The sequence below is a fragment of the Vulpes lagopus genome, chromosome 6 (assembly GCF_018345385.1).
Source record: "Vulpes lagopus strain Blue_001 chromosome 6, ASM1834538v1, whole genome shotgun sequence".
Classification (NCBI taxonomy): domain Eukaryota; kingdom Metazoa; phylum Chordata; class Mammalia; order Carnivora; family Canidae; genus Vulpes; species Vulpes lagopus.
The window spans coordinates 100,677,155-100,749,243 of NC_054829.1; the positions used below are offsets into that span (position 1 = coordinate 100,677,155).

At 37.7% G+C, this 72,089-nt stretch overlaps 1 protein-coding gene across 1 annotated transcript; it reads right to left on the reverse strand.

Annotated features, from left to right (window-relative positions):
- Positions 1–34,432: 34,432 nt before the first annotated feature.
- LOC121493548 (lys-63-specific deubiquitinase BRCC36-like) lies at positions 34,433–35,341 on the reverse strand. Its single transcript, XM_041759490.1, has one exon. It carries the CDS (start codon positions 34,985–34,987, stop codon positions 34,454–34,456), a length of 534 nt encoding a protein of 177 aa, XP_041615424.1. The 5' UTR covers positions 34,988–35,341; the 3' UTR covers positions 34,433–34,453.
- Positions 35,342–72,089: the final 36,748 nt, after the last annotated feature.

A 72,089-nucleotide genomic window follows, 5' to 3' on the forward strand; every position in this document is an offset into this window, starting at 1 on the left:
TATTACTATATTAGGAGCCACAATTAATAGGTTAGAATTTGAGTTCCACTATTGCTTTTATCCATCTTGGGAATGTTAGTCAATTTTTCTGAACTTCAGCTTCATATTGTAAAATGAGGATAATGATAAACCTACGGACAATATTGTTATGAGGATTATGTAATTTAATAACTGTAAAAAGATTAGAATCCTGCCTGGAACATTGTAAAGGCTATATAATTTTTGTTTTGTTATTTTTTGATTATTTGGGAAAGATTAGAAGAGGAAATTAAACTTGCAGAGGGAATTTTCTACAAAGTGGTGTTACAATAATCTTTCCTTGGAAAAAGGTACGAATTCTCATGGACCATGATGATTTAACTTTGATGTACAATGAATTAGAGAAAAGTTTGTATCGATCAGTATGAGACGGTTAGAAGAATGCTTTAATGTCTAAGTAACAATTGTTATCCTGAATTCTGCTCCTTAATAAGACAAAGTATTGGAGCAGTTATAATTCTTCGCTACACTTATTAGTAGGACTTAAGCAAAAGCCAATGAGAGCTAAGCTCCTACTTCTGCTGCAGCAGAGGGAGATTGATGAACTACTCTGGAAATGGCCTGAATGGTTAAGAACACAGGTCATGATGAAGTAATTGAAGATGCTGAGCTTTGTCAGAGCTGGGACTGCTACTGTACACAGCACCAATGTGCTTTGAGACCTAACTTGCACTTCATAATTTCTTCTGGGAGAAACAGATGGAGGCCTAGGAAGAGTAAACCAGGGTCCAAAAGAAGGTATTAATATTATAAACATGTCTAGTTATTTACATCCCAAGGAACAATGCTTGGATAGAAAGTTATGATCATCTCTTATATTGGGATCAGGGAAAGAAGAATACAGGAGTGATTTACTCTTCTTTTCTTTTAAAGATGTATTAAACCCAATGTGCCAGTCTTGAAGGGTATTAACTGGGTTGCACCATGCTTGTCAGCCTAGGGAGAGTTAGATAGCCTAGTGTAGAAGTAATTTATACAGGTAATTTTTGTTTTATAAAGCATATCCTAATGGGATATACATTGATGTTAAATATGAATCCCAAAACCTACTCATTATTTTCCCTCAGAACTGTTTCCTTCATTTTTGATTAATATTTTCACAACCCACTTTTAAGGCAAAAAATCTTTATAATTCTTCTTTTTTTTAAAAGATTTTTTGTGTGTATTCATGAGAGACACACACAGAGAGAGGCAGAAACACTGGCAGAAGGAGAAGCAGGCTGCTTGCAGGGAGCCTGATGTGGGACTTGATCTCAGGACTCTGGATCATGACCTGAGCCAAAGGCAGACGCTCAACCACTGAGCCATCCAGGCATCCCCAAAATATGTGTAATTCTGTTTACTCTTCTCCTGATTTTTTGTAGCAAATTCATTAATCTATGTGTCAGCCACTGTTCTGGGAATTAGGGGGTACATCAGTGAATAGAAGTCAACAACGACAACAAAAAGAGTATCTGTCCCCATAGTGTTTATTTCTAGTGGGAGCAGACAAACTTACAAATAAGTAATACATAATTTAATATAGTAGAATATTGTGTTTTATTATTGTGTTTCATTTTCTAATATTACTATGATTTGTCTCAAATTATTGTTGTCATGAGTAATTCTTTAGAAGTAGGAGTAAAAAAACTGGATTCACAAGTGACAGAGTATTAAAAAATGAGTAGGATTGGGACGCCTGGGTGGCTCAGCAGTTGGACGCCTGCCTTAGGCTCAGGTTGTGATCCTGGGATCGGGAATCGAGTCCCGCATTGGGCTTCCTGCAGGGAGCCTGCTTCTCCCTCTGCCTATGTCTCTGCCTCTCTCTCTCTCGGTCTCTCATGAATAAATAAATAAATATTTTTAAAAATGAGTAGGATCATCAGAAAATATTGTAGTGGACTAAATAGGACCACAAAAACCAAAAAATATAATTTTGTTATTCATAGAAAAAGCATCCTGAGCCTTGGGAAATTTAATGAAATAATCATTTGTCAGAAGCCTACTTACTTATTCATTCCACAAATATTTCTTGAGAATATCTTAGAAACTGGAACAGAATAGTAAACAAAATAAATAAAGTCCTGCCCTTAAGGAATTTGCATTCTAGTGGAGGAGTTAGTTAAACACCACCCCAAAGACACAATTTCCTGACTATTCTATTTCCTAGCTCTCCAGCCTGTCTCTCTGTACCCCCATTCCCACCTCAAAAAAAATCTTTTCTATCAGTGCCCTAATTTGAGACCCTTTTCAACCATGAATTCTTGTGTCATAACTGCTCCCAATTTCATCATCTGCATTTTCATAGTTATGTTTCTAAAACCTTAATAGTTGTATTCCTATACTTCTACACCTTTTGATTCTGTATCATCTGCTTTATGATTTCATTCACATTTTGGCCTCCATCTATTTTCCAACCCTTAAAAACCTTGTAACATCTCCTTTTAGCTGCCACTGCAGCTTTCAACTGAATAACTGCTCATACTTCATAGAGAAAATAGAAACAATTACACAGAAATGCTTTCATCACCTTACTGCCATGCTGTAACCTTATTTCCATAAGACAATATATATCATATTCTTTAATCTCTTTAAAATCTATCAATAGCCAGTACTTCCTCTTGTGCTTCAGATTGTAACATCCCTCAATTTTTCAAGACCTTTTCCTTTGAAGTAATTGTATCACAAGTTTCTTCCTTTGTGGTGGATTATTTCCACCCATATTTTCAGAAGCTTTTATGTCATTCATTAAAAATAAACTATTCCTTGATTGCATATTCCCCTAGAGGTTTTATGCCATTTCTCATAATATTGTTGTCTTAACTTGCTGTCCATTTTTCACTTAGCATTTGCTCATCAACCCACTCCAGTCTGACTTCCATCTCTTCCACTTCATGGAAACATCCTCGCTCCTTCCTTTTTCTTCCTTCTTTCCTTTATGTTTTTCCAAGGACAGCAATAACAATCACAATGCTAAATCCAGTGAACACTTTTGTACTCTCTTACTCTACCACTCAGTGACATTCAATACAATTCACTGCTTGTTCCTTCAAACTTGACTGTCTAGGTTAGTTTCTCTTTTTTAAGTCTCCTTGTTCTGGTCTTTTTCCTCTGCCTGAAAGCATTATTACCTACACCTTCCAGCTAGGTGATTTCATTTAGTCACAGTGATGAAATGCTAATAATTTTGAAAATATATTTCTTGCTATCCAAACTCTGAGCCCCAGATTTATATATTCAGCTGATTTGGGGGCATGTCTATTTGAATGCTTAATAGGCATATCAAACTTAAAATTTTCAAACCAGAACTCTTGATGGTTCCTCACTCCTCACCTCTTCCTCAAGCAGTCTTTCTGATCCCAGTAAGTAATAACAATATCCACTTAATCATGCAACCTCCAAACCTAGACATCATCCATAATTTCTCCATTTTTTTCTCAACACTCCTCACAGAATCCTTAAGTATGTTCAAAGTGTATTTCAAATGTGTCTACTTCTTCTTGTCTTTACTACCACTACCTTAGCATACAAGGTATGTATGCTTACAATCATATCTTGCCAAGATAATTCCTGTAGCTTCTTAACTACTATTTCTGCTCCTTCTCTTGGTTCATGCCCACATCATAGTCGGAGTAATTTTTATTAAACTATGTTTCAGATCATGTCATTCCCTTGCTTAAAGTTCTTCAGTGTTTATGGCAAAGTTGAGGATCTTTATGCCAAGGCTCTGAAAGATTTGGCCTCTGGATATCTCTTTGAAATCACCTGTCTCTCTCTTTGTGTCTCTCTAGCTCATTCCATTCTAGCCACATTGTCTTCCTTTCTATTCTTTGGATTAGCTGAAATCCTTTCCACCTCAGAACATTTTCATTTAGAATATTCTTCCTCTGGCTGTATGCATGGTAGTTTATTTTTCATTGAAATTTAGCTCAACTGTCACCTCCTCAGAGATGTCAGAAGGCTTCTTTACCCTTTATTCAAAATAGCACGTTAGTCTTGTGGGAAACACTATGACTAACATCTGCTAAGGCCAAATATATTTGAGACGTTTTTGTATATCACATTGCCTTTTTAGAATTCTTTTGCACAGTAGCATATTAATGTTTCATTCATTCATATATTCATTCATTCAGCTGGTATTTATGAAACATCTGCTATGTATCAAGAATCATCCTAAGTGCTCGAGATATATAAAAAAGTAAAGCAGATACAGTTCTTTAACTACTGAAGTTTACATTCTAGTGAATGAGATAAATAATAAACATAAACATAATAAAAAGTAAATTATATAGTCTAAGGAAAGCCATATGTGCTATAGGAAAAAGAACGGCAGAGTAAGGGAAATTGAGCATGCTGTGGAGGTAAGGAGTGCTCTGAGAATTGTACTATAAAGAAACTAGCACTTCCCAAAGTTATTTGACCACAGAACACATAGACAAATCTTTCAAAGAATACACCTTAGCAAAGTATTTTCTGCCTACTGTCTGTCTTTCCCTCCACCTGCAAGGCACACACAAATTTTATACAGTAGAAACCTGAGTGCCAGAGAAGCTCTCTAATTTTCCCTAAGCCACAAATCCTTCATAGAATTTTAAGATATGATCTCTGCCTTATAAAGTTGATTATGAAGATTGTGATAATAAAAACAATCAGTTGCACACCTAGCATATTTGGTGCTTGGAGCAGCTAGTTTATATGACAAAATTACTTTCAGTAATAGGAAATTAAACAAAATTGGTTAGAAAAAAAGAAGACCATAAAAATTTTCTTTTGATGGATTTTGTATATGTAATCATAGTAATGAAAAAGAATAATAAATAACTTAAATAAAGATTACAGCATAAAATGAAAAAAATAATGGATTGATGTTTTATTTATTTTTTTTAAATTTTTATTTATTTATGATAGTCACACAGAGAGAGAGAGAGAGAGAGAGACGCAGAGACATAGGCAGAGGGAGAAGCAGGCTCCATGCACCGGGAGCCTGACGTGGGATTCGATCCCGGCTCTCCAGAATTGCGCCCTGGGCCAAAGGCAGGCGCCAAACCGCTGCGCCACCCAGGGTTCCCTGGATTGATGTTTTAAAATTATGTTGATGTGTTTTTTACAAAAGAAAACTAGGTGGTCTGTTATTCACACTGATTATTATGAACTGAGTATTTATGTTACCTCTCCTCTCCCAAATTCACATGTTGAAATCCTAACTACCAGTGTATCTGTAGTTGGAGTATGGAAGTAATTATAGTTAAATGAAGTCATAAGGATGGGGCCTTGATCTGATAGGATTAGTGTTCTTATAAGGAAAAAAATGTTGGAGAGCTCACTTTCTCTCCTTTTCGGTGTGCATACCAGGGAAGGCTTTGTGAGGACAGCTAGAAGGTAGCCAGCCGTCTGCAAACCCAGAATAGAGTCCAAAACTGAATCATCCAGATGCTTGATCTCTCTCCACTCTCCCAAACTGTGAGAAAATATATTTCTGTTGCTTAGGTCATTCCATCTGTAGTATTTTGTTATGACAGCTTGAGCATCCTGAGAAGACTAACACACCAATATATTGGTCTGTTACAGTAATGAATATATAACTTGACAGTTTTTGTTATTAAAAATTAACTTTGGCAAATTTGTTAGTTGCTTTGTCAAATTTGATTTTCTTTGTGTAGTCTTACTTAATTGTGTTACCATATTCATCAATCTATCTTTGCTCACAATAAGAGAAGAACACTTTTTGTTCATTTTAATTTAAATATTTTGTCACACAAAGCTACAAATATAAAACTAGGGAAAAATAATAAATATAATATGCATAAGTTTGGAAGATATTCATAAAAAAGCACAAACAATTGTACTACAGTTTTCAGAAATTTCAGACACAGAAGAAAACTTCAAGCAGTCCCATGGAATGACAGAGCTGGTGTAAACCCTGGGCTGCTTCTTCCTCCTTTCTGTCCTTGAGCTGTCACCATTTATGTCTAATCTGTTTAACTCAAGAATATATAGCTCCACAGTGGTTGCAAACCACATCCAAAGAGAGCTTGAATGATTCAAACACATTATGAATTTACTCTCGGAACGAGAATGTGCAGCTGTGTTCACATGTACCAGGGGCTGACTGGATGACTGGGGATTCTTTGAATTACCTTTTATGCAGAATACAATAATACAAATTCTACATAAAGGTTAATTCGAAGAATCCCAGTTATCTGTGCAGTTATTTAGAACTTAGACCAACAGAAATTTCTGAGGAAAGGAGTGTTTAATCAGTGAGATTGTTTAGAATTACTGGTGTACTGTGGTAATAAGCAGATTAATTTTAAATCTGTTTTATTGCAGCTTTTTATTTATATATTTTTACCATCTAGTGTTACTAATGAGAAATTCAGCGCTAATAGGATTTTAATCATTTAGGTGATTCTTTAAACTTTCTTTCTGAAATTTTAAATTAATTCTTCATCCATGATATTCAGATATTTTATTATAAAATTTCTAGGGTTGGATTTCTTACTATTCACCTTGAGGATAGCTCTGAAATTCTTTTCAAGATGAAAATTTAGGGCAGCCCCGGTGGCTTAGCGGTTTAGCACCACTTTCAGCCTGGGGCGTGATCCTGGAGAACCTGGGATCAAGTCCCACGTCAGGCTCCCTGCATGGAGCCTGCTTCTCTCTCTGCCTGTGTCTCTGCCTCTCTCTCTCTCTCTCTCTGTGTCTCTCATGAATAAATAAATAAAATCTTTAAAAAAGATTTTTTGCCAGCTCTATAAATTTTGCTTCTACATATAATGTTTTCCCCTTTTCCATTACTTTTCCCCTTTTCTGCTACTCATTCTAGAATTCATTTTAGATATACATTGCATCTTATTGTAGTCTCCACATCCCTTATTATTTTTCTCATACCTTATAAATATATTAATTTTAATTACTCTAAATGTATTATTTGTTTCATGATTAATTTTGCATGTAATATATTTTTATTTTAAGTGTAGAGCATATATCTCACTGTGGGATGTTCTTCCTCACAAAGTTGGTGACTTTTCAGGCGGGTGCTTCATATCTGAGAAAACTCATTCACCAGTCTCTGCTGCTGCTTGGCTTCCATGATCCTCAAGGAGGTAGAGGCATGCCATCCAGCATGGTGTCCTGTGGGTTGGAGAACATCTGCTCTTCCTGGGAATCAGTTTCTGCAGGCCTTATACTATCCTAATCCCTGTTTTGGCTATTAACATTTTCTACTTTAATCTGTAAAGCTTTGTGTTTTATATGCCATCTGAATTTGTCTGCTTTCTATCCATCATGGTTAATTTTTAGTGTCAACTTGAGTAGGCTATGGGGCTCCCAGATATTTGGTCAATGATTACACTCTGGTTGTTTCTGTGAAGGTGTTTTGGATGAGTTTAATACTGAAATTGAATGACTGAGTAAAGCTGATTTCCCTCCCAAATGTGGGTGGGTCCCATGTTATCAGTTGAAGTCATGATCAGAACAAAAGTCTGACCTTCCTCCATAAAAGGGAACTCTGCCTAACTGGTTTACAGCTGGGACATCAGTTTTATCCTGGTTTTGGATAAAACTGAAACACTGGCTCTTTCTGGGTCTCAGCCTTCTGGCTTTTTAAAAAAAATTTTATTATTTTTGAAATATTTTATTTATTTATTCATGAGAGACACACACACACACAGAGGCAGAGACAAAGGCAAAGGGAAAAGCAGGCTCCATACAGGGAGTCTGATGTGGGACTCAATCCTGGGACTCCAGGATCATATCCTGAGCCAAAGGCAGATGCTTAAATGCTGAGCATTCAGGTGTCCCGCCCCACAGGCGGAGGGAGAAGCAGGCTCCATGCACCGGGAGCCTGATGTGGGATTCGATCCCGGGTCTCCAGGATCGCGCCCTGGGCCAAAGGCAGGCGCCAAACCGCTGCGCCACCCAGGGATCCCGCCTTCTGGCTTTTAGACTAAAAGTATACCACTGGCTCTTCTGGATTTCCAGCCTGCTGACTGCATGTCATGGGACTTGCTGTCATGGGGGTTTCTCAGCCTTCAAAATCTTATGAACCAATTACATTTTTTTCATATATATACATACACACACACCTATTTTATATCCTGTTTGTATCCTTTCTGCTTCTTTAGAGAACCCTGACTAAATATACCATTTAATAAGAACTCCTCAAAATGTCTATTAGGGAAAGTATGAATCCTTTTGTCTAACATGACTATAAATGGTCTCCTTATTTGCTTTCCTCTTATATGCCCTATTCTTTCTTTTTTCTTTTCCTTTTAAAATTTTATTTTTTACTGAAGAATAATTTATATACATTTATTAGTTTCAAGTGTACAACATAGAGATTTGATATTTATATACATTATAAAATGGTCACCATAATAAGTCTAGTTACCATCTGTTGCCAAAGTTGTTACAGTACTATTGACTATATTCTCTATGCAGTACATTATATACCCATGTTTTACTTACTTAATAACTGGAAGATTGTTCTGCTTCACCTATTTTGTCCATCCCCTCAATGCTCCCTCCCCTCTTGCAACCATCAGTTTGTTTTCTGTATCTATGAGTCTCTCCTCCCCCCCTTTTTGTTGTTCATTTGCTTTGTTTTTCAGATTTCAAATATAAGTGAAGTCATAGAGTATTTATCTTTCCTTGACTTACTTTTACCTTAACATAATACCTTTTAAGATTTTATTTTATTTATTTTCATGAAAGACACAGAGAGAGAGAGGCAGAGACACAGGCAGAGGGAGAAGCAAGCTCCATGCAGGGAGCCCGATGCGGGACTCGATCCCGGGACTCCAGGATCATGCCCTGGGCTGAAGGCAGGCGCTAAACAACTGAGCCACCCAGGACTTCCCAGTTAATGCATATTTAATCATTGTGATGAATATGTCAACTTAATAAAGTGGGAATACCCCAAATGCCTTTTCCTAAGTATTTTATGGTGGTTTCTGTCCAATATTTTCTTTCTGGCCCAGAGGACTTGGAGCTGACTATTCAAATCCTTTAAAATCCTTTAAAACTATTAGCTCAACAAATCAATTTGGGATTGCATGTGATGGAGGGAAGAATGCATGGGAGAAAAGGGAGGTTTTCCTGGCTATTTCACCATATTTCACTGTCTTTGTAATGATTCCCCTCACCATTGGTTGATACCATCAAAATATGTCATGCTGGTAAAAGTAGTCATATTGCTTTCCTATATTCTATAAGTTACTATTATGGTAGTATGCTTACACTGTAGTTTTTGTTTCTTTACATCAGTCATTTGGGAAAATTTGCCTGCTGTGAATAGAATAAAAAGAATTGTTTTACTTCTATTTTTTTTTAAAATTTTTTTATTTTATAATTTTTAAAAAAAGAGTATTTATTTGAAAGAGGGAGAGAGAGAGAAAGAGAGAGAGCAAGCAGGGGGAGGGGCAGAGGAAGAGGGAGAGAGAGAATCTCAAGCAGACTCTCCACTGAGCATGGAGCATGACGTGGGGCTTGATCCCAAGACCCTGAGATCATGACCTGAGCTGAAATGAAGAGTCAGATGCTTAACTGACCAAGCTTCCCAGGCATCCCAAGAATTATTTTACTTTTATACAGATATTAAAGGGAAGTAGCTTTCATTTTTTCCTTTCCAACCTTATTTTTATTATGAAAATAAAAGGGATTTAAACATTTTCCTTTATTTTCTGTTATTTTATTTGCTAAATACATAACCTTAGTAGACATTTGGTAATTTAGTTGTTCTCCCTATCATTTTACTAAAAGAAACCTAAGTATGCCAAGACAGTAATATCAGCCCCTATTTTTCTAGCTTATTAACTTGTTTGCTTTACTCAATCTCCTCTATCCTACAGGGTCTCATCTGCAGTTTTAACAATATTGATGACTAATTCTACAAAAGATGGTTTAAACTGCAAAGCAGAACCTGGAATGGAGCCAGAGAGTGGCCGTATGCTCTGAAACATCTCTACAACATAAAAATATTTTGCAGAGAACATTTCTATTGTCTGCTGAAAGAGCCTAGAAAACTCCTGTTCTAAGTGGTTCTGGAGGGCTATGGTGATAAGTTAGATGACTAAATTCACAATAAAAATGACCCAGTTTAGGCCCCCATAGTGACTGCATGTTAGGTAGATACCAGGAAAGAGGGGTATTTCTCACAAAGGTGAAACCATCCTGCCTTCTCAATAATTTGTTAAATGTTTCATTTGGAATTTATTTTCTTCTAAATTTTTGTTGTTACCAAGTCACTATGCCTGCAATATGAGTATTTGCAATGGTATCTTAGCAATATAGAACAGCACCAGATTTGAAATTATTATTTCCATCATTTATGAATCATGTGATGTGGGAAATAGCTTATTTTTGTTAATTTCAGTTTCTTCATTGTAAAATCTTCCTTCCTGGGATGGTTATGGAGACTAAACAAGACAACGTGTGTGAAAAGATCTGGCACAAAGCATTACATCAGTGTGGAATTGGAAAAGCAATGTTTGGCTGTAAGAATTGCCTAAGTCTTCAGAACATCTATATTTACAGCTGCCTGAATTATTTGGTATCTAAAAGTCACAGGTAAAAACTTACATATGTTTGATAAAATAAGAATTAGCACATATATTTTAAACTTTGAAAAACAATTTTAATTAGTTAAAACAAGGTAATTATATTTCAGGTGTTCCTGAAACTAGTACTGCAAAGTTATTTATTTAATTAGTTATTTAGTGTTAAATTTATTGAAGACATTCAGAGATAATTTGTCTCAGTGACTGTTTTTATTGCTAATGAGTTATTTGTGAAAATTAGGTAGAAAAGAGGTTTGATTTGATTATATAGAATAATGAAAAACAGGATAGGATATCAGCATCACTGATTATGTTCTCAATTCTTCCACAAATAAGTGTCTCTTATTTGAAAGCACTTTTATTTTACTCTTAGCTTTTTTTATTCTCTATTGTCATAGATGATTAGTTGTGAAAATAAAGTAAATATTACTAAAACCCTCATTAACCATTAATATAATCTTCATATTGCTTTAGTTTAAATAATTATAAAATTGTAATAGTCACTGCTTACTTCTAAATTTTATTTAAATAAAATATTTTTAATTCAGTGGGATTAAGAAGCGATTTGATTAGTTTCATGTTAGGAAATAAGAAAAAATTTGCCAAGATTCTCTAACTTCTATCATTTGATAAAGCAATGTAGTTATTGTGCCTTTTAGACATTTCCAGACTCCAGTCCCACAGCCACTGTCATTGATTGATTTTCTCATTGGTCCTTTACCTTGACTATTTAAATTTTAACTTTATTATTTTCTAATCATGCAGTCTTTTCTGGTCCACAATATAACAAGTCATTTCAAAAAGTGAGATCATATTGAATTTTCCTTTAATACCATTTTATGGGTTTCTAATACCTAAAAGAATAAAAGTTTAAATTATCTAGCATTGTGTTTGAAAAAAAGCAATGACCCCAACTCTCACTGCTGATGATGTGCCTGCCTTCAGCAGCCAGTGCCCAGTGCACATAAGATGCTCAATGCATTTTTTATGAGTAAACAAATGAACCTCCCATTTCAGGCTTCCTTTACCTCCCTACCATTTGCCCCATTTTCACACTCAAATCTTGCTTTGCTTTGTACATGTTGTGCTCTTTCCTTCCTTGTGCCAAGTGCATTGAAGCCTGCAGAAAAGGCTTAAATAAAATGGAATAAAGAGATTTTGTCTGTGAGACTCATAGAAATGAGTTCAGGCCATAATAAAGTGAAGATGGTTGGCATAGTTACATATTACAAAACAAGGGACTCCCATAAGCACTAATGAAAGTATCAGAATGTTTATCACTAGAGCTTTATTTTAATCCTGTCTTTATTGTTGATTAATTTTATGGCTTTGGAAGAGCAAACTCAGTAAATGCAATAATACTGCATTGTAATGATGAGATGAAATTATTTCTCTCATAGGAGAAATACCACAATTTTTATTTGGGAGAAGTGGAATGGGAAGCTGTGGAATAGTTCTTTTAAACTTAATTTTACATTTAAAAATATTTCATTTATTTATTTTAGAGAGAAGGAGAGCAGAGGGAAGAGCAGAGGGAGAGGGAGAGAACCTCAAGCAAACTCTGCACTGAGCACTGGGCCTGTTAAGGGGCTTGATCTCATGATTTGAGCTGAAATCAAAAGTTGGATGCTTAACTGACTAAGCTACCCAGGTGCCCCTATGGAATAGTTTTGAAAAAGAGCTTTAAGAACTGAGTGATATTCTTTTAACTTCTAGAATGAGCTAATCACAAATAAGAACTTAGGGAGCACAGGATAGCAGGGGAAGGCCTGGCTGGATCCAGGAAATGTAAGAAGGGAATCTTTAGAAGTGGAGATGAAAAGGGCATACATTAGCAAAGAGGGGGAGGAGGAACCATTAAGAGCATCTGGAACTGGATACCTACTCAGGGCAGTCAACTATATGTATGGCATTTTGATTTTCATGTGTAGTATATAGTTATAGGGTCAAAGTAATTAGATGCAATAAAAGTAAAGGAGAGGTAAAAATATAGCAATCCTCCTTTATCCACAGTCTTGATTTTGTGACTTCAGCTACTTGTGGTCAACCACAGTTCGTAAGCAGATGATCTCTTTCTTACTGTGTCGTAGCCTAACACTCTGTCACAACACCTATGTCATTCACCTCACTTCATCTCATCACTTTGGCATCTTATCTCACACCATCACAAGAAGAACGAGTACAGTGTAGTAAGATATTTTGAGGGGGAGACACAACTTTTTGTTACAGTATGTTTATTCCATTTTGTTGTTATTGTTACTCTCTTAGTGTGCCTAGTTTATAAATTAAGCTTTATCATAAGTATTTACGTATAGGAAAAAAACATAATGTATACGGGGTTTGGTATTCTCCATGATTTCAGGCATCCACTGGGGGTCTTGGAACATATCTGCTGTGGATGAGGGGAAGATTACTGTAATGATTCCAATGGGTATTTTGGAATAATATATTTATGTTGAATGAGTAAGTTCTTCTTGGAATGTATTTTTGGAAATTTTCTTTTTCTTTTTACTTAGAAAAGGACAAGTCCATAAAATAAGTTATAATTTGAAGAAGAGAAAATAAAGAATATAAAATACACCCATAGGTCCATAGTGTAAAACAAAATAATAAAAAACAAAAATCCCAAACCGAAAAGCAAAAACAACTCTCACATAGGAAGGAACAATGAGGGGCAGTCCGGGTAGCTCAGTAGTTTAGGGCTGCTTTAAGCCCAGGGCGTGATCCTGGAGACACAGGATCGAGTCCCACGTCAGGCTCCCTGCACGGAGCCTGCTTCTCCCTCTGCCTGTGTCTCTGGCTCTCTCTCTCTCTCTCTCTCTCTCTGTCTCTCTGAATTAAAAAAAATAAAAAATAAAAAAAGTAACAATGAAAATGAAACAAAAGAAAAGTAACAAATTTTATGAATAGAACGTGGAAAGGATAATGTGGAACAAAACAGGAAAAGATATACCGGTGATGATTGATTATGAAGTTGCAATGACACAGCAAAACTTTCACATAGAAGAAGACACTCAAGAATGTGACATATTAAGAGCTTGAAATGCCACTTTATTAATGAATATCAATAAAAGGTAAAAACCAGTGCATATATCAAGTAAGGGAAAAACCAAAGTCTACTTATCTAAAGAATTTAGAGAAAGCTTAGCCAAAGCATGTGGTAGAGGGATGGATCAGCAACATTCTCCCCAGCCAAAGGAGGTTACAGGATCCCTGGTCCCAAACCTCACTGAGAAACGCATCATTGCACATGATAAGGTCTGACTAGGAATCTTGTCTGGAAGCATAATTGTCTCTTTTTAAATCCATATGATAGAGCAGTTTCACATATAATTTAGTCTGATACTTGCAAGAGACTCCCTCATGGCGCAGCTTAATAGTCTTGGAGTGTACACAAGATAGTATAATTACAGGGTAGAGTATATTAGGGAATCAAGAATATCCTCACCCCTGATGGATTTTCTGTGCTAGTAGATCCTGGTTCCAAGTATATTTCTGAACTCCATGCTGCAGCCATTCTCTCATAAGTAGCTGGGAGACCAGTGAAAAGATCTCTGACCAGCTACATGGTCTTCTGCAATGCCTCAGGGGAAGATAGTTTTAAAAGGGAACTTGAATGAGCACGGGGTATTGTATGTAAGTGATGAATCACTGCATTCTACTCCAGGAACCAATATTGCACTCTACGTTAACTAAAAAAATAAATAAATAAATAAAATAATTAATTAATTAAATTTAAAAAATTGATAAAGAAATCCAAAACTAAAAATAAACAAATGAATAAATAAATAAAAATAAAAGGTAACTTGAAGAAATGGGAATGATTACAGATTTAGCAGTAACAGTTCTAGAAGATCTATCCATAGTACCTACTCTGTACCTGGGACTTTTTGATAGGCTTAATATATGTTGATATGCTTACTGATGCTATACCTTGTTCCATTACTATCCCCATTTTCCAAATGGAAAACTGGAATGCAGAGAGTTTGACTGAATTAAAACAAGGTCACTCAGCTAGTGAGTGATGGAACCATGACTTGAATTCAGGAAGATGGGCACCAGAGACTGTCCCTAACCATTTTGCTGAGCCACCTCTCTATGGCAACTAACTACTCAGTGCTTTATTTTTACTGTGCCCTTTATTCTTTTTTTACATTTAAAGAGACTAAGAAGTGGAGAAGTTAAATCCAAAATCACATACTAAATTAGGGAATTGGGGTTCTTTGAACCCAGGGTTGTCAGATTCTGTTGGTAATGCTATATCTTGTTCTGGTCGTGAGGAATAAACCCATTGCTGGATTTTTCTGCAAGTTGGCCTATTCAGGATGGTCAAATAAAAGGGCAAAAGGAGCTTTCTTGTGTGTGACTCAATTAATGGTGCAGATCCAGATTTTCCTAAACTTGAATCCTTTTGAGGAGAAAGTTTCGTTTTTAGAGAATTAATAAATTATTATATGATACATACGATATATGTTGTATCAATTGTGTACTCTTAAAATTGAACATACGATAACATAGAATGAGTATGCTTTAAAAGTGCCAGTTATAGGGGCGCCTGGGTGGCTCAGTGGTTGAATGTCTGCCTTTGGCTTTGTGATCCCAGGGTCCTGGGATCAAATCCCACATCAGGCTCACTGTGGGGAGTCTGCTTGTCCCTCTGCCTCTCACTCGGTCTCTCATGAATAAATAAATTTAAAAAATCTTTTAAAAAGTGCCAACAATTTACATATAAAGAATATAGAAGCTAAAATATTTCCTTTTTCTTCACTCCATAATGTTATATAACTTTAAGAATAATGCATCTTTTGGGAAAAATACATCTGAAATTTACTTAATAGTGTCTTATGTCTGAATATTATTCTGTTACATGTACATTACATTTGTTTACTATTCTCTTATTTTTCTTAATTTGCCAAATCTTAAAATATTAGTGAACATGATAGCTGCTGACATCAATGTTTACCTTTTATATGAATTCTGTTAGTAGTTCAAATGATGTTTCAGTTGATTCTTTTGGAATTCTTAGTTAGAAATTCCTATCAACTGCAAAAAGTGACAGTAATTATTTTTTTTTCCCCTTTTAAGTCATGGGTCTCTGCTTTGTATAGTACTGAGTAGAGGTAAAAAGCAGGGCTTTGGCAGTAGTCTTTCTGGGTGTGAATTTCAGCTCTGCCTTTTAGTAGTTTTGTGACTTGGAGAAATTACTCAATTTCTAGGTGCCTCATATTCCTCAGATACAGAGTGAATGTAGAAATAGAACCTATGGAAGGAACCCAGAAGTCCATCGACAGATAAATGGATAAAGAAGATGTGGTATATATAAACAACGGAATGGTACTCAGCCATCAAAAAAAAATATATTGCTATTTGCAATGTTGTGTATGGAACTAGAGGATATTGCTAAGTAAAATAAGTCAATCAGAGAGAAAGACAGTTACCATATGACCTCATATGTGGCATTTAAGACACAACAGAGGATCATAGGGAACAAGAGGAAAACATAAAACAAGATGAAATCAGAGAGGGAGACAAACTATAAGAGACATAGGAAACAAACTGAGGGTTGTTGGAGGGGAGATGGGTGGGACATGGGATAACTGGGTGATGGGCATTAAGGAGGACATGTGATGTAATAATGAGCACTGGGTGTCACATAAGACTGGTGAATCACTGACCTCTACCTCTGAAATGAATAATACATTATATATTAATAATTGAATTTAAATAAAATTTAAAAAAGGAAGAAATAGAGCTTACAGCATAGGGTTGTTGTGAAATTCTGAGACTAGGTGCTTGCCTTAGGTCTTTGCCCAGGTAAGTATTCAGACTAATTGTTTTTTGCTGTATAATAGTGTAGAGTTTTTCATGTAGTTTAATGGATAAAGTATGAAATTGAATATCAGGAACTGAATAATTTAGGAGTGTTTAGGAGAATCAGCACTGTTATCAGGCAAATCCATGTTTAATTCATAGCTCTAAATACCTCAATTGGTCTGACTTGGGGTATTTTATATAGCTTTTCTGAGTGTCAGTTTTTTTCATCTGTACAATGGGAGCAAAAGTAGTATATATCACTTAGTTTTTTGTGAGAATTAAATACTTAATACATGTAAAACACCACATTGTTTAGCATTTAATAAGGACTCAAAAAAAAAAAAAGGTCATTATTTGTCCCTAACTAGCTGTATGATGTTAGAAATGTCCCTACATTATTCAGGTCCAAGTCTTCATCTATAAATAGAGGTGGAGTATATAGTTTTTTCTAAACTCCTTCCAGTTCTAAAGTAGAAATTCAGCCTGTGATAGACCATATATATGTCATAGGACAACCAGTACACTGTGATTTATAGGAAAACAATTGTCCACATAACTAAATGATCCTTAAGAGGTTGGCACCCAGATCCTTAATTTAGGCCTGTGAGGACACGCAGGACACTATTCTGACTCTGTTTAGATAATATGACACAATATCATTATGGGAAATTTAGGATGGAATTTAATATACTCCTCTCTTTGGCTGAAGGGAAGCTGGATGCATTAATGGCGTTTGCTATAAATAGGGAAGATAGTTGCAAAGTTATTTCCTTTTTTTGGCTTGGTAACCATCTCAGCACAAAACATAGCACTGAGCTCGTAGTAGGTGGTTCATCAATCATTTTGCCTGAATGATCAATTTGAACTTTCTTTAAGAATTGTAATATTTTCCAAATGTTTCAAGGTCACAAGTTCTTATAGGGAAAGTGCCTTTTCTACTAATTTATTTTTTACCCACAGCATCTGATGTGCTATTTTGAACACATTAGATCATTAATGTATCCTTATTAACTTAAAGAATGAATATGTGTTTGAGGACTGAGTACTTTTCATGATTTTCTTCACACTGATGTCTACAGAATACATTAATTTCATTCAAGGTTAGGTTATTAATATAGCTAAAGAGACATGAATTGGGAAAGAAAACATATGATAATGTCAAAAGATTGTTGAATAAAAATTACCTGAATTACCTGCCTATCCCTAAATGACTCAAACATATCGTACCTTAAATTATCCATACATTGAGATGCTATTTCCTATTTTCTTTTCTTTTTTTTTTTTTTCCTATTTTCTTTTCAATGAAGGAGCTGGATTCATTGTTTTGTTCTCTGAACTGTAATCTGACAGTCACATATCCGCTAACTATTGAACTACTAAAGATTAGTATCTTCTTTTTTGTTTCCAAGTTTATTATATGTTCTTTTATTCTTGAGAAAACTTGAACCAAAGCATCTACGTCTGTTTTGATTTCCATTAACTAATGCACGATTTCAAAAAAAGTATTAGTGAACTCTATAGAATTGACTGAGGATAGAAATTACCCATCATTAACGTTATATCCTCTATTGTTATTCAGTCATAAAGCCTGGGGGTCTCAGTTACCTACCTTAATAGATTTATTAAAGCACTCTTTCCAGCCACAAACAGACTTTCAGAGGGTTCTTTTTATTTTTATTATTTAGAGAGAGAGAGAGTGTGTGTGCACATGTGAGCAGGTGGGAGGCAAAGAGAGAAGAGAGAGAATCCCAAGCAAGCTCCACACTCAGTGCAGAGCCCAATTAGGGGCTTGATCCCATGACCCCGAGATCATGACCTGAGCCAAAATCAAGAGCCCACGGTCCAACCAAATGAGCCACCCAAGTGCCCCTTTCTGAGATTTCTTATGGATACACTTTTGCCTATTTTATTTCAAAATGATTGGATCTGGGAACACCTGGGGGGCTCAGCTGGCTAAGCGTCTGACTTGATTTCAGCTCAGGTCATGATCTCAGAGTGATGAGATGGAGCCCCACTTTGGACTTGCACTCAGCAGGAAGTCTGCTTGAGATTTTTTCTCTTCCTCTCCCACTACCCCCCACTACCCTCGCATTCACACATGCACTCTGTCTTTAAAAATAATAAATAAATCCTTTAAAAAATGATTGAATCTGAAAGCTTTATTTTAGTAATACAGCAACAATAATTTTACAGGTGACAGTCTATTAGGAGGCAACACTCCCCTCCCCCACCAGGAAGTCATTTTAGTGCTGCCAAATCTGATTTGTAGAAAGAATCAAGTGAACAAATACATCACAAACTGTTAGAATCTGAAAGCTCTATCCAATTGAAGATGGTAGTGTATTGGCACAGGGGCTCGTCTAGCAGGCAGATATAATCATACATCTTTCTAACTACTGGAGACCCATCTGTCAACAACCATACTGAGGCATGCTCTTTTTCTTTTCTTTTTTGTTCTTGTTGATATAAGAATACATGTAGAGCAGGTTTAGGAATTCTCTCAAAACTGAAAACTAAGGGATTTTGATTTCTGATTAATTTTCAACTAGTCAGCTTTGATTGGAAAAGAAATTCCATTTTTTATTCTTTGCCACCATCTCTGATATATTTATTGACTACAGACTAATTCAAGTAGACAGTGAAAATGTAGCTGTGTTTAGATAAGCACCTCACTGACAAAACATTTAGAGAAATAAGATGATTTAAAACTTTCTTGTGGGGCAGCCTGGGTGGCTCAGCAGTTTAGTGCTGCCTTTGGCCCAGGGCGTGATCCTAGAGACCCGGGATCGAGTCCCACGTCGGGCTCCCTGCATGGAGCCTGCTTCTCCCTCTGCCTGTGTCTCTGCCTCTCTCTCTCTCTCCTCTCTGTGTATTCTCATGAATAAATAAATAAAATCTTAAAAAAAAAAAAAAAGAAATTGGACAAGGGAATGCATTCTCTCCTGAGCCTCCAGAAAGAATACCTTGATTTTGGCCCAGTTGAGTCCTATTTTTGATTTCTGACTTCTAAACCTATAAAATGATAAATATGTGTTGTTTTAAGCCACTAAATTTGTGGTAATTTATTACAACAGAAATAGGAAACCTATTGCCTAAAAGATTCTGTTTAATTCTTGACTAAATAACATAATTATTTATATCTGAAATTTGGATATAAATTTGTATTTTCAGAGTCCTCTTGCCCATTATTTCTTCTTTTTGCAATACTATAAAACACCACTTATATCCCTACCTTCTGCCCTATTAATTGTAGTTAGTTTGTTTGTTTGGCTTGGTTTGTTTCTTGGTTTATTTTTTGACAGCCATATTTTACTTTCTTCTCAGTTCCTTTGAAATTTTGTAGCTAGTTCTCTGATTCCTGTATTTTTTTTTTCTTCAGCTCTGAACAGAAAGTCTCGCATTTGGATTGTCCTTTATTCCATCTTTCCCTTATTTCTTCTTAGCAAAGCTTTTGCTATACTAATGAAATCCAATTTAAATGTACTACTTCCTTTAAATATTTTTAAAGTTGTGATAAAATTTATCATCTTACACTGTTTTTTAAAGTGTAGAGTGATATATTTATTGACTACTCACATTGTTGTGCAACCCATCTCCAGAACTCTTTTCAAAAGAGTTGCAAAACTGAAACTGTATCCATTAAACAATGACTCCCCCTCCCCTGCCCTGAACCCTTGGCAGCCACCACTCTGTAGCAATGCCTCCTTTTTGAAATGTTCCTTGATTACTCTAATCAGGAGATTTCTCCCCCTGTGCAGTTCCAGCAGAGTGCTTAATATCACTAGGTTCTCATATACTACCACACGCTGGTGTTATTTTGATAGATGTTGTTTTGGTTTTCATCTGTTTTATGAAATAGCTCTGCTCTTTCTGTGTTTTCTGTGCCCCAGGCAACTGTCCTCTTCTCTTCTTCTTCTTCTTCTTCTTCTTCTTCTTCTTCTTCTTCTTCTTCTTCTTCTTCTTCTTTTTTTCTTTTCTTTCTTCTTCTTCTTCTTCTTCTTCTTCTTCTTCTTCTTCTTCTTCTTCTTCTTCTTCTTCAAGATTTTATTTATTTATACATGCGAGACACAGAGAGAGAGGCAGAGACACAGGCAGAGGGAGAAGCAGGTTTCCTGAGAGGAGCCCGATGTGGGACTTGATTGGGGACTCCAGGACAATGCCCAGAGCTGAAGGCAGATGCTCAACCACTGAGCCACCCAGGCTCCCCAGGCAGCTTTCTTTATGGACTTCGTCTACAGGCTCCTTTGCTCTTTGGCCTCCATGGAGGCTGGAGTAAGAAGTTAGAAAGACAAAGGAGAGTGAGTGAGGTATTGGCTTGTGACACTCTCTGCTGGTGGCCTCTCTCCACCACTGGCTCCTATTAGATAGCCTGCCACACATGTCCTCTTTGCTCTCTCCTCTTGCCCCTTAGGAATGACGGTGGTGATAGTTCTCTACTGTTAACCATCCTTGGAGGTACTGCACCTTCTCTTCTGATTTCCTTATACTCTGTACAAACTTTTGTAAATAGTCCCAGCTGTAGTGACCTGTCTGTTTCCTACTGGGACCATGACTTTTCAAGCTTTCTGATAGTGTTTTTATCGTACTTGTTTTGTTCTACCTCTGCTCCTGTCCTTGGACCACTCCCCGTTTTGAGCCATGACTACTTACCAATAAAGAAAGGGAAGCATATTAGAAAAAGCCCCCCGCCCCGACTTTCTCTGGGCAAAATACCAAATTAACAAGATAAACAGTTCATAGATAGGATTAAGCTGTGGGTAATGGCATTACATTTTACACTTCAAAGTATTTTTTTTTAATTTATTCAGATAGAGAGAGAGAGAAAGAGAGAGAGGCAGAGACACAGGCAGAGGGAGAAGCAGGCTCCATGCAGGGAGCCCAACATGGGACTCGATCCAGGGTCTCCAGGATCACACCCCAGGCCGCAGGCGGCACTAAACCATTGAGCCACGGGGGCTGCCCCCCTTCAAAGTCTTTAAAAGGATTGAGTGAGGTTTCCCTTCATTTAAACTAAATTACTGTTTTATGTTGATCTGCATATTTCTGTATATTTGTCATGACAGTGCTTGCATCCTATTTGGTGTATTGAACAAATAAACTTTCCATTTTAAACAACAACAAAAAATATCTACTTATATAACCCATCAAAAAAATAAAATAAAAGGATAGAGTGAATTCTTCCTGTAGGAAAATACTCAACTCTTATCTTCCCCCTTTTAAAATGCTCTGCCATATAGTCCACTTTTTTTTTTGATAAAATGTGTTTTCTGTCCTTTAGCTATTTTCTCAGTAGAATTTTCAATCAGTTCTTTCAGTTTGCCTCTCAGAAAAGACATTACTATATATTTTTCTTTTTTAGAAGATATTGTTCTCAGAAAATGCAATTCTTAAGGATTGTACATCCATGAAATTTGATAATAAAATTTTATTTAGGCAAGCATGATACATAATTATTCCCAAATTTTCTAACAATCTGGTGTATTTTCCTCCTTCAGTATTTCACTTCTCCTCTTGGATTTGCTGATAGGGCACAGAGGACTTCCCTTGGTGCTGTGCGAACTTAATCCTCTGTGTGGGCTGTGCATGTTGCAGAGCTGTCAATTACTGCTATCCCTGGGAAGCTCCTAAAACATTTAGGCTATAGGACAGTTTTTCACTTGGTTCAGAATCATTCAGGTTCTTTCTAGGACCTTCCTGGCCATTCATGTTTATCCCCTGGATGGAATCCCAGTTCCTTTGTACACACACATGGCTAGTAAGAGGATTGTAGGTGCACTTGTAAACTGTCATTGTCAGCTTTTCACCCTAAATAGCTACTTAATCAAATGCACAGCATCTCCATTAAAAAATCATACTTTTCAGTCATTTCCATTTTTAGACAATATCTGGAATGAGAAGATAGAAAATGGACCAGAAGAAAGGACCTTCTAATGTGATCTTTAAAAGCAGTATTTGCTTAGAGGAAAAAATTCATTTCTTGAACCGCTTTTCAAGATAATGAACTGATTATTTAACAAAAACATTATCTTTTATTGTAAGTGCTTAAAAAGAAAGCCAGAGAGCCTGATGCTTCTATTAGAAGATATGAAAGGTTGGGAAATTTGCTGCGTCTCCCTGAAAGTGTATTCAAATTCACGGTCTTATGAGCTAAGCATAAATATTAGTTGTTAATTAAATATGCTAGTTAAAGTAATTTTTACTTTTTATCTGTTCTGAACGGCTCTATTTTCTTAATTTACTGTATTTTTTTAACAAAAGTTTCAATCGGTACTTATTTTTCAATACTGGTTAAAAAATTACTAAGCCAGTATTAGACTAGTAATGAGTTAATTTAGAGGAATTAATCTTTTTTAATTGAGATGTAGAAATGTAAAGTAAAATGCAACATTTCTTAGTGTACAGTTAAGTAGATTTTTAAAAAGGTATGTAAGTATCCTGAGCCTATAGTTCAATGTATTCTAAAAATATATGTATGAATTATGTGATCACTAACAAGATTAAGATATGAAAAATTTCTCTCCTCAGAGACTTCTTCATACCCTGTCAAATCAATGAGACTACCACTACAAGGAAACCACTTTTCTGACTTTTAAAACCACAGATTAATTTTGACAATACTTGAACTCCAAATAAATGTAAATATACCATATAAATTATTTTATGTCTTACTTCTTTTACTAAACATTATGGCTATGAGGCTGATTCATGCTATTGTACATAGTAGTATATTCATAATTTTTATTGCTGTGTATGTATGAATATACCATAATTTACTAAGTCATTATACTATTATTTGGCATTTGAATTATTTCCAGGTTTATGCTATTGTGAATAAAGCTACTATAAGGATTCTTGTACAAGTATTTTGGTGAGCATATATCTTCATTAGTCTGGAATATATACGGGTATACACAAGGTATATTCTCAGATATACACAGGCATATACCCAAGCCTAATGAGTGTACATGTTCATCAAAAGTCTTGTACAAAAATGCTTCTAGCTGCTTTACTTATGGAGGGGTAGGCACATATGTGGTGATGTTTTCAGTATTTTAAATTATTTAGCTGTAATAGAGAATATCATTTGTCTATTTTTGCTTTTATTGCCTGTGCTCTCAGTGTCATTTCCAGAACATCTTTGCCAAGACTAATGTCATGAAACTTTTCTTCCATGTAATCTTCCAAAAATTTTATAATTTCAGAGCTTACATTTACATCTCTAATCCATTTTGAGTCACTTTTTTTGTATGATGTAGGAAAGGGTCTGATTTCATTCTTTTGTACACAGATTTCCAGTTTTCCCAATACCATTTGTTAAAAGGACTGTCTTCATTGTGTATTCTTGGCACCCTTGTTGAAGATAAGCTGATGTATATGCATGGATTGATTTCTAGGAATGGATTGATTCAGCTACATTGGTCTGTATGTCTGTCCTTATGGCTATACCATATTGTTTTAATTATTATAGCTTTGTAATATATTTGAAATCAGGAGGTGTGATGCTTTCTCCAACTTTGTTCTTCTGGCTCAAGATTATTTTGGGTCTTGGAGGTCTCCCATGGTTCCATACAAATTTTAGGATTTTTTTTCTTTTCTGTAAAAAAATTAGGCATTTGGATTCTGATGGGGATGGCACTGAATCTGTAGATCACTTTGTATACTTTGGATAACAATATATTTTTTAAGATTTTATTTATTTATTAATTAGAGAGAGAGAGAGAGAGAGAGAGAGAGAAGCAGAGACACGGGCAGAGAGAGAAGCAGGCTCAATGCAAGGAGCCTGACGTGGAACTCCATCCGAGGACTCCAGGATCAGGCCCTAGGCCGAAGGCAGATGCTAAACTGCTGAGCCACCCATCCCCCTGGATAACAATATTACGTTCTTCCAATCCATGAGCCTGGAAGTTTTTCCATTTGTGTCTTCAATTTCTTTCATTAATGTTTTGTGGGTTTCAGTGTGTAAATCATCTATCTCTTTAGTTAAGTTTCTTCTGGAGTATTTTATTCCTTTTGGGCTATTGTAAATGGAATTGTTTTCCTAATTTCCTTTTTGGATAGTTCATTGTCGGTGTATAGAAACACAATTGATTGTTGCATGTTGATTTTTGTGTTCTGTAAATTTACTGAGTTTATTTGTTCTAATAGTTTTTTTTTTAATGAAGTCTTTAGTGTTTTCTATGTACAAGATCATGTTATCTGAAAACAGGGACAATTTTACTTTTCTGATTGGGGTGTTTCTAAATTTCTTTTTCTTGCCTAGTTTCTCTGGCTAGAACTTTCAGTACTATGTCAAATAGAGAGTAAGCATCTTACCTTGTTCCTAGTTAGAAGAAAACCTTTCAATTTTTCACCATCGAATATGATGTTAGCTTTACGCTTTTCATAAATATTTTTTTTATTATGTTTAAGTAATTTCCCACTAGAAAGCTTTTGCACAGCAAAGGACACCATCAACAGAATGAAAAGACAACCTATGGATTGATAGAAAATATTAATAAACTTTATATCTGATAAGGGATTAATTTCTAAAATGTAAGGAACTCCTATAGCTCAATAGTAAAAGAACTAATTAAAGGAACTAAAGACTTGAATAGACATTTCTCTAAAGAAGGCATACAAATGGCCAACATGTATGTGAAAAGATGCTTGATGTCACCAATATTAGGGAAAATACAAAATAAAACCATGAGATATCATCTCACACCTGCTAGGATTGCTGTTAACAAAAACAAACAAACCAAAAGACAGCAGGTGTTGGGGAGGATGTGGAGAAATTGAAATCTTTATACACTGCTGGTGGGAATGCAAAATGGTGTGGCTGCTATGGAAAGCAGTAGAGTGATCCCTCAAAAAATTAAAAATAGAACAACTATATGATCTGACAATCCCAATTCTCATATTTATTCCAAATAATTGAAATTAGGATCTTAAAGAGATAAGAGCACCTCTATGTTTTTTGCAGCACTATTCACATTAGCCAAGATATGGAAAAGCCTAAATGTCCACTGGTGGATGAATGGGTAAAGAAAATATGGTATATACATGGTATATACATACATTGGAATATTATTCAGGTTTGAAAAAGGAGAAATTTTGCAATATGCAACTGCATGCATAAACTTGGAATATATTATGCTAAATGAAGCAAACCAGACAAATATGACAAATACTGCATGATTCCACTTATATGAGGTATCTGAAGTAGTCAAACTTACAGAATCAGAGAGTGGAATGGTGGGTGTCAGTGGCTAGGGGCAAGGGGAAATGGAGAATTATTAATTAATACCACAGAATTTCAGTTATGCAAGATGAACAAGAGATATGCTGGAGAATATTGTGCCTGTAGTTAACAATACTGTATCGTACACTTAAAAATTTGTTAGAAGCGTAGATATCATGGTAACGATTCTTACTACTTCTATACTCGGATTATTTGATTGTATTTGGCCTTTTATGAAAGACTCAATATAAAATTACTTTTGAAGTCCATCTCTTTTTAGGATTATTTAATATTATGAGCTTTTCGTATTACTTTCTGGTACCATATACTAGAAATGACATTAGAATTTTTATTAAAAAAGAAAAAAATCAGAAATTGCATTCTAAGGGTCTGGTGGTAGAATAGATACTTATGAACACAATGAACAATATTTAACAAATAACAAATATTTAGGTTACCCAATATTAAAATTTAATATCCCCACTGAGGAAATTGAAAAATTCTACCTTTAAAAAAAGATTTTCTTTATTTATTTGAGAGGGAGACAGAGCGTGTGTGAGAGAGAGTGTAGGTGAGCAGGGGGAAGGGCAGAGGGAGAAGCAGGCTCCCCACTGAGCAGGGAGCCCATGGCGACAGGGCTTGATCCCAGGACCTGGAGATCGTGACCTGAGCCTAAGGCAGATGTTTAACCAACTGAGCCACCCAGGTGCCCCAAAACATTCTTCTTTTTGCATAATGTAGTATACTATAAAGTTCTTCTCTAAATAATATTTTTAGTGATACACTGATAAGTTACCAAGAAAGCCTTTTGTTAGATGTTCAGTTACAAAAACCAAAACCAAAACATGCTGGAATAGATATTGCTCTACAATGTAAACTATTTCCAATTTATATATTCCACATTACTATTCAGAGGTAGGATAAATTAAAATTTTCAATATTTTTCATTATTTGTATATAGGATTCTTTATTGGTCACATTTTGGGTTTTTAAAAATATGCATTCATCTGTGGGTGTGTGTAGGTCTACGGAGTTTTAGCCCAGGTAATGTGATCAACACCATAATCAAGATTCAGAACTGTTCCATCAGCACAAAGGAACTCCCTGTTATCCCTTTATAGTCGCACATATCCCACACCACGTCCAGTCCCTATCCCTGGCAATCATTATTCTTTATTTCTATAATCCTGTCATTTCAAGAATGCAACCATGGAGTATGGGACCTGTTGAGACTGGCCCTTTCATTCATCATGATACCCTTGAGGTCCACCCAAGTTGTGTGAATCAAAGTTGTCTTTTCTCCTCATTGCAGAGTAGGACTCCACGGTACAGATATTTGATCACTCACTCGATTGCAGGACACCTGGGTTATTTCCAGTTTTTAACTATTACAAAGAAAGTTGCTAAGAATATTCGTGTACAAATTTTTGTGCCATCATAGCTTCTCATTATTTTGGGATAAATATCCAGGAGTGTAATCGCTGGGGTGTATGATACAAATATGTTTGACTTTATTAGAAATTCCCAAACTCTTTTGTAGAGTAGCTGTACCATTTAACATTCCTATAAGTAAGGTATGAGAGATCCAGTTTGTACACTCGACAGCATCTGGTATTTTTTCTATTTTTTCTTTAGCCATTCTTTTTTTTTTTTAATAGAAATGAGTACTTGTTTTATTTATTTTTTTTCATCCCATTGTTTTTTTTTTATTCTTTTTTAATTAACTTTTATTGGTGTTCAATTTACCAACATACAGAAAAACACCCAGTGCTCATCCCGTCAAGGGTCCACCTCAGTGCCCGTCACCCATTCCCCTCCAACACCCTGCCCTCCTCCCCTTCCACCACCCCTAGTTCATTTCCCCGAGTTAGGAGTCTTTATATTCTGTCTCCCTTCCTGATATTTCCCAACATTTCTTTTCCCTTCCTTTATATTCCCTTTCACTATTATTTATATTCCCCAAATGAATGAGAACATACACTGTTTGTCCTTCTCCGATTGACTTATTTCACTCAGCATAATACCCTCCAGTTCCATCCACGTTGAAGCAAATGGTGGGTATTTGTCGTTTCTAATTGCTGAGTAATATTCCATTGTATACATAAACCACATCTTCTTTATCCATTCATCTTTCGATGGACACCGAGGCTCCTTCCACAGTTTGGCTATTGTGGCCATTACTGATAGAAACATCGGGGTGCAGGTGTCCCGACGTTTCATTGCATCTGAATCTTTGGGGTAAATCCCCAACAGTGCAACTGCTGGGTCGTAGGGCAGGTCTATTTTTAACTCTTTGAGGAACCTCCACACAGTTTTCCAGAGTGGCTGCACCAGTTCACATTCCCACCAACAGTGTAAGAGGGTTCCCTTTTCTCCGCATCCTCTCCAACATTTGTTGTTTCCTGCCTTGTTAATTTTCCCCATTCTCACTGGTGTGAGGTGGTATCTCATTGTGGTTTTGATTTCTATTTCCCTGATGGCAAGTGATGCAGAGCATTTTCTCATGTGCTTGTTGGCCACGTCCATGTCTTCCTCTGTGAGATTTCTCTTCATGTCTTTTGCCCATTTCATGATTGGATTATTTGTTTCTTTGGTGTTGAGTTTAATAAGTTCTTTATAGATTTTGGAAACTAGCCCTTTATCTGATATGTCATTTGCAAATATCTTCTCCCATTCTGTAGGTTGTCTTTTAGTTTTGTTGACTGTATCCTTTGCTGTGCAAAAGCTTCTTATCTTGATGAAGTCCCAATAGTTCATTTTTGCTTGTTTCTTTTGCCTTCGTGGATGTATCTTGCAAGAAGTTACTGTGGCCAAGTTCAAAAAGGGTGTTGCCTGTGTTCTCCTCTAGGATTTTGATGGAATCTTGTCTCACATTTAGATCTCTCATCCATTTTGAGTTTATCTTTGTGTATGGTGAAAGAGAGTGGTCCAGTTTCATTCTTCTGCATGTGGATGTCCAATTTTCCCAGCACCATTTATTGAAGAGACTGTCTTTCTTCCAATGGATAGTCTTTCCTCCTTTATCGAATATTAGTTGACCATACATTTCAGGGTCCACTTCTGGGTTCTCTATTCTGTTCCATTGATCTATGTGTCTGTTTTTGTGCCAGTACCACACTGTCTTGCTGACCACAGCTTTGTAATACAACCTGAAATCTGGCATTGTGATGCCCCCAGCTAAGGTTTTCTTTTTTAAAATTCTCCTGGCTATTCGGGGTCTTTTCTGATTCCACACAAATCTTAAAATAATTTGTTCTAACTCTCTGAAGAAAGTCCATGGTATTTTGATAGGGATTGCATTAAACGTATAAATTGCCCTGGGTAACATTGACATTTTTACAATATTAATTCTGCCAATCCATGAGCATGGAATATTTTTCCAACTCTTTGTGTCTTCCTCAATTTCTTTCAGAAGTGTTCTATAGTTTTTAGAGTATAGATCTTTTACCTCTTTGGTTAGGTTTATTCCTAGGTATCTTATGCTTTTGGGTGCAATTGTAAATGGGATTGACTCCTTAATTTCTCTTTCTTCACTCTCATTGTTAGTGTATAGAAATGCCATTGATTTCTGGGCATTGATTTTGTATCCTGCCACGCTACCAAATTGCTGTATGAGTTCTAGCAATCTGGGGGTGGAGGCTTTTGGGTTTTCTATGTAGAGTATCATGTCATCGGCGAAGAGGGAGAGTTTGACTTCTTCTTTGCCAATTTGAATGCCTTTAATGTCTTTTTGTTGTCTGATTGCTGAGGCGAGGACTTCCAGAACTATGTTGAACAGCAGTGGTGAGAGTGGACATCCCTGTCTTGTTCCTGATCTTAGGGGAAAGGCTCCCAGTGCTTCCCCATTGAGAATGATATTTGCTGTGGGCTTTTCGTAGATGGCTTTTAAGATGTCGAGGAAAGTTCCCTCTATCCCAACACTCTGAAGGGTTTTGATCAGGAATGGATGCTGTATTTTGTCAAATGCTTTCTCTGCATCTAACGAGAGGATCATATGGTTCTTGGTTTTTCTCTTGCTGATATGATGAATCACATTGATGGTTTTACGAGTGTTGAACCAGCCTTGTGTCCCAGGGATAAATCCTACTTGGTCATGGTGAATAATTTTCTTAATGTGTTGTTGGATCCTATTGGCTAGTATCTTGTTGAGAATTTTTGCATCCATGTTCATCAGGGATATTGGTCTGTAATTCTCCTTTTTGGTGGGGTCTTTGTCTGGTTTCGGAATTAAGGTGATGCTGGCCTCATAGAACGAATTTGGAAGTACTCCATCTCTTCTATCTTTCCAAACAGCTTTAGTAGAATAGGTATGATTTCTTCTTTAAACGTTTGATAGAATTCCCCTGGGAAGCCATCTGGCCCTGGACTCTTGTGTCTTGGGAGGTTTTTGATGACTGCTTCAATTTCGTCCCTGGTTATTGGCCTGTTCAGGTTTTCTATTTCTTCCTGCTCCAGTTTTGGTAGTTTGTGGCTTTCCAGGAATGCGTCCATTTCTTCTAGATTTCCTAATTTTTTGGCGTACAGCTGTTCATAATATGTTTTTAAAATCGTTTGTATTTCCTTGGTGTTGGTAGTGATGTCCCCTTTCTCATTCATGATTTTATTAATTTGAGTCTTCTCTCTCTTCTTTTTAATAAGGTTGGCTAATGGTTTATCTATCTTATTAATTCTTTCAAAGAACCAACTCCTGGTTCTGTTGATCTGTTCCACAGTTCTTTTGGTCTCGATATCATTGAGTTCTGCTCGAATTTTAATTAACTCTCTTCTTCTGCTGGGGGTGGGGTCTATTTGTTGCTTTTTCTCTAGCTCCTTTATGTGTAAGGTGAGCTTTTGAATTTGAGATCTTTCCAGTTTTTGAATGTATGCTTGTATTGCGATGTATTTCCCCCTCAGGACTGCTTTTGCTGCATCCCAAAGATTTTGAACGGTTGTATCTTCATTTTCATTAGTTTCCATGAATCTTTTTAATTCTTCCTTAATTTCCTGGTTGACCTTTTCATCTTTTAGCAGGATGGTCCTTAACCTCCACGTGTTTGTGGTCCTTCCATATTTCTTGTTGTGATTAAGTTCTAATTTCAAGGCATTATGGTCTGAGAATATACAGGGGACTATCCCGATCTTTTGGTATCGGTTCAGACCCGATTTGTGACCCAGTATGTGGTCTATTCTGGAGAAAGTTCCATGTGCACTTGAGAAGAATGTGTATTCAGTTGAGTTTGGATGTACAGTTCTGTAGATATCTGTGAAATCCATCTGGTCCAGTGTATCATTTAAAGCTCTCGTTTCTTTGGAGATATTGTGCTTAGAAGACCTATCCAGGGTAGAAAGAGCTAGATTGAAGTCACCAAGTATAAGTGTATTATTATCAAGGTATTTCTTGAGTTTGGTTATTAATTGGTTTAAATATTTGGCAGCTCCCACATTCGGGGCATATATATTGAGGAGTGTTAAGTCCTCTTGTTGGATAGATCCTTTGAGTATGAGATAGTGTCCCTCTTCATCTCTCACTATAGTCTTCGGGGTAAATTTTAATTTATCTGATATAAGGATGGCAACCCCTGCTTTCTTTTGAGGACCATTTGAATGGTAAATGGTTCTCCAACCTTTTATTTTCAGGTTGTAGGTGTCCTTCTGTCTAAAATGAGTCTCTTGTAGACAGCAAATAGATGGGTCCTGCTTTTTTATCCAGTCTGAAACCCTGCGCCTTTTGATGGGGTCATTAAGCCCGTTCACATTCAGAGTTACTATTGATAGATATGAGTTTAGTGTCATCATATCTATTCAGTCCTTGTTTTTGTGGATTGTTCCACTGAACTTCTTCTTAAAGGGGAATTTTAAGAGTCCCCCTTAAAATTTCTTGCAGAGCTGGTTTGGAGGTTACATATTCTTTCAGTTCCTGCCTGTCTTGGAAGCTCTTTATCTCTCCTTCCATTTTGAATGAAAGCCTTGCGGGGTAAAGTATTCTTGGTTGCATGCTCTTTTCATTTAGGACCCTGAATATATCCTGCCAGCCCTTTCTGGCCTGCCAGGTCTCTGTGGAGAGGTCTGCTGTTACCCTAATATTCCTCCCCATAAAAGTCAGGGACTTTTTTTCTCTTGCTGCTTTAAGGATCTTCTCCTTATCTTTGGAATTTGCAAGCTTCACTATTAAATGTCGAGGTGTTGAACGGTTTTTGTTGATTTTAGGGGGGATCTCTCTATTTCCTGGATCTGAATGCCTGTTTCCCTTCCCAGATTCGGAAAGTTTTCAGCTAGGATTTGTTCAAATACATATTCTGGCCCTCTGTCCCTTTCCGCGCCCTCAGGAACCCCAATTAAACGTAGGTTTTTCTTCCTCAGGCTATCATTTATTTCCCTTAATCTATCCTCATGGTCTTTTAATTGCCTGTCTCTTTTTTCCTCAGTTTCCCTCTTTGCCATCAACTTGTCTTCTATGTCACTCACTCGTTCTTCCACCTCGTCAAGCCTCGTCGTTAGGACTTCTAGCTTGGATTGCATCTCATTTAATTGATTTTTAATTTCTGCCTGATTAGATCTAAATTCTGCAGTCATGAAGTCTCTTGAGTCCTTTATGGTTTTTTCTAGAGCCACCAGTAGCTGTAAAATAGTGCTTCTGAATTGGCTTTCTGACATTGAATTGTAATCCATATTTTGTAACTCTGTGGGAGAGTGGGCTGTTTCTGATTCTTTTTTTTGAGGGGGTTTTCCTTCTAGTCATTTTGCTCAGTGCAGAGTGGCCAAAAACAAGTTGTATTGGGAAAAGGAGAAAAAGAGAGAGAAGGAAAGAAAAGAGAAAAAGAAAAAAGAGAAAGAAGAAAAAAATAGGGGAAAAAGAGAAGAAAAAGAAAGAAAAAGAAAGAAAGGAGAAAAAAGAAAAAAGGGGGGGTGGGGGAAGCAATCAGAAATCAAGAAGAAAGAGAGAAAAAAAAAGCACAAAACAAAACAAAACAAAACAAAAAACAAAAACAAAAACAAAAAAACAAAAAACAAAAAAAACCACGGGGGAGTATCTTCCGATTCTGTGTAGTTTAAGTCCCTTGACTTCCCTTGGAACTGGTCCGTCTCGCTGGTCTTCTGGGGGAGGGGCCTGCTGTGCTGATTCTCAGGTGTTAGCACTTGGGGGAGCTGCTCTGCCCCTGCCTGGTGCAGGGCTCGGTGGGGGTTGTTCACCCCGTGAGGCCCCGGGAGGAAGCCACAGTGGCGGGGGCAGCTCTGGGACCCTGGATCCAGCCCCCGCAGTAGCTCCGGGGCTCTCCGTCTGCAGGGCCTGGGGGCTCCCGGGCGGGGCCGCTGATCTGCTCAGTTCCAGGCAGGAGCGTCCTCGCTGTCCTGGGCCCTCCCGGCCTCTGCCTGTCCCGGGGGAGGCCGGATCCTGGGCTGTGTCCCGGCGCCCTGTGCTCCGCGGCCTGCGCTGTTGGATTCGCGCTCCCGGCGGTGCAGCCCCCTCCGCGGAGCCGCCGCCCGAGCCCCTCCGAGCTGCTCCCGGAGCCGCGCAGCCCCCTCCGCGCGGAGCTTCTTCCTCCGCCCGAGCCCCTCCGAGCTGTTCCCGGAGCCGCGCAGCCCCCTCCGCGCGGAGCTTCTTCCTCCGCCCGAGCCGCCGCCGCTGAGCTGTTCCCGGAGCCCCGCAGCCCCCTCCGCGGAGCCGCCGCCCGAGCCCCTCCGAGCTGCTCCGGGTCCCGCCGAGCGCTGCAGCCCTTAGGGAGCTCGGCGCATCTCCCCGGGGCGCGGTTCCTCTGTTAGCGTCCCAGGGAGCCCGAGGGCATCCCCGCCTTTCTGGGGATCCTGCTCCAATTCCCTGGGAGGCCTTTCCCCCGGGAAGGTTGGTGCAGCTCCTGCTCCTCCGGGACGGGGCTCTCCTGTCCTGGGGACACTCGCCCCGGCCTCAGCCCGGCTCCTCGCGGGCCCCTCCCCCTTGGAGGCCTTTTGTTTCTTTATTCCTTTTTCCCCGTCTTCCTACCTTGATAGAAGCGCGAACTCTTCTCACTGTAGCGTTCCAGCTGGTCTCTCTTTAAATCTCAGGCCGAATTCGTAGATTTTCAGGATGATTGGATGGTTTTCTAGGTAATTTGTTGAGGACAGGTGACTTGGAGACCCTGCTCTTCCGCCATCTTGCCCCTCCCCCCTCTTTTGCCATTCTGATAAGCATGTAATCATAATTAATTGTGGTTTTTATTTGCATTCCCTGATGACTACTCAAGTTCAACATCTCTTCACGTGCTTACTTGCCATCCATACATCCTCTTTAGTGAAATGTCTATTCGTGTCTTTTGCTCATCTTCGATTGGATGGGTTTTTTACTGTTGACTTTATATAGTCAAGTTTGATCAGATATATGGTTTGCAAATAAGTTCTGTCAAAAATTTCATCCTCTTGATTTTTTTTTTACACAGCAAAAGTTTTTCATTTTGATGAAGTCCAGTATATCATTTCCCTTTTAGGCCTGTGCTTTTATAGTGAAGGCTTGTTGCCTAGCCCCAAGATCCTGATGTTCCTTCAATGATTTTTTTCCCTAAAAGTTTTATAGTTTTACATCTTAAATCTAAGTCTATGATCTGCTTTGAGTTACTTTCTGTCTAAGGTGTGCAGTTTAGGTCAAAGTTCATTGTTTTGCCTATGGGTGTCAATTGCTCCAGCATAATTTGTTGAAAACACTGTCTATTCTTACTCCATTGAATTGCTTTTACACCTTTGCCAAAAGCATATAGCACACTGTCTGGATTACTGTAGCTTTAGAGTGAGTCTTGAGGTCAGGTAATGTGAGTCCTCCAGGTTCTTTAAAATTGATTGAGCTTAATTGATTTTATACCTGGATATTTTCATTTTTCCACATTGGTCTCCGACTTTATTCTAGAGAAGAGAGTTCTTGCATTAGCTCTTCCTTTTCTTGTTGCAATTCCTGTAAGTGCTGCTGGTTTTGCTCCAGTCTGTCCTCCAACCACTGCAGGAGAGGCCCGCTGACGGCTACCATTTGACTGCACAGATTCTTGGTAAACACGGAGCCATTGTGGATCTTGGTTACGGAGTCCAGATGTGTGAAGCTGTGGATCCTCCTATATGCATCCTGCTCCTCTTGACACAGGATCTTGGGCAGCTCAACTGCGGATTCAAGGCGTACTTTCCCAATGGTTATGTGAGGTACAATGTGGATTGGGATTTCAATCCTCTCATACTCTGAGCTCTTTTGGGCTTGTATGGATTGAAAGCAAGTGTAGAGTACCCGGCCAGTCTTTGTGTTTTTATCTTCTATGAAACAGGAAAAAATAAGTCCTGCAAAGCCTTGATCCATCCTCTGGTACATGGCTTGTGTGCGAACATCAACATGTGAAGGCCAAACAGTTATATGAGGATGGGAATGATCCCAGCCCACAACTCTCATGGGGCGACCTGTTAGTTCAGCCAACCTCTCTGCCTCCGTTGAGGCTGCAGACAGCTGCTCTGGAGAAATTTCCACTCGATCCTTCCTCTTATCAGAACGTCGCAAGATGATGACAGAATGAATGTGAACAATTCTGACGGTGTCAACCTTTTCAGCAACTGTGCGTATTTCAGTTCCGGTCTATGTGAATTTGGAGTCACTCCTTGTGTCATCATTCAACTCCCCGATGCACAGCCCCGTCACCTCCTCCTTCTCCGTGCTCAGCGCGTGGTTGAGGCACACCAGGAAGGCGTCCGACTCGAGGTGCCCCGCCTGCCCCGCCTGCCCCGCCTGCCCCGCCATCTTGGTCCGACCCCGCTCGCGTCCGCCTCGGCCTGCCCGGGCCTGGCCCACCCGCTGTGGCGGCGCGCGGGCTCCCTCTTTTTTTTTTTCTTTTTCTTCTTTTTCTTTTTCTTTTCTTTCTCTTTCTTTTTCTTTTTCTCTTCTTTCTTTCTTTCTTTCTTTCTTTCTTTCTTTCTTTCTTTCTTTCTTTCTCCTTCCTTCCTTCCTTCCTTCCTTCCTTCCTTCCTTCCTTCCTTCCTTCCTTCCTTCCTTCCTTCCTTCCTTCCTTCCTTCCTTCCTTCTTCTTTCTTTTTCTTTTTGTATATTTTTTATTGGAGTTCAATTTGCCAGCATATAGCATAACACCCAGTGCTCCTTCCATCAAGTGCCCCCCTCAGTGCCCGTCACCCAGTCACCCCAACTCCCCGCCCACCTCCCCTCCACCACCCCTTGTTCGTTTCCTAGTGTTAAGTGTCTGTCATGTTCTGTCACCCTCACTGATATTTCCCACTCATTTTCTCTCCTTTCCCCTTTATTCCCTTTTACTATTTTTTGTATTCTCCAAATGAATGAAACCATATAATGCTTCTCTAAAAGGCCATTTCTTAAACATCACCAACATACCACTGATATTAATTCACATTTTATTTCATTTAATCTTCACAAAAAGCTAACACTATAGGCTTTTGCCTCCATTTCATAAGAGAGGAAGTTGGAATTCAGAGAGATCAAATAATTTTCCAAGAATTCAATGAAAAACAGAGTCAGAATTCAAACTCAAGTCCATTTGATCCCACAGATAATTACTTTGTAAAATTTATCCTGTTTCTTTATTGAGATAGCTGTTCAGGTCATATCTTAATATTACTTATGTCCTATCTTGAAGTAGTTACCTATTCAATAACATCATAGACCTGACCCTTCGCAGGATGTTAGGACTTTTAGGGTAGGCTCAGAGAGAAGGGGAAACTAGAAGAATAATATAGTATAAAGTTTGTTTTGATAAAATCTATAGTCAAGGATGGGTGAAGAGCTGAACAGGAAAAGCATATATCACATCAACAGTGTAGAAACCTGATAGAGGCATAATTCGTGTTATTCTTGATAAAGTTATCAAGCAATCCAAAATTAAATATATCAATATTAACATTCATAAACATTAATAGTACCCTGCAACTATCATAAGTACTGACATTACTATTATTGCTATTATTCTTTCTATCATGTTTTGAGTGCTTATCATGGCCCACATTGTGTGCAAAATGTTTTATTTTTTTATATTTAAAAAAATTAAAAAAAAAAGATTTTATTCATGAGGGACACACAGAGAGAGAGGCAGAGACACAGGCAGAGGGAGAAGCAGGCTCCATGCAGCAGCCCAAGGTGGGACTCGATCCCAGGACTCCAGGGTCATGCCCTGGGCGGAAGGCAGTCACTAAACCACTGAGCCACCCAGTGATCCCAAAATGTTTTAAATAGTAATATCTTATTTGAGTCAGTCATTCAACGTATATTTAACACCTGATCTGTACAAGGCACTGTCAAAATCTCAAAACTTTATAAAGTTAAATAGAGTAAAGGTTTATGTCCCTGCAAAATTCATGCTCAGTGCCTAACCCCCAATGTGATTGAATTAGGAGGTGGGGATTTGGGGAGGTGATTAGGTCATGAGGGTAGAGCCCTAATGAATGAGATTATTGCCCCTGCAAAAGAGACTCTAGAGTGTTCTTTTACTTCTTCACCATGTGAGGATACAGTGAGAAGATGGCCATCTGTGAACCAGGAAAAGTGCCCTCACCAGACACAGAATCTGTTGACATCATGATATTGGACTTAGCAACCTCCAGAACTATGAGAAAAAAAATATTTGTTGTTTAAGCCACCCAGTCTAGGTATCTTTGTTACAATGCCCCCAAATGACTAAGGTAGCAGGTACTATTGTATTATTATAAAATGGGGATCCATTTTATAGGTGAGAAAAATGAGCTTTAGAGAATCTTTCTAATTTATTTAATATGCAAGTGTTTGGACTAAAGAGTCATTAATTTATTCATGAGAGAGAGAGAGAGGCAGTGACATAGTAGAGTGAGAGACAAGCTCGCCATGGGGAGCCTGATGTGGGATTCGATATCAGGATCTCAGGATCATGAACTGAGCCAAAGGCATTTGCTCAACCACTGAGCCACCCAGGTGCCCCCTCTTTTTCTTTCTTTCTTTTTTTTTTTTTTTAAAGATTTTATTTATTTGAGAGAAAGTGTGTGTGTGTGTGTGTGTGAGAGAGAGAGAGAGAGAGAGAGAATGAGCAGAGGGAGGGGCAGAGGGAGAAGCAGACTATCAACTGAATGGGGAGCCTGATGCAGGGCCCTGGGTTCATGACCTGACCTGAAGGCAGATGCTTAACCAACTGAACCATCCAGGCCCTGTCTGGACTCTTCCTTAATCTTACCTTGTTAATGTGTGACTTGCTAGATTTCTGGAATTCTCAGGCAATTTTCTGTAAGAAGTATGACTGTGTATGACTGATATGAAATGTTCACCTAATGGGCCTGGGAGTGATCCTGGGGAGCACCATCATACCTCCACTTATCTTTTGATGGCAGGGAAGGGGATAGTTTGAAGGCTTGTAAATCCATGGAAGATGTGATGATACAAAACCTACTTCCTTGGCTATGAGAAGCCATGATGTATGTAAAAATTCACATTGACAAAATCTACAGCTTTTTAAATCTCTGTTTCTCCAATGAATGAAAGGGACCGCAAATACTTGGAGAAATGACCAGGGATTAACACAGGGAAAATGACTAAACAGGTACTGAACAGTTCTAATTATTCTAATAATGATAAAAATCAATAACATACATTGACAACAAGTTACTGATTTTCATCATATTAGAATAATTAGAGCAATGGGTATTATATGTGAGTGATGAATCACTAAATTCTACTCCTGAAACTAATATTACATTTTATGTCAGCTAACTTGAATTTAATAAAAACTTGAAACAAACACAAAAAATATAAAAAAATATATAAATTACAGGGAAGAGGGGCAAGATGGCAGAAGAGTAGGGTCCCCAAATCACCTGTCCCCACCAAATTACCTCAATAACCTTCAAATTATCCTGAAAATCTACGAATTCGGCCTGAGATTTAAAGAGAGAACAGCTGGAATGCTCCAGTGAAAAGAGTTCAGGCTTCTATCAAGGTAGGAAGATGGGGAAAAAGAAATAAAGAAACAAAGGCCTCCAAGGGGGAGGGGTCCCGCGAGGAGCCGGGCTGAGGCCGGGGCGAGTGTCCCCAGGACAGGAGAGCCTCGTCCCGGAGAAGCAGGAGCTGCACCAACCTTCCCTGGGCGGAAAGGGGCTCGTAGGGAGTTAGAGCAGGACCCAGGAGGGCGGGGATGCCCTCGGGCTCCCTGGGACACTAACAGGCACCTGCGCCCCGGGAGAGTGCGCCGAGCTCCCTAAGGGCTGCAGCGCGCACGGCGGGACCCGGAGCAGCTCGGAGGGGCTCGGGCGGCGGCTCCGCGGAGGGGGCTGCGGGGCGGGAGCGCGAATGCAACAGCGCAGGACCCAGAGCACAGGGCGCCGGACACAGCCCAGGATCCGGCCTCCCCCGGGACAGGCAGAGGCCGGGAGGGCCCAGGACAGCAAGGACGCTCCTGCCCCGAGCTGAGCAGATCAGCGGCCCCGCCCCGGAGCCCCCAAGCCCTGCAGACGGAGAGCCCCGGAGTTACTGCGGGAGCTGACTCCAGGGCTGCAGAGCTGCCGCCCTGCCACTGGGGTTGTTCCTCCTGGGGCCTCACGGGGTAAACAACCCCCACTGAGCCCTGCACCAGGCAGGGGGCAGAGCAGCTCCCCCAAGTGCTAACACCTGAAGATCAGCACAACAGGCCCCTCCCCCAGAAGACCAGCTAGACGGACCAGTTCCATGGGAAGTCAAGGGACTTAAAGTATACAGAATCAGAAGATACTCCATCGTGTTTTGTTGTTGTTGTTGTTTTTTGCTTTTTGATTTGTTTGCTTCCCCCACCCCCTTTTTTCCTTCTTTTTCTTTTTGTTTTTCTCTTTTTTTCTTCCTTTTTTCTTTTTTCTTTCCTTCTTTCTTTTTCTCCTTTTCCCAACACAACTTGTTTTTGGCCACTCTGCACTAAGCAAAATGACTAGAAGGAAAACCTCACCTCAAAAGAAAAAATCAGAAACAGCCCTCTCTCCCACAGAGTTACAAAATCTGGATTACAATTCAATGTCAGAAAGCCAATTCAGAAACACTATTATACAGCTACTGGTGGCTCTAGGAAAAAGCTAAAGGACTCAAGAGACTTCATGAATGCAGAATTTAGATCCAATCAGACAGAAATTAAAAATCAATTGAATGAGATGCAATCCAAACTAGAAGTCCTAACAACGAGGGTTAACGAGGTGGAAGAACAAGTGAGTGACATAGAAGACAAGTTGATGGCAAAGAGGGAAACTGAGGAAAAAAGAGACAAACAATTAAAAGACCATGAAGATAGATTAAGGGAAATAAACGACAGCCTGTGGAAGAAGAACCTATGTTTAATTGGGGTTCCCGAGGGCGCCAAAAGGGCCAGAGGGCCAGAATATGTATTTGAACAAACCATAGCTGGAAACTTTCCTAATCTGGGAAGGGAAACAGGCATTCAGATCCAGGAAATAGAGAGATCCCCCCCCCCCGCTAAAATAAATAAAAACCGTTCAACACCTCGACATTTAATAGTTATGCTTGCAAATTCCAAAGATAAAGAGAAGATCCTTAAAGCAGCAAGAGACAAGAAATCCCTGACTTTTATGGGGAGGAGTATTAGGGTAGCAGCAGACCTCTCCACAGAGACCTGGCAGGCCAGAAAGGGCTGGCAGGATATATTCAGGGTCCTAAATGAGAAGAACATGCAACCAAGAATACTTTATCCAGCAAGGCTCTCATACAAAATGGAAGGAGAGGTAAAGAGCTTCCAAGACAGGCAGGAACTGAAAGAATATGCGACCTCCAAACCAGCTCTGCAAGAAATTTTAAGGGGGACTCTTAAAATTCCTCTTTAAGAAGAAGTTCAGTGGAACAATCCACAAAAACAAGGACTGAATAGATATCATGATGACACTAAACTCATATCTTTCAAGAGTAACTCTGAACGTGAACGGGCTTAATGACCCCATCAAAAGGTGCAGGGTTTCAGACTGGATAAAAAAGCAGGACCCATCTATTTGCTGTCTATAAGAGACTCATTTTAGACAGAAGGACACCTACAGCCTGAAAATAAAAGGTTGGAGAACCATTTACCATTCAAATATCCAACAAGAGGACTTAACAATCCTCAATATATATGCCCCGAATGTGGGAGCTCCCAAATATTTAAATCAATTAATAACCAAAGTGAAGAAGTACTTAGATAATAATACACATATACTTGGTGACTTCAATCTAGCTCTTTCTATACTAGATAGGTCTTCTAAGCACAACATATCCAAAGAAACGAGAGCTTTAAATGATACACTGGACCAGATGGATTTCACAGATAGCTACAGAACTTTACATCCAAACTCAGCTGAATACACATTCTTCTCAAGTGCACATGGAACTTTCACCAGAATAGACCACATACTGGGTCACAAATCGGGTCTGAACCGATACCAAAAGATTGGGATCGTCCCCTGCATATTCTCAGACCATAATGCCTTGAAATTAGAACTAAATTACAACAAGAAGTTTGGAAGGACCTCCAACACGTGGAGGTTAAGGACCATCCTGCTAAAAGATGAAAGGGTCAACCAGGAAATTAAGGAAGAATTAAAAAGATTCATGGAAACTAATAAGATGAAGATACAACCGTTCAAAATCTTTAGGATGCAGCAAAAGCAGTCCTAAGGGGGAAATACATCGCAATACAAGGATCCATTCAAAAACTGGAAAGAACTCAAATACAAAAGCTCACCTTACACATAAAAGAGCTAGAGAGAAAACAGCAAATAGATCCTACACTAAGCAGAAGAAGAGAGTTAATAAAGATTCGAGCAGAACTCAACGAAATCGAGACCAGAAGAACTGTGGAACAGATCAACAGAATCAGGAGTTGGTTCTTTGAAAGAATTAATAAGATAGACCATTAGCCAGCCTTATTAAAAGAAGAGAGAGAAGACTCAAATTAATAAAATCATGAATGAGAAAGGAGAGATCACTACCAACACCAAGGAAATACAAACGATTTTAAAAACACATTATGAACAGCTGTACGCCAATAAACTAGGCAATCTAGAAGAAAGGGATGCATTCCTGGAAAGCCACAAACTACCAATACTGGAACAGGAAGAAATAGAAAACCTGAACAGGCCAGTAACCAGGGAGGAAATTGAAGCAGTCATCAAAAACCTCCCAAGACACAAAAGTCCAGGGCCAGATGGCTTCCCAGGGGAATTCTATCAAACGTTTAAAGAAGAAACCATACCTATTCTACTAAAGCTGTGTGGAAAGATAGAAAGAGAAGGAGTACTTCCAAATTTGTTCTATGAGGCCAGCATCACCTTAATTCCAAAACCAGAGAAAGACCCCACCAAAAAGGAGAATTACAGACCAATATCCCTGATGAACATGGATGCAAAAATTCTCAACAAGATACTAGCCAATAGGATACAACAACACATTAAGAAAATTATTCACCATGACCAAGTAGGATTTATCCCCGGGACACAAGGCTGGTTCAACACTCGTAAAACCATCAATGTGATTCATCATATCAGCAAGAGAAAAACCAAGAACCATATGATCCTCTCATTAGATGCAGAGAAAGCATTTGACAAAATACAGCATCCATTCCTGATCAAAACTCTTCAGAGTGTAGGGATAGAGGGAACATTCCTCGACATCTTAAAAGCCATCTACGAAAAGCCCACAGCAAACATCATTCTCAATGGGGAAGCACTGGGAGCCTTTCCCCTAAGATCAGGAACAAGACAGGGATGTCCACTCTCACCACTGCTATTCAACATACTACTGGAAGTCCTAGCCTCAGCAATCAGACAACAAAAAGACATTAAAGGCGTTCAAATTGGCAAAGAAGAAGTCAAACTCTCCCTCTTCGCCGATGACATGATACTCTACATAGAAAACCCAAAAGCCTCCACCCCAAGATTGCTAGAACTCATACAGCAATTTGGTAGCGTGGCAGGATACAAAATCAATGCCCAGAAATCAGTGGCATTTCTATACACTAACAATGAGACTGAAGAAAGAGAAATTAAGGAGTCAATCCCATTTACAATTGCACCCAAAAGCCTAAGATACCTAGGAATAAACCTCACCAAAGAGGTAAAGGATCTATACCCTAAAAACTATAGAACACTTCTGAAAGAAATTGAGGAAGACACAAAGAGATGGAAAAATATTCCATGCTCATGGATTGGCAGAATTAATATTGTGAAAATGTCAATGTTACCCAGGGCAATTTACACGTTTAATGCAATCCCTATCAAAATACCATGGACTTTCTTCAGAGAGTTAGAACAAATTATTTTAAGATTTGTGTGGAATCAGAAAAGACCCCGAATAGCCAGGGGAATTTTAAAAAAGAAAACCATATCTGGGGGCATCACAATGCCAGATTTCAGGTTGTACTACAAAGCTGTGGTTATCAAGACAGTGTGGTATTGGCACAAAAACAGACACATAGATCAATGGAACAGAATAGAGAACCCAGAAGTGGACCCTGAACTTTACAGGTCAACTAATATTCGATAAAGGAGGAAAGTCTATCCATTGGAAGAAAGACAGTCTCTTCAATAAATGGTGCTGGGAAAATTGGACATCCACATGCAGAAGAATGAAAGTAGACTACTCTCTTGCACCATACACAAAGATAAACTCAAAATGGATGAAAGGTCTAAATGTGAGACAAGATTCCATCAAAATCCTAGAGGAGAACACAGGCAACACCCTTTTTGAACTTGGCCACAGTAACTTCTTGCAAGATACATCCACGAAGGCAAAAGAAACAAAAGCAAAAATGAACTATTGGGACTTCATCAAGATAAGCTTTTGCACAGCAGAGGATACAGTCAACAAAACTAAAAGACAACCTACAGGATGGGAGAAGATATTTGCAAAGACGTATCAGATAAAGGGCTAGTTTCCAAAATCTAAGAAGAACTTCTTAAACTCAACACCAAAGAAACAAACAATCCAATCACGAAAAGGGCAAAAGACTTGAAGAGAAATCTCACAGAGGAAGACATAGACATGGCCAACATGCACATGAGAAAATGCTCTGCCTCACTTGCCATCAGGAAAATACAAATCAAAACCACAATGAGATACCACCTCACACCAGTGAGAATGGGGAAAATTAACAAGGCAGGAAACCACAAATGTTGGAGAGGATGCGGAGAAAAGGGAACCCTCTTACACTGTTGGCGGGAATGTGAACTGGTGCAGCCACTCTGGAGAACTGTGTGGAGGTTCCTCAAAGAGTTAAAAATAGACCTGCCCTACGAACCAGCAATTGCACTGCTGGGGATTTACCCCAAAGATACAGATGCAAGAAACACCGGGACACCTGCACCCCGATGTTTCTAGCAGCAATGTCCACAATAGCCAAACTGTGGAAGGAGCCTCGGTGTCCATCGAAAGATGAATGGATAAAGAAGATGTGGTCTATGTATACAATGGAACTCAGCCATTAGAAACGACAAATACCCACCATTTGCTCCAACGTGGATGGAACTGGAGGGTATTATGCTGAGTGCAGTAAGTCAATTGTAGTAGGACAAACATTATATGTTCTCATTCATTTGGGGAATATAAATAATAGTGAAAGGGAATATAAGGGAAGGGAGAAGAGATGTGTGGGAAATATCAGAAAGGGAGACAGAACATAAAGACTCCTAACTCTGGGTAACGAACTAGGGTTGGTGGAAGGGGAGGAGGGCGGGGTGTGGGGGTGAATGGGTGATGGGCACTGAGGGGGGCACTTGACGGGATGAGCACTGGGTGTTATTCTGTATGTTGGTAAATTGAACACCAATAAAAAATAAATTTATTTAAAAATATGTATATATAGATTACAAATATAAAAAAAGAAAATAGATTGTTTCTCTATAAAAATTCACCTGGGAAACAAACTGAAAAAAATTTACTTGTACACTGAGAAATCCAATAGACATTTTCATTTATACTTTGATGGGATCTTAAATTGGAGTCCTGACTTCACTCCTTAAATTGCCTTTGTCTCATAAAAAATTCATTTCATTCAATGGAATTACCCCAAATATTAAGTTTTATTATTTTTACCTGATTCTCATAACAAAACCTCCATACTTATTTCAAAATGGTGTGTTGTTACTTTAGCCAAGGCACGTTAAATTCGATCATTTTGAGCAACATGGGGATGACCAACCAGCCAATTTAAAGGTCTTTTGACTCATACTTGAAGCAGTCTAGAGCGAACGTTATATAATACTACATCCTCAAACTAATGAAGACCATAATTAAATTGTCAAGGCTAGGTGCATTTTACTTCTCTAGGTATATATCTCAGAATATAGTTGCAATTTTAACTTTCATAGGAGTTTTGACTACTCCATATCTATCTGAAAGCATGTAATTGTTTATCATTTCATAGATCCATTAGAAATAAAGGAAGGAGCACAAGGCAGCTATTTGAAGACAATGTACATGACTGGCTGGTGCTGGTGGAATGATGTACTTTTATACCTTATAGCATAAAAGGCATTGTAGATATCATTGAGTCTACTCCTTTCTTTTAAAGTTTTCATAATGTTTATAACAGAACTGCAGAAACAAACTAGAATGATCGAGAAGAAAAAGAAATGGTCATTTAAAGTCCTTTTTCTTCTTTGTTATTAGTCAAAATATTAGGGCATATAATACCAAAAATATACTTGGAGCATTTCTGATTTCTTAAGTATTATTTCTATTGATGAATAAGGATGATAGAAAACATTGAATGATCATTGTTTGCCAGGCACTTTTTAAAGTACTCCAAATAGATTTTCTTACTTGAAATTTCTGTTGTTTTAGCAGAACTTCCATAGCTATTCCTATAAGGACATTAATGTTATGATCAAGAGATAGCATCTCAGTTGCTCCCCAAAACAAATTTCTGAGTGGTCAAATTTCCACAAATATTTATTAAGTGTTAGCTATAAGGACACAGTGTTTAAATTCTAGGCAAATAAGAGAGGCTAAACTTCTGAGTTCATATACCATATGTTCCAGAAGGTGAGGCAGGAGATAAGTGTGTAATGTAACAGGTAGCAATAAAAAATTCAAATATAGTGAGAGAGAATAGTGAGTGATGGGGATGCTATTTTAGATACCTTAAATGAGAAAAGTTTTTTCTGAGATGTGCCTCACTCTACTCAAAGATTAGAGGTGTAGATGAAGTAAAGGGGCAAGCCTTATGAATATTCAAGTGAAGGTATTTGATGAAGAAGGCTCAGCAAGTCCAAAGACTCAGAGATGAGAATGCACAAGGAGGCCAGGATGGCTGGAGGCATGGAGAAAGTGATAGGAAAAGGGGAGGTCTGAGAGGAAGCTGGGGCTCAGTTGATCAAAGGCTTTGTAGGTTATGACTACATAGGCAAATACATCGTCGACTGCCTTGCCCCTCTTTTGTTTCTTTGTAACTGTTTAGAAAAATCACATTCTGGGGCAGCTTGGGTGGCTCAGCGGTTTAGTGCAGCCTTCAGCCCAGGGCCTGATCCTGGAGACCCGGGATGGAGTCCCGCATTGGGCTCCCTGCATGGAGCCTGCTTCTCCCTCTGCCTGTCTCTCTCTCTCTCCCTCTCTCTCCCTCTTTCTCTGGGTGTGTCTCTCATAGATAAATAAATACATCTTTAAAACAAATTATATTCTGATTAGATCCAAGTTTCCGTCTACTCCAAATCTGAACTGCTTCAGCTGAAACTGGGATAAAAACAAAAATATTTTTTTTCTTCTGATGTCATTCAAAAGTCCTGGTGGTCAGCCTCAGGTGAGTGGGATCAAGAATTCTGTCATGTGCTTGTGAAGTATAAGACACTTATAAATCAGGTAGAGATGTAGAATTGGATAAAAAAGTAAGGTGTGTGGGGTAGAGATGTGGACTGCAGGTAAAAATTTGGAAGTCATTACTGTGCAAATGGCAAGTGAGGAATAAACATGGCTAGAAGGACAGAGTCCTCAGGGACACCCACTTATGGAGTGTAGACACAGAAGAAGATACAGCAAAGGAAGCCAACAGAGTGATGAGTTATGTAGAAAGAAAATCAGGGGTTGTGGCATCACAGAAGTCATGTGAAGATGATGTTTTGAGTAAGATGGAGTGATTATCCATATCAAATACTACTGTGGAGAGTTGAGCAAGAAGAGATTGATTATTAGACTTGGCAATGTGGTTGGCTGGGGAAGGGCAACTCTAACTGGGAGAGCCTCAAGAGGATGTGGGAAGTGGAGTTTGCAAGTTTGGACCGTACTTTCCAGAAGTGTTGTTTTAAAAATGATCAAAGGGGATCCCTGGGTGGCTCAGTGGTTTGGTGCCTGCCTTTGGCCCAGGGTGTGATCCTGGAGTCCCGGGACCGAGTCCCACATCAGGCTCCCGGCATGGAGCCTGCTTCTCCCTCTGCCTATGTCTCAGCCTCTCTCTCTCTCCCTCTGTGTCTTTCATGAATAAATAAATAAATAAAATCTTTAAAAAAATGATCAAAGTCAAGTGATAGTTGGAACAACATATGAAATCTAGGGAAGAATGATTTTTAATGGGAAATGTCTAAGGATGTTTGAATGGTGATAGTAATACGTCAGTTGAGAGTGTGAAAAAAGTGGTGATGAGACAAGAGATAGAATTTCAGAAGCGATTGCTTAGAGTGAGAGGAGGTGGGATCTAGTAACTAAGTGGAGAAGTTGGCCTTGGATGGGACCCCAGAGAGTTTGACTTTATAATTGGAGAGAGAGTGGAATATGAAGGAGTACAGATAAAAGTGGGTAAATGAGGTAATGGAAGTTTGTGGAAGTTCTCTCCTAATTGTTTCTTTTTCCCTCTGTGATATAAGAAAGATCAATAGCTGAGAATAGTAAGAAAGGAGGGTCTGTTGGAGGCTTAAGGAGAAAGAAGGTAGGAATAGTGTCTTACCATCATGGGGAGAATGAGTGGGATGAGGAAATGCAGTTTGTCAGAATTTTTGAACTTATTTTGTTCATAAGTTTAAAGTCAAGGTGTGGAAGAATTGTCTAGATGGAGATTTGAGTTAAGACTTATAGCAAGAAGAGTGGTTTAGACAAGAACAACCAGCCAGATACTTGAGAACAGGTATTTTTGTAGGGAATAAGGAACAACGATGGCTTAGAAGTGGTGATATGGAACAAGAAGGGCCCCACCTCCCTTCCAAGATCAGTTGTATGTGTGGTTAGGAGATAAAACAGCCAACACATGGGAGGCTGCAGAAGAAAGTGTGAAAGCATGTATTCATAGTTAAGATCAAGAAAAAAGGCTGTACACATTGAGGAGTCTAGTTTAAATAATAGTCTTCTCTCATCCTCCAGGGCTGGGTAAGTTTTGTGCAAGTACCTAAAAATGTAAACACTTGGCTATTCTGAATTACGATATCCCTAATGAGAAAAAATGAAATTTTTTTACATACATATTAAAATGTATACTTCATTAAACCCTAAAAGAGTAACAACGAATAGTGTTTAGTTTTACTTTTTCATCCCATTATTGTAACCTTGGCATTAGGATAACAGCTTGATTTCCTATAGTTGATTGATTCTGTTGTCAGAGATGAGACTGTGTTTTAGGTTACTTGATTTTAAAGGTTTTTTTTCATCGAATTCTTCCTTACAGAGCAGCCCAGGTGGCAGCCTGGGTGGCTCAGTGGTTTAGCGCCACCTTCGGCCCAGGTCGTGATCCTGGAGACCCAGGATTGAGTCCCCCGTCAGGCTCCCTGCATGGAGCCTGCTTCTCCCTCTACCTGTGTGTGTGGCTCTCTCTCTCTCTCTGTGTGTCTCTCATGAATAAATAAATAAAATCTTTTTTAAAAAAGAATTCTTCCTTACATCTCCTGGAGTGTAGAAAATAATGACTATATATATATATATATATATATATATATCCGTCCTACTTGACTAAGTTAATTAATGAGCTGTGAGGTCACTTTCCATCTCAAATAATAAAAACATAAAAAGGAAACACTAAGAATATTTCATAGTCTTTGTATTTTTTTCTCCGGTCTTTCATTACATTCTTTTCTCTTAGGCATTAACTATTTGTGGGTGTTTTGATGCTTTAAAAATAATTAATAAACAATATCTTGGCTAGATATGCTCTTCTCTTTAGCCATCACTGTGGTCTCTCTCTTCACTGACAAACTTTTTGAAAGAGCAAACTGCATGGCTGTTTCTTTCCTTAACTTCATTCATCGGTGCCTAAAAATCCATATCAGTCCTTGATATTCTACTGAAACTGTTCTTCTGACAGCACTAATATCTTCTTAATTGCAAACCTGAAGTCCTATGATCAGTTTTTATTGTGTTTAATTTCTCATCAGCCTTTGACATGGTGGGCCACTCACTGAACACGCTGTTGCTTTTTTTGAGACCAGCATATATCCTAGATCTCATTCGCCTTTAACAAATTTTGAACTCTGCCATTTCAGTGATTCTCTGTTTTTTTTTCTTTCTCTTTCTCTTTTTTTATATTTACTTATCCAATCCTAGATAGTTTCTCTGGTTGAATAAATCCACTTTAATGTGTTCACTTGCCACCTTGTATTCTAAAGATTCGTAAATATGCCTCTCCACCTCCATATTTCTAAATGTTGCTTTGAACGTGCACTATATGAACCTTCAGATTGGCATGTCAAGATGGGAAGCTCCTATCATCCCATATTCAACTACTCTTACTTCCATATCCATTTTGGCACTGGGAATGGCATCCATCCAGTCTCCCAATCTAGGGACCTTTCCTCTCTCATACCCAACAATTAATGTGCTGTCTGGTGAAGGTGCTTTTTCCTTTAGAGTTGTCTGTAACCTCTGGTTTCCTTTCTTCCACCTTCACTTCCTTATGTTTTCCAAGGTAACATCATCTTTTGCAATAATCTTCAAAATGATCTCTACTCCACCAGTTTCTAACCACTCCAGTTTATCCTTCACCCCTCACCAGAATTACAATGCCAGAAACCAAAATAAAGCATATCATTTTCTTAGTTAAAACATCTGTTGGTCCCATTTACTTATAAAATATGAACCAAACTAAAAATATGAACAGAAAAAGGGATACTAAGCCTTTTAAGAATGTTTCAAGCTATTTGTTCTGCCCTTTCTTGTTGTTTCTGACTGCCTTTCTCTAGGCAACTTAACATGCTGCTTGCATTGAATATTTACCATTCACCATATTTGCTAGGTTTTTTCAAGTTTCTGAAGTTGTTCCTGTTTACTCATCCTTCTCCCCATCCCATGTAGGTATGTTCTATTCCTTATTTATTCATTGCTTGATCCTGCATGTATACTATTGGATGGCACTATGTGACAGCTACTGTAAAAGGTACTTGGAATATAATGATGAGCAAAAGTAAGTATTGTTCCTCTTGAAGTGAATTTATAATATAGTGTGGGGAGGGAGACAGATATTAAGAAAATCCCCAAATGAATGCAAAATTTAAAACAGAGGTAAATGCTCTGAAGGAAAGGGATAGGGTACCATGAGAGTGTCCGAAAAATGTTACCTGATATATCTGTAGAAGAGAAGGTAGTCAGGAAAGATTAAAATATGAGAAAAGAACTAACTAGGTAAAAAATAGAAGAATGGGCATTCCTGACAAAGAGATTAGCATTAGCAAAGACCTTATGGTGGGAATAAACATGATCTATTGGAGTGAGATCTGTATAGATGGAAGACAGAAAGGGGGCAAGAGATAAGCACTGATTTTGGACTGGTAGGTAGGGGACCGGCTACACAGGGTGTAGGTATCTATGATGAGGATATTGGTCTTAATATTGACATCAGTGGAAGCCATCAAATGGGATTAAGCATGGCAGGAGTACATGTGACATGACTGGATTTGGCTGTATTATATAGAACAGACTGGAGAGGGAGAAGTGAATGAATGCAAGGAGAACAGTGGTGTGCTGTTGCATTGGTCTGGCTGAGGGATGATGGTAACTGAGTGAGAATGGTCAGACTCAAGATGGTGAGAAGTAGAACTTTCCAAAGATATTTAGGAGACAAAAATCCAAAAGACTTGTTGGTGCAGGGCACCTGGTGGCTCACTCGGTCAGTGTCAGATTCTTGATTTCGGCTCAGTTTGTGATCTCAGAGATGTGAGATCAAGACCCACCTTAGTTTCTGCACTGGGCATGGGGCCCACTTAAGATTTTCTCTCTCCCTCTCTTTTTGCCCCTCTTGACACTTCTTCTTAAAAAATAAAAAAATAAAAAGAAAGACTTGTTGGTGGATTGGATACGGAAAATATGGCAGAAGGTAGAAAATTCTTTCTTCCTTACCTATCAAACTACTTCTTAAACTCAATTCAAATATTATCCATTGGGTTCTTTTGGCACAATATTCAGTTCTCTTTATGGCACTTAAAGAAATCTCTCTGCAGTCTCTTCAGTTATTACGAGACTTGAAAACAATCACTATGCTTTATTCTTCTCTGTATTCCAACATGTGAGATCATACCTTTCATATAATAGATATTCATTGAAAGTGCTTATTGACTGATAGAATAAATTAAAATGTCACAATACAGTTACAATTCATTAAGTCACTACATATATTTTTAATAACTAATACAGTTTCATTTTTTGGTATCACATCTACATATAGATAGACTTACTTCACTGAAGAAATCAGGATATTATGAAACCAGAGCTCTTAGAAAAAACATTTAGTAGTGTATACTTTCAATAATTATGGAAGACTGCAAACTCTCAATTTTCAGTTTTCATTTATTTATTATTTCATTTATTTTCATTTCATTTCATCTGTATCTTTTTCCAGTTCTCTTAAAAGAACTTTTTGGTTAACTGCACAAACAATATATTAGCAAATACACTAAAACACAGATCTTTAAAAAACATATTAATACTATTTATTCCACTGAAAAATGGTGTATTTCAAAGTTTTAGTAGAACTATATTTTGAAAATTATTTGGGGATACTATCAAAACTATGAAAATGAAACAAGTGAGTGAATATGTTGTAATGATGCTTAATTTTTCAATATCCATATTCTATTTAATTGTTTTCCACAAAAATTAATTATATTACCTTTAAGTACTAAATATTCTTTACATTTAACATTTTTGTAAGGGGTTTACATAATTTTGTCTATTTTTTCCATGCTGTGTAAAATACAAGTTACTGAATAGATTGTTAGATCTTTTTTTTGATTGATATTTATTATTATGAATTTTATCCCATATAACTTATTGAGTGCCTGTTTTGTCAAGATGCTATTTCAGTGCTAGCAATTCAAAAGCTTGGAGTCTACAGGGGTAGGAAAGAGAGACTTCTCATTTAAAGGTCAGATATTAGAGCAAGGCAGGAAGAAAATGCTGTGGGGGTGTAGAGGAGGAACTGGCTGACTAACTCTTTCTGGGGAAATCAGAGAAGCTGTCACAAAGACGTAAATCTTGAAATGTCATGATGAAATAGATATTTAGGAGGTGGAAGGAGCAGCATGGTTGAAGGTCTGGGTTGTGAACTATGTATGCTCAAGTAATTAGTAAATGCTAAGTATGACGAGAGCAAAATGTTCATATGGCTTAGTGTCTGAAGATGAGGCTGTGTGTTCTTTGGTCTTCCAGCGACAGAAAAAACAACCACAACAGCAGAAAAGAAAAATAATCCTTACTGTTTAATGGAATAGTATTAATCCTTATCATTCAATTAATAATAGCAATGGCAAAGATAGTCTCAACTCCAAACCTTTGCCCATCAGCTGAACACTGAAAAGAATTAAGGTATTATAGACAGAATATGCCAGAACTCACTAAACGTGCACTATTATTTGTAGTATTTATGAAATGTGGGCCCATATGAGACAAGATGCTAAGAAATGATTCATATGTCTTAGAATCTAGGTATGGTGGTTTCTCTAAAAGTAAGTGCTGCACTTCTGAAAGATTTCTAGAACACTCCTTTCCTAGCTTAGAGTAGCTGAGGCATAAAAGGGCCCTGGAAACATGGCAGTGTATCTAAAGAGAGTCAGCTCTACACCACTGTAAAAACAGCATGGCTAGGACGTGAAGGGAATGTGAAGGTGTCACCGACACACCATTGTCATCTGCAGCATAGCCTTCTATTGAAGGAGGCTATACGGAGGTGAGGGCAGTGATGGAAAAGAGACAATAAACAGCATCGCTAGATTCAACACACGGAGAGAGTGATTTAAGGAGCTTCTCTGAATTTATCTCCTAAATTCTGAAAAGCAAAGTGAGCCATGCCTGTAGGCAGAAGGCAAAAGAGGTTTGGTAGGAGCACATTCCCAACTACAAAACCAGCGTTATCCTTATAACTCTTACCTGGCAGCTCACAATTCCTGTGCTAATCCCACACTTGTAGAGATAGCCAAACAGATGTCCAGATGGAACAGGCCCTATTTCCAGACAAAAAAGATGATAGATAAACAGGAAAGAACCTACACCACATCTATAAATTCAGAAGAGAAAATAAAATGAAGAAATGAACATAAGCAGAGGCATATTGAAACTCAAAGGTAGTGATTTTATTGTCTAGCTTTACAAAAGTGATATACCATCCACAGGTGTCATGAACATTGCTGGGGTATGTATATGTTGAGAATAGACTTTAGAGTAAGGCCCACCATCTTCTAGTCATTCTTCAGGTATTTACTAGTTCATATTCTTATGTGTTAAAAAGACAAGTCCTGTCTAAATTGAAACTTAGTCTCTCTTCCATTTCAAACTCCTGCTGTGTCACTACCACCAGCTCAGGCCAGCTCTTACAGTCCAGTGGGGAAAGAGGCTGTGATCTGTCTTTCCCTTTTTTCCACCTGTTCTTCCACTCTCTTCTCCCCTTACTCTATTCCTTTACCTCCAGTGTCATGACCGGGAGAGACCTCAGAGGAAATGCCACTGTTGTTACTTGGCTTTAGGCCTTCTGTCTGGTAGATGCATAAATGTTAGCTTTCCCCTGTGGCACATTTTTGTGGGTTATAGGAGAACTCTCCCCACCCCAGCTGATATCTTTGGGATTCTAGCTCCTGATGTGCTGATCTCCACTAGCTTCTCATGGCTCTTGTTTGACAGCTCTCATAGTGGCATATGTCATGCCTCTTCTTTCTGCTTTTTTTTCCTTGTAACCAGAGCAGGTTATTATCCTGGGAGGGAGTCCTTTAAAAACTGACCAACCCTGGCTAACTTCTAGAGTGTCCATTTTGGTTTCTGGAAGTTATGCATGTTCACACTGCTCTACCAATCTCTAGAAGCTCAAGCCTGCTTTCCTGCAGGCTTTTTGTCTCTTGATCAGCAGCTAGGAGCAACTCTTGCTGCTTCTTGCCTTTTGAGTCTTCCAGGCAGAAGTCAAACTCTAAACTTTGTTCCTCATTCATAAGTTTCTTCAAGGACTGTCATATTATTTCCTCAGTAGCAGCAGAGCAAAGATCTGGAAGCTTCTGTACTCAGCAAATATCCAGTCCATGGTGAGTCTTTCCTCTAGCAACCACCTATCTCCTGGAGCTTCTTATTCCCCTCTCTTGGCTTGGAGGGCAGCTCTCCCTTCTTCTGAGGATGAGAAAGAAGGGAATCACAACCTTAGCATGACCTATCACTCTCACACTTTCCTGCAAGTGCCTCCACATGTTAGTTCTTATATGTAAATAGAAGCTGGAGAGGGTGATGAGGTAAGGTCACAAACTTCATAGGATCATCTTTATAGCAGTTCCAGCATTTGGAGGCTCTAGGAGACAATCCACATTCTTCCATTTTCAGCTCCTGGGACCACCCACATTTCTTGGTTCATGACCCCTTTCCCATTTTCAAAGTAAGCAATGTGTAATCCCTCTGATTCTTTTTCTGTAGTGTCTTAGTCAGTTGAGGCTGCCATTACAAAATACTATAGGTGACATAAACATTAGAAATTTATTTCCTTACAGTTTTGGATGCTGGGACCTCAAGATCAAGGTGTCCTCAGGTTTCTGATGTTTTTTCCTGTCTCTAGACAGCCACCTTCTTTCTGTGTCTTCACAGTTTCTTCTCTGTCCATGAACAGAGGTGGGGGTGGGTAGATGATAGGAAGGGAGAGAGAGAGAGAGAGAGAGGCAGAGACAAAGGCAGAGGGAGAAGCAGACTCTCTGTGGGAAGCCTGATGTGGAACTCGATCCCAGGACTCCGGGATCATGATCTGAGCTGAAGGCAGATGCTCAACCACTGAAACACCCATATGCCTCTCTTTTTCTTTTCTTAAAAGGACACTAGCCCTGTCATATTAGAGCCCCAGCCTTAAGACCTAATTAGCCTTAATTATAACTCTCAAGCCCCTCTTTTCAAATACAGTTCCATTGGGAATTAGGGCTTCAACATATGAATTTTGGGGAAACAAGCTTATAACTTGTATCTAGTGACTTTCTGTGACTATAGAAACAAAACATCTTCTGTTTTTAAGAACTCACAGTGACTGGATTGGACCCATCCAGATGACCAAGGATAATAATCTCTCCATCTCAAGATTCTTAACCTTATTTACATCTGCAAAATCTCTTTTGCTGTGTAAAGTAATGTATTCACAGGTTTTGGGGATTAGAGTCGGAACGTTTCTGGGGGTCCATTATTCTGCTTACCCCAGGAAATTCAAGTTGTGGGGAATATCCAGTTGAACATGTTATTACATAGGTTATCAATTTATAGTCCAGTGAACACTATCTTGGGATGTGTCAATTTCATCGTCTCTGAACATTTCATTTTATCCATTTATATAAGGAATACTGGTTGGAGAGGATGTTTTAGGCCTGGAACATAGAAAATTGCAATTTCTTAAGCCATTTTATCTGTTATATTTAATAATTGTGACTTTTCTATGACTTAAGGAACATTTTCTCTCAGTTTATGAGATGTTTGGTTAGCCCACTAAAAGCACCCACTACAGAGAGCAAATAACTTCAAATGAGGGCAATGTCAAGGAGTAATACCCTTTTTCTTTCATGCACACTGGAAAAGAGAATGCAATTTAGGAACAGAGATGGAAGTTATTTGCAGTTTGCAGTTCTTATCGAAACTAAGTTTCAATATGTGTTAAACTGCAGAGCAGAGGATATGAAAGAAGAGGAAAATATTTTCTGCCAAAGCACTCAGCAAAACTTAAGGAGAAAGGATTTGGTGAACAATAGAAGAAATCATCTTGATTTATAGGTTTGTGTAATGGGTCACATGTATAAATTATCAAACCAACAAATACATAGATAAGTGTCAGGCCCAGTTTACCCACTTGGGAGCAAATAAAGATAAAAAGAGAACTTATTGAACTATACGTTTCTATAATTACATGGTAGGTTTAATCCTCTGTTATGTCTTTGAGGATATGAACTTGCAGCTGGCTTTGCATTTTTTGGAAGGCAGTTGGAGGGTGCCAGAAAGACTTCTTGAAATATCTCCACCACCCAGGTCCTACACTGCCTAGAATTTCACTATTGTGTAGTTGCTTTTTTGGGGGGTGAAGACTTGCTTTTTTCCAGTGTGTAGTAATGGGAGTTTTAAAAAATATAGTGAGTCGAGAACATCTTCACCTGAAATTTAGCATATTGCTGACTTCTTTCAGGAAGACTAGGAATAACAAGAGAATACTATGAATTTACAAGGGAAGGACTTCTGCAAGGAGAGATGATATAAAAAGGAGAGCTGGGAGTAACTGGGAACTTTGCCTTCTTTCTTACAAGGTGAGGGGGCAGTGCCTTGCTCTTCCAAATCATTCAGGTTTTCTCATCACTCAAGACTCACAGCTATGCCATGAGTGAAACTGGGAAATGTAGAATCCAGCAGTTTCCACATTCTTTCCTAAAAGTAGAAAAGTGCTGGGATGTGGGGTGTGTATTGGACTGGAAAATACATTCAGATACTGGCTGAAACACATAGGGATATGAATAGAGATAGAGAATTTATAACATGACCTTATTTTTCCAGCTATTTAAAATATGAATGCATATGGACAAGGACAAGATCAAAACATGGGGAAAAGAAAGGGGTTAAGTTAGGGGTAATGTTATACTTTTAAAAAACCCTTTAAACTATTATTTTTTAAAATGAAACAAGAAAAAATATCTATCTGAGAAGTGCATAAGAATAACTGAAATTCTCAACAAACTCAGTTTTTAGAGGAAGAAATAATGTATATTAAATTCATTTGTATAAAGGAGAAAGAAGGCAGACAACTAAATGCTTCTTAATAAAATTTGATTCTTGTTTTTCTCGAACTGGAAGAGGGTAAATCTGAAAAATAAAAAAAATATTTTTAATATTGGTCATGATTTCCTATAAAAATACTTAGACAAATATATATTTTGGAAGATCTACTCCTAAGGTTCAATTTTATTTTGTAGAATTGTTTCTTATTTCCAAAATATGAAACATGCTGTGCAACATGTCAGATAGAATCTTGAAAACAGTCTATATAAGAAAAGCAAATAGAATTTTCTTCTAAAACATGTAAGCATTTCCACCCACAATGAATGAGAATTCTGTTGCATTGTATTTGCAATGATTCTGATAGATGTGTACATTGTGATATCTCATTGTTTTCATTTGCATTTGCTAATGAAAAATGAGAGTGAGCATCTTTTCATGTTTGTTATATGTATATCTTCTTTGGTGAGGTATCTTCTCAGATCTTTGCCTATTTTTAAATTTGAATTTTTTTCTTTACTGTTGAGTTTTAAGAGTTTTATGTATATATATATAGACACACACAATATGTGTACTTCATATATATAGTTTTATATACATACACATATATGTATAGTTTTATATCTATTTATATTTATACACATTTATATAAAGTTTAAGTATAGATTATGTATATTTATATTATATATATTAAGAATTTTATGTGTATATATATATGTATATATATTTGGTTACAAATGTTCTTTGTATATTTTGTATAAGTCCTAGAACAGATATGTGTTTTGCAAATATTTTCATGCAATCTGTGGCTTGTCTTCTTATTCTTTTTACAGTTCCTTTGGCACAGCAGACTTAAAATTTAATAAAGTCTAACATCAATTTTTTTCTTTCATGGGTCATGTTTTTTATGTATGTAAAATCTCTTCACCAAACTCAGGGCCATGCAGATTTTCTCCTATGTTTTCTTCTAGAAGTTTTATCATTTTCCACTCAACATTTAAAGCTTGGACCAATTTAAAGTTAATTTTTGTGTACAGTTTAGACATGTAAATTTTTGACTTGAGCCACCATGTGTATAATGATAATGTTTACTAGGACAGGAAAGACTGGGAGGTAAGTCAGTTTTGGGGTTGCAATAAAAAAAGTTCAGGTGTGGACACATTATATGAATCTATTTGATAAACATGGTTATGTCAAGCAGGCAGTTGGAAAGAGAAGAGTCATGGATTTCCACATTCCGTAATATCAGGAAGCCCAGGAATGTGATTTATAACCTCACTAGCCCCTTGAACTCCATCCTTCCTCACCTCTTCTTCCTCTTAATGTATATGGAGACAGTTTCTCACTTTCTGTTTTTAGGAATTGTGTTCCTTATATAAAGTATACACAGGTTAGGGTTTCTCTCATCTGAGTCTTATTTTTATGCTCAGTCTGTGACAGAGGCCTATTAACTAGTTTGTGAAATTTGACCTTGGTGAGACCTTTTTAAACTACGGAATAAGAGCAAAACTTCCAGATACTGTCACATATGTAACCCAGAGGTATAAATCTTTGAAGTTTTGCTGTTCCATCTACTAGTGAGGGACAAAAATGGAAGGCCCAGTCAAACTGGCTAAGTGTTTTTGGATTCAAATTTTTTCAACTCCAGTAGGATTTGCTCTGACAATTTAAGAGATAGCCTGTGAAGCACTTAGCATTGTACATGGCACATAGCAAGCACTTGTTAAATTGCTTGTTTTTTTCTCCTTTCCTGTACATGCAACAATGTGCATTCAACATATGAAGCCCAGTTGTTCAAGTTGAAAAAAATGGCATAATAGATTGCCAATCAATCTTATGAATGAATATGAAAAATACTAAAAGCTTAGATGCTGAGATATAACAAAGAAGTTTGCTATTGGCAGTAACTGCATAAAGAAGAAGAAATATTTTGGTAAAAATCATGAGATTCCTACAGCTCAATTATGAGTTAGAAGCAAAGTATAATTTCTGTTTCTGTTTATGTATTAAAGTAGAAGGATACTATCATTTAATTAATAAAATTGTAATAGATACTTGTAGAGTTGTACCAATGGCTTGATTTATCATAGCTTCTACTTTTGAGGGGTTATCAGAAGAATAAAGGCATTTTAATTACTATTTACATTGCCCCAGGTATACCCTTTCGTAGAATTGTTTTAGAGCAAAAAGATAAATTACTTTTTACTACTCAGCAAAAGAAGCATTTTACTGTAAGAGCTCATCTCATGAATTCCTGTGGCTTCAATTTTCTTCTCTATCTACCACACTCAAATTTTTATTTCCAGCTGAAATCTCTTTTCTGAGCTCTATGTAGCTCTGTACAGCTACTACTTACTAACCATCTCTACTTGAATTATTTGCATACATTTTACACTTAATCTTTGTAAAATGGAACTCATAATCTTGCTATTTCCATTCGTTCCTCAGAATTCCCTATCTTAGAAAGTTGCATGATCATTTCTTCAGTTGCTCCAACTGGAAACTTATGAGATATCACTGACTTACCCTCTCCTTTATACCCATCAGTTGGTTCCAATTCTTATTATGGGTTACAAGGCTCTGCATAAAACATCCCTTTTGTACATTTCCCATTAGAGTAGACTAAACCACTCTAACAAATACATCCCAAAAGCAAGAGTTCAAACAGTGAAAATTTATTTCTCAATCTTATAAGATTCCAGAGTTGATGTTCCAGGTGAACAGGTGTGCTCCACACTGGGACCCAGACTGATAATCTCAGTAATCTTTAATTCTTGTCTTCCAAAATTGTTCTGGACATTTCCTGACAGACATCCTAAAGCAGGAATCAAGAGGATAAAAAGCAGGCATAGGGTATTTATTGGGTAAGGCATCAAAGTGGAACACATTTTCACTGTCATATTAATGGAACGAACTTAGCCACATATGATAATTCATTGCGAAGGAGGCTGGGAAATTTAATGAACTGGACACTCACATGTCCAATAACTATGGAAGAAATGAAGGAGAGCTTTGGTGAATCACTAGCAGTCTCAGCTACATTTATTGTTCTTTCTTTCTTCCTTCTCTGTGGTCCAGAGACACTGAAATTTAGTTTCTTGATGGTCATTTTGCCCTAAGGGTTTTGCCCATGCCATTCTCTCTGCTTTATATGCCTTTATCCTCTTCTTCACTAGCTGAAAATTATTATCCAGTACTAAGAATATTTTATGTTCCTGTGGAAAGTTATTGTCTCCTCTGTAACACCAGGAGAACTTGTAATATCTTTTTCAGTGACTCTCATACTGGAGTATAAGATTCAGGAGTAAAGGAATTCTCAGTCTTGTTTCTTCCTGCCCAGGATCTGGCACATAGCAGGTACTTAGTAAATATTTCTTGAATGCATACCCGGATGAATGAATGGATGGGTGGGTTGGCAAATATGGGTACATTTAGAGATGAATGGGAAGCTGATACAACTCCAGTGTGACACCTTTGGTTTTCTCTATAGATGTTATCTGCAAAAGCAAGTACATAATTGCAGAAAGAAGAATTGAGAATTTTGATATAATTTTTTATATATCTACAAAGAAAAATGATGAAGGAAAATTAATGAGAAAAGGAAAAATGGTTGTTGAACGATGTTGAATATTCAATTGTGGTTGAAAACCACAGCTCTGCCGTGGTAACTAACCATTATGATTTTCTCTAGCATCATTTAGTTTCAGAGAAAGTGTATTTTGGAGATGATAATGATTAATAATGGCTACTATTTATGTTGATTCAGGTATGAGCTTAGAACTTAACATGCAATTTTTCATGTAGCACTTTGAACCCCTTCTTTATTTTGAAGATGAGGAAACTAAAGATGAGAAAATTTAAGGAAATGGCCTTAGGACATATGATTATTAATTAGGAGAGCTTTAGTTTATACCCAGTCTGTCAGAATTCCAGGATAGAGGTTGACAGAGCAGGCTGGCAGAAGTATGAATGTGACAGGAAATTAATGGTGCTGGGGTAACGTCCTTGAGGTGTGGGTTCCTAGTGTTAATTGAGTATAGAAGGTCTTATGGATGTGTAGTGAGAAGAAATAGTGATAGAGGTATAAGAGTAGGTGTGCAAATTATATTTTCAAATCTCAGATCAGAAAATAAATTTGGGAAGATGATGAGGTCTGGAATAGAAACTTACTAGTGTTTTGTCAGAGGCAAATGAGAGCAGAGTTTGTTTGATGGCCATCCACATGAGTATTGTTTTTCAGAATGTGGAAAAAAAGACTATAATCCAGATAGCAAAATCCTCAATAAATGTGGCAGAGGGAAGTAGAGGTCAGTTGATGACAGTGATGAAGATGAATAACACAAGGTATGGTTGAATTTTCAGGGACTCACAGGAGTAGGAGTTTTTGGAGGAGTATCAAATGCAGTAAGAATGAAATGTAATGAGAATGAATAATGAGGAGAAAGGTGTACATACCTCCTCACTAAAAATACAGGGAGAATTAGCATTCTTTTTAGGACTTATTTAGGAAAATTATAGTATTAGAGGTCAGCCAAGTTGTAGTTAGGGCCAAAAGGTAGAGGGAGCTGTCAAGGTCTTGTGTATCATAGAGAAGTTTCTTTGAAATAGGTTGAGATTCTATGTCATTTCAGTAAAAGAGGTAGAAGTAGAATCAGCAAGAGAATGATAGCTCTGAAGAGGAGAAGATATAAATTAGGTGGAAGGTTTGCAATGTGGATTATAGATCAAGGGCACTAGAAAAGCAAGGAATAGAGAGGAAGATGGGACATACTTGAAAGTAACTAGCCTCAGGGTTCCAGCTGGGGCTTTGATGGCAAGTTGTATTATTGCTGCTGCATATCTGGATCCAAGCCTTCCTGGAGCTGAAGAACAAGAGGTGAATATAATCTCAATATATAATCTCAAGGAATACTAGAGTGAGAAAAACTTTTATAAAAATACAAATTAATGTTTAAGTGGAATGACATAAAAGGGCACGGTAATTTTGAGAGGAAAATAACACATCTCTTTATTTTATAAAATTTTTAAAAGATTTTATTTATTTATTTATGAGAGACACACAGAGAGAGAGGCAGAGAAAGAAGCAGGCTCCATGCAAGAAGCCCGATGTGGGACTTGATCCCGGGACCCCCGGGACCACATCCTGAGCCAAAGGCAGACACTCAACTGCTGAGCCACCCAGGCGTCCCTATTCTATAAATTTATCTTTTGTGTTACTTATTGACTTTTTAGTGATCAAGATGGGTTTAATGTTCTCCTCAGTTCAACTAAAATTTTGACAGCCCTCTTTCTGTGTTTAGGACCCTCCCTCTCAGCCCTGGTCCTTACAGAATCTATACCCTAGAAGTCCTTCTCTTCCCTTTTCTTAAAGTGTTCAACTTGGAACACTTGTAATTATAAATTCCTGTGCCCCTTGGAGATGTAAATCGTCATTATTGTGTTTTATGTAATTTATTTATTTATTTTTTTAATTTTTAATTTTTAAAAGATTTTAAAATTTTATTTATTCATGAGAGACATGAAGGGAGAGAGGCAGAGACAGAGGCAGAGAGAGAAGCAGGCTCCCTGTGGGGAGCCCAATGCAACACTTGATCCCAGAACCCTGGGATCACACCCTGAGCCACAGGCAGATGCTCAACCACTGAGCCACCCAAGTGCCCCTACTTTTTTTATTTTTAAAAATTTATATAATTGAGGTACAGTTAACACACAATGTTACATTAGTTTCAGGTGTGCAATATAGTGATTCAACTGCTTTATATATTACTCAGTGCTTATCACAAGAAGTGTAGTTCCTGTCTGTGTCCATCCAGTGTTACTACAGTATTATTAATGATATTCCCTATGCTATACTTTCCATCTCTGTGACTTATTTTATAACTGGACGATTGTACCTCTTAATCTGCTTCACCTATTTTGCCCATCCTCTACACCCTTCTCCTCTGGCAAACACCAGTTTGTTCTCCATATTTTAAATGTTTTTATTTTTTAATTTTTTTTTAAAATTTATTTATGATAGTCACAGAGAGAGAGAGAGAGAGAGAGAGAGGAGAGACACAGGCAGAGGGAGAAGCAGGCTCCATGCACTGGGAGCCCGACGTGGGTTTCGATCCCGGGTCTCCAGGATCGCGCCCTGGGCCAAAGGCAGGCGCCAAACTGCTGCGCCACCCAGGGATCCCCTTGTTCTCCATATTTTAGAGTCTGTTTCTGTTTTCTGTTTGTTAGCCTACTTGTTGTTTTTTTTTTTTTTTTTTTTTTTTTTTTTTTTTTTTTTTAGGTTTCACATATAAGTGAAATCACATGGTATTTATCTTTCTCTGTCTTACTTTACACACATTAATATCCTCTAGGGCCATCCATGTTGTAGCAAATGGCAAGATCTCACTCTTTTTATGACTGACTGAGCTATATTTTTTAAATATTACTGAGATTATCTATCTATCTATCTATCTATCTATCATCTATCTATCATCTCGCATTTTCTTTATCCATTCATCTATTAGTGGACAATTGGGTTGCTTCCATATCTAAGCTATTGTAAATAATGCTGTGATAAACAGCATAAACGGTGCATTATGTTGGGCTAAGTGCTTTATATATTATTTAATTTGTACAACAATCAGATACTTAAATTACATATACACATATATTATATAATATATTGATATTTCGCCAGTGAGAACACTGAAGCTTAAATAGGTCATATAGCCCCCCTAAGTTTATATAACTGGTGAGGAAAGGATGAAAACACGTTTGGGCCCTAATCCACTACATAATGCTGATGACCTGGGTTTTATATTTGAGATATAATGAATAGGGATAGGTAAATAAGTATTTATATTTCCATTTTAGAAGTATGTGCTTTTGGTTTCCCAGCTTTAGATCAGCAACACTACCATCAATTGGCATCAAGCGGGAGCCCTGGAGGTCAGTGTGTTTGGGAAAAAAGCACCACCCACCTGGCCTCCATGCTTCCACCGGTAAGTATGAAGAGGAGACCTCACAAATCCAACAGCCTAATCTCTTCCATTGCAGGTAATTGCAAATTCCATCAGTTCTTTTTCCCTTCTCCAACTTGGCTTGAGGAGGAGGCTGAGCATCCCCTCTACTCTCCCTCATAAGGAGAACCATGATAAGGCTCTCTACTTATATGGATTTCTTTCATTTTCATCTAGCTTGAAGTTGCCAAAGACCTGTTTGCATAGCTCCTATTAAGTTCAATGTGCTTCTCAGAATGTATGGTTCATTTTCTCCAGCTTTGAGGCATTAGCTGAAATTTTGAGATAGCAGAAAAAGGTCTAATGTATATATTAATGCCTTTCAGTTGTAAATATTTTCCTCTTTATCCTCTAAATATACAAACATGCTTAATTTTTGCTTCGTTTTATTTAAATGTAAATAATTCACAAAGGGAAAAAATGGAAAAGGTAAAAGAGAGATGAGAAGACAAACTTAACTAAGGCAAAATAAACCAAATTTATTTTTTTTTTATTTTTTATTTTTTTAATTAACTTTTATTGGTGTTCAATTTACCAACATACAGAAAAACACCCAGTGCTCATCCCGTCAAGTGTCCACCTCAGTGCCCGTCACCCATTCCCCTCCAACACCCGCCCTCCTCCCCTTCCACCACCCCTAGTTCATTTCCCCGAGTTAGGAGTCTTTATGTTCTGTCTCCCTTCCTGATATTTCCCAACATTTCTTTTCCCTTCCTTTATATTCCCTTTCACTATTATTCATATTTAAAACAGACTGTCACTCTGCATGAATAAAATGTCACAGAACTGGATAAATGTTTAAGAATCAAAGATTAGGGGATCCCTGGGTGGCGCAGCGGTTTGGTGCCTGCCTTTGGCCCAGGGCGCGATCCTGGAGACCCAGGATCGAGTCCCACGTCGGGCTCCAGTGCATGGAGCCTGCTTCTCCCTCTGCCTATGTCTCTGCATCTCTCTCTCTCTCTCTTTCTGTGACTATCATAAATTAAAAAAATAAAATAAAAAAAAAGAATCAAAGATTGGGCTATATAATCTTTACAAGGCATTGAGATATTATTTTAATTATATTTAAATCCCTTCTATCTTTTTCTCTTATTCTACAAGGTTGAGTTTTACAAAATTCTCCTAGAAACCAGAAAGATCAATGTAGTCAGAGAGGCTAAAAAATCAAACTCTGTGATCTTCCTAAGAGAGCATTTGGAGCAAGGTAATGTTCTACCCTAACAGAGTTTATTTTGTAGGAGAACACTACATTAGGATCAATTTCTAAAGCAAATCTGATTTGAAATTTGAGAACATTAGCTGCTTTTTGATTCTCTTTAGACTAAAAGTGAACCAAAAAAAGCCACACTTATTTTCTTTTTAACTGCCATCAGGCTTATAATATTTCTATTCTTGTCTTCCCTGTGTCCTATGAGCATGACTGCACTGGGCAATGGGCCCCAGTTAGGACTACATGAAACTGATGTCTGCACCCATCTGGGATGAGATTTTGACTATTGCATGTATGTAAACACAAATTTAGTTCTCTTGCACAAATAGCCAGAAGTGGGGTTAGTAAATTTGTTTAACAGCGCAGACTTTTCTAGAGTGGCTAAACCTCATGCATATCCTCCTTTCCTTGGACTTTTTTCTCTGTACCAGTCATATGCTGATAACCAGCACCTCACAATAATTAGAGAATTATGTTAATGAGGACTGTGCTGGCAGTGGGATGAGATTAGAAGGAAACAGCTTTCTGGAAATGGGTTCCTTGAGCTTCAAGCAGAATAGATGTGGAATATATACATACCTGATTTCCAGGTTAGTCCAGACTTTAGTTTACAATAAAAGGAATTTGGGCACCTGGGTGGCTCAGTCAGTTAAGCGTCTACTTTCAGCTCAGATGGGATCCTGGGATGGATCTCTAAGTCTGGGTCCTTGTCAGCAGAGAGTCTGCTTTTCCTTTTGCCCAACCCCCCACCTCATGTTTTCTCTCCCTCTCTCTCAAATAAATAAAATCTTTAAAAGAAATTTTAAAAAATTAAAAGGAATTTTAGCTTGTTTAAAAGCTGATATGGAGCAACAAGAATGCTAATTTATTACTTGTGGAAATGTAAACTAATACGGTTACTTTGGAAAACCATTTGACAGTTTCTTATAGAGGTAAACAAACTTTTATCTTACAACCTGAAATTTCATTCCTAGGCATTTACTCGAGTGAACAGAAAATTTATGTTTGCACAAAACCCTGTACACAAATGCTTGTGGCTGCTTTATTCATAATTGCCCCAAGCTGAAAATAACCAAGATGTCCTTTAACAGATGAGTCAATAAAAATAAATAAATAAATAAATAAACATACTCAAAAGTAAAAGCAAACAAACAAAAACTGTGGTACATCCATGCAATGGAGTTCTCTATTCAGCAATAAAATGAAATGAACCATTAATTCATGCAATAATATGGATACTTTAAAGACATTTTGCACAGTAGAAGCTAAAAACTGTACCCAGTCTCAAAATGACAATGCAACTTAGCCGATATTATAATTTTATTAAAAATGTTTTATTGAATAAAATGACACATAGAAAGGTTAATATTAATATCGGTTAATATTAATATCTATAAAACTAGGGGAAGGTAACTTTCATCATATTTTTGTTTTGTTGTTTACAGTTTTGCCCAGTTTCTTTGAAGTGAGCCTCTTTCCTTTAAAACTAATGATCCAGGGTGTCTGGGTGGCTCAGTTGGCTGGGTATCTGGCCCTTGGTTTTGGCTCAGGCAGGTCGTAACCTCAGGGTCATGAGATGGTGCCCATGCTAGGCTCTCTCTCCCTCTCCCTCAGCCAGCCCTTCACCCTGCTTGCGCTCTCTCTCTTTCTCAATCAATCAATCAATCAATCAATAAAACTAATGATCCATAGAAAAGATTCTTTCTTTAATTTTGGAATTAAATATTTTTAAATCCTAAAACAATGACATCTCCACATAAAATGTAAAATTTAGAAAATTTAGAAAATGTAAATTTAGAAATTTCAATTTACAATTAAAATTTTAAAATGTAAAATTTGGTTTCTGAAAAATTATAAACTATTGAAGCAGTAGAACTAGGTTCTTGTCTCACAGAGTTGGAAGAATGACTATCCTGATGAAGGAGAGTGAGTAAAGTGATAGAGTTTTATTAAGTGAGGATACAGAGAAAATTCTCAGAAGTGAAAGGGGTCCCAACAGGGTTGTCACTGGGGGCTTGTAGGGTTGGTCTTTTATTGAAAGCCAACCAGGGGCAGCCTGGGTGGCTCAGTGGTTTAGCACCACCTTCCACCCAGGATGTGATCCTGGAGACCTGGGATCAAGTCCCACATCAGGCTCCCTGCATGGAGCCTGCTGTGTCTCTGCCTCTCTCTGTGTGTTTCTCTCATGAATAAATAAATAAAATCTTAAAAAAAAAAAAAGCCAACCAGGGAACCTAAATCCTTTCAACATCTCTATTGAGTCCTCACCCTTGTGTGAGGACTAGTGATAACACCTTCAATGGCTTACTTCCTTTTTAGGGTCTAGTAATTCTTTATTGGTCACAAGTAGCTATTATAACAAGACCCCACCTCTGTCACCTAGGACTGTATGGCATGCTTTGTTTATCACTGGTTCCCTTTCATCTCCACATTTTAGGGATTTTTGTGAGCCTGATTCCATAGCCCCCTACCTAGCCTTCCTACCTAGACTTGCCTGTCCCTTACTCACTATTTTTACAGATCAAAATTATGTAGTAAACTTACTTGTTTTATTTCTATGTAGGAGGTAATAAGGAGATAAGAAAAATTTGGAGATTTTAAGGTAATGATTCATTGTGTGATTATGAAGTTATAGAGATTATAGCTTGTATAACCAAGAACATAGTAACAATACAGTAGAGGTACTGAGAAAAAAGTGAGTTAAATCTGAACCTGTGTACTTCTATATATACCCTAAACTCTACTTTAGAAAAATCTAGAACATAACAGAATACACAGGCATTCTTTCCATTAACTATCAGTGTGATGATATCATCATACATCATAAAGTCTCTGGAAAACTCTACCATACATTTATGAAAAAAGGGAGTGAAAGGGCAAATTGCATTTTAGTTTATTATGAAAATAATCATGTATCCACTGCCACTCATTAAGAACTGCTGTCTTAGGCTGTGACCTGTCACTGACAGATTGGATGGAAGGAGAAATACAGGAAAGCATAACTAAAGGTTCAGATTCTTAGGTGTCTTAGTAATGGAACTTTAACAAAATGAGAACATCTTAGTCATCATTAAAATAATTGACAAAGTCCAAACCACTTTATATATCTTTACTCTTCGTTTTTGCCAATAGAGCCCATGAACATTTTGATAAAAATTTATCATCAAATTTGGTAATACAATAGAGTTTTGTCATCAGTGAGCAAGAGAGCCATTTAATCTGTCATCCAAACAGAGCCCATCAAGAATGAAAGGGTTGCTACTAATTATAATGCAGAGCCAATAGATGCAAATAGCTTTGTCTCAGCTTTTTTTTTTTTTTTTTTTTTTTTTTACCAGAGGGTAAAGTTATCTTATCTTTGAAACACTGTCTGGAGCTTGGTGGATTTCTAAATTTGTGAATATTGCTTCAGCTTATACATTTCACACATTAAGACTCTGTAAAATTTAAATTCCTGAGGGTGCTGAATTTGTTTGATAAATAGCAACATTTAAGCAATGGTTAAATTTGAATGCTGAAATTTTGGTTGGCTCCCTCAGTAGCTAAGAGATTTCTGTACATCACATTTGACATAATTGAATCTATTTTATATTCAATGGAATTGAAAAGTATTATCTGGTCCTAAATAAGTTACTATTAGTATATTGTCTTGACTACACTAGGTGTCACAACAATTCTCAACATACAAAACAGGTGCATACCATTCCTGAAAATGAAGGATCAGAAGTATGAGAATGAATCTTTAGCCCAATTACTTATTATTATTGATATTATTATTATTTTGGTTATATGTAAATGTTATACTAAACATGAATAATGTCAACAGTCTTATGAAGAAAGATATTTAAGATTGTGTCTTAATAAAGGTATATTTGGTGGCAGAGATGGCCAATAAAAAAAGATTTGATATACTTTATCTCTTTTTTTTTTTTCTACTAGTAGCTAAAGACCAATGCAATTATCTTGAACCAAATAAAATATTTATGAGATTGGCTTAGAAAAGTCTTCAGGAAGTAGTTATTCTTTTCACAGAATTTTCATTTAGGTTTTGGGATGTTAAGCAATTGTTATGTGGTGTTTGTTCCTTTGAGAGGAAATGAATCCTCCCCAGGTGAGCAGAGAGCTGACTCATGGGCATGAAGGAATGGTCTCAAAATTGCAACTGCCTTGCTATGAGCAGTCTTGAGTCATCTAACCCTCCTTTTCTTCAGTTGGTAAAGAATGGATTATAGGAGTGTTGCACTATTCCCCAAAAAGCCATCGAAATGAGTAGTTAATATGAATTATTGCAAAGCAATAGTTTCTGTTTTATAGCCCTCTATGGGCCTGATTATCCAATTTCCGGGTTGTCCAGGATCCTCACATTGCCTTCTCTATTATGCTGCATGCCTTTTCAGATATTTCTTCCTGAAATAATGCTTTCGTGGAGAAAGAGAAAATTGGTTACTCTACTGCTTTTTTTTTTTTCCAGTTGACTTGATATCTAACATTTACTGAAAAACTGTTTAAGTGTTCTTAAAATACAATAGACTTTCTACCCACACTCCTAAAAGACTGTTTTCTAGTCACATTCCCCACAAATCTTTCCATCTACAACTCACTTTATCCCATCAAGCTTCAGATCAGGGAGTGGTGAGCTCTTTTAAATTGTCATCTACCATATATGAATTCTTTCATAGGATGTCACATTTAAAACCTTTATAAACAGGATTCTAGCTTTGTTTTTTAATTGTAAAAAGCAATAAATTATGATAGATGACTATTTATTTCAATATAGAGTGGCTTTAAAAAAGCTTTTCATTATGGGATGCCTGGGTGACACAGAGGTTGAGTGTCTGCCTTCTGCTCAGAGTATGATCCTGGAGTCCCGGGATGGAGTCCCACATCGGGCTCCCTTGCAGGGAGCCTGCTTCTCCCTCTGCCTGTGTCTCTGCCTCTCTTTGTGTGTGTCTCTCATAAAGAAATAAATAAAATCTTTAAAAATAAATAAATAAATAATAAAAAAGCTTTTCATTAAAGATCCATCAAATTAGTTCAGTCTCTATAACTTGATTGAATCTGTGGAGTTTCAGTGTTTCCTTTATTCATGTTTTCCTTTATTATTTCACTTTATTCTATCTTCTATCTATCTATCTATCTATCTATCTATCATCTATCTATCTATCTATCTATCTATCTATCTATCTATCTATTTTTTTAAACCGTTTTTATCTAATCTCCTGAAACTTTTTTGAGAACACTTTACCTTTACAATGAGGAAAGGTGGCATGGTAGTTAGGATGTGAGCTCTGGATCTGGACTGCCTAGGTATAAATGAAGATAATAGGGCAGCCCGGGTGGCTCAGCGATTTAGTGCTGCCTTCAGCCCAGGACGTGATCCTGGAGACATGGGATTGAGTCCCATGTTGGGATCCCTGCATGGAGCTTGCTTCTTCCTCTGCCTATATCTCTGCCTCTCTCTCTCTCTCCCTCTCTCTCTCTCTCTGTCTCTTATGAATAAATAAAATCTTTAAAAATAAATAAATGAAGATAGTAACTGGATCTTTCTCACAGAGAAATTATGGATATTGAATAAGTTAATTCATGAAAGTGCTTAGAATTATGGCTGATATGAAGTAAGTATTTAATAACATTTATTGTGGGCCTACTATAATTCAAGACCTGTGATAAACACTTAGGGATATAGCTAAAAAGAGACCACATCCTTAAGAACTGAGTTTAGAAGTAGTGCACATTGAAACAAATAAATAGAATGGAACACAAATGGATTCTGCATTATACTAATATCATAGAGGTTACAGAGGTGGCATAAATCTGGGGTGGAGGTGGTTCTGCAAAATCTTCCTAAAAGAGGAGTATTACAACTAATCGTGAACTCTGCTGGAAAATGAAGAAGAATCATCTGGCCTCTATGACTTTGGAAAGGCAGAGCAGATGGCATCCTGGGCAGGTGGCATCTCTGATGCCCTTCCTGGAGTCATTCCTAGAGGCTCGCCCAGGGTCTACCTCTCAAGGCACTCTAATGATTTAGAAAGTTCAAGGAATTAAACCGCTTTTTGCTCAAACTAGGTAGAGCAGATTTATATTTTTTCAGTAGAACCCTGACAAATATAGTGGCTTATATTAATTTTTTTCCATGTGACTTTTTAAGAAACAATACTCGTAACTGTCTGCTCCTAATCGTAGTTGACTGTTTACTCTCACTCTACAAATCAGGCAGGTATCACATCTATACCTCTTAAATGCCAAGTCCTTTTCTGGATGGTAGTTTTAAAGTGTGTTTTAAATATACATTAGTATCTATTTGTACATTTCAAGGAACTTAACCTTAGTGAACTCCAGCTTGCTTAAATGTAAAATATAGACTAAATACCTATTAATAGGATTGTTCTGAAGGAGACAAAATAACTTTTTTTATAAAAACGCTTTGAAAACTGCAAAGGATTGTTGTAAACATTAGACACTACACGTGTTTGTTCTATGATCAAATCTTAGGAATTTTTTTGTAGTGAAGCCTATAAAAGGTACTGTGTCCAAGATCACATAATTAGCAATAGAAACAGACACAAAAGCACATGCATTAACTTATGGTAAGGCCCATAAATATTTGGTAACCTAAACGGAAACTTAACATCTCTGTTACAGTTTCATTTTTCTCTGTTTTCTTGTTTGGAAAAGCATATTAATGAAAGCATATGGTGCAGTATGATTTTTTTCCTAAATGGTGTGATGGTAGGTTAAGTGTCATCCTATTTTGCGGAGTGAAAAGGTGAGGAAATTATATAGATACTTCATGTCTTTAAATATTTTGCATTTGTTTTCTGATCACTCTAGACATTTTCTTATCTTGAATTGGTTAATTCCTCTGAATGTGTATGAATTTTTTTCTTGCGTACCTGGTGTGCAAATTAGTTCTTTTGTGGTGTGAGGTTTTGAGAACATTTTTATGGCTTGCAAGGCATCTTTATAGCCTATGGGGTGTTTGTGTGGTTCCTTTAAGATTCTTACCGTTTTTAACATTTTGTAATGGACCAAACAACTCTGTTTTCATCCCCTGCTGCTGAACACAGGCAAATAATTTCACTGCTGCAAGCACCCTGAAAGACTCTCCAAGTAACTTTTTAAATAAACAACAAATACAACCGATAATTGAGTTCTGACTTAGATTAAAAAATGATATCAGTGATGTCAATATCTCTTATCT

Excerpts from the sequence above, each read along its gene's own strand:
- LOC121493548 (XM_041759490.1), bottom strand. The coding sequence starts at position 34,987 with ATGAGAGTTGTGGGCTGGGATCATTCCCATCCTCATATAACTGTTTGG.